General features: G+C 35.7%; 3 protein-coding genes and 1 pseudogene across 5 annotated transcripts; 2 read left to right on the top strand and 2 right to left on the bottom strand.

Annotated features, from left to right (window-relative positions):
• The first annotated feature begins 36,977 nt into the window (after positions 1–36,977).
• Positions 36,978–40,182, top strand: LOC145162560 (auxin efflux carrier component 4-like). Its single transcript, XM_079081672.1, has 7 exons — positions 36,978–37,939; positions 38,024–38,257; positions 38,334–38,577; positions 38,699–38,784; positions 39,615–39,772; positions 39,878–39,954; positions 40,070–40,182. Exons 1-7 carry the CDS (start codon positions 36,991–36,993, stop codon positions 40,134–40,136), a joined length of 1,815 nt encoding a protein of 604 aa, XP_078937798.1. The 5' UTR covers positions 36,978–36,990; the 3' UTR covers positions 40,137–40,182.
• Positions 40,183–44,713: 4,531 nt separating this feature from the next.
• LOC145166439 (Protein prenylyltransferase superfamily protein) lies at positions 44,714–47,345 on the top strand. Its single transcript, XM_079085415.1, has one exon. The coding sequence runs from the start codon at positions 44,767–44,769 to the stop codon at positions 47,260–47,262; it is 2,496 nt and encodes an 831-aa protein (XP_078941541.1). The 5' UTR covers positions 44,714–44,766; the 3' UTR covers positions 47,263–47,345.
• On the bottom strand, positions 47,346–52,529 carry LOC145166438 (DEAD/DEAH box RNA helicase family protein). Of its 3 annotated transcripts, none has more exons than XM_079085413.1 (17): positions 52,232–52,529; positions 51,715–51,814; positions 51,508–51,643; positions 50,946–51,422; positions 50,749–50,861; positions 50,435–50,669; positions 50,191–50,354; positions 50,018–50,099; positions 49,833–49,922; positions 49,519–49,752; positions 49,343–49,414; positions 48,966–49,118; positions 48,735–48,878; positions 48,498–48,656; positions 48,326–48,409; positions 47,692–48,264; positions 47,346–47,619 (listed from the first exon to the last, which is right to left on the bottom strand). In XM_079085413.1, exons 2-17 carry the CDS (start codon positions 51,801–51,803, stop codon positions 47,527–47,529), a joined length of 2,898 nt encoding a protein of 965 aa, XP_078941539.1. In that variant the 5' UTR covers positions 51,804–51,814; positions 52,232–52,529; the 3' UTR covers positions 47,346–47,526. The 3 variants fall into 3 exon arrangements, with proteins under 3 accessions (XP_078941539.1, XP_078941538.1, XP_078941540.1); XM_079085412.1 differs by having other exon boundaries at positions 51,715–51,804; positions 52,232–52,528; XM_079085414.1 differs by having other exon boundaries at positions 51,715–51,797; positions 52,232–52,527.
• Positions 52,530–62,930: 10,401 nt separating this feature from the next.
• On the bottom strand, positions 62,931–64,497 carry LOC145166437 (serine carboxypeptidase-like 50 pseudogene; annotated as a pseudogene).
• Positions 64,498–72,089: the final 7,592 nt, after the last annotated feature.

Genomic DNA, 72,089 nt, shown 5'->3' with positions numbered 1-72,089 from the left:
CTGCATATTTTATTGGAAAGATTACTCTGATTTTATTTTTAAAACATAAACTAAATCGGTCTTTTCTAGCCGAGAAATTGGGGATGTCACATTTGTCCCTACTAAAAAGGTTGCCAAATGTAACGCCCGTGTTTCTAGGCTAGGCATTAATATTGACGTTATAGTCTAGGTTAACCTTTGTAACTCATTTTGAAGAAATGAAAAGGAATTATGTGAATATTATGTGAAAATTATGTGTTTTATGCTTAATTATTAGGGTTTAATTAATTAAGAATAAAAATGAGCGTCGAAAATAAATATTAGATAAAGCCGATATCTATTAAGAAAGTTGTAGTGGTCATGACAAAGATTACGGATATATAAAGAATACCAAAATCCGAGTTATAACGAAGAAGTTATGACCTGTCGAAGTTTCGCGACAAAACCGGCACACTGCCGAATGTCGTAAAAAGTGAGTTTTTGATAAACTACTTTTTAGCCATAGTGATCGAAACGAAAGTCGTAGTGTTCGTTAAACCGAGAGTATGTATAAAAAGAACACCCAAATCTGACTTCGTATGAGTAAGTTATGATTTTTCTAAGTTCCAGCTTAGCAGTAGACAGCTAAAAACTCGAATTTTAGATCGAGTGATTTTTAGCCAATACAACCTAAATGAGAATCGAAGGTCTCGTCAATAGTAGTACAACGGTAAAAAGACAGACGAAAACGGACATCGGATGAAGAAGTTATGAATTTTTAACGGATTTCATGTCCCGGTCTGTTAAAAATAATAATATAAAAATTAAAGTGAAAATTAGCCGACGAAGTTTAAACGAAAGTTGTAGAGCGTAATTTTACCTACGTGCGCATATAAAGAACGTCAAAAACGGAGCCCGTATGTGAAAGTTATGGATTTTAGAAGTTTTTGCACAAAAATCGAGAAAAAATGCCAAATCCGAGAAATTTCGCATAGGTGGACTTCGGCCACATCACCTTCGCTCATAACGTGCCATGTGTCCGAAATTTGCTGAGTCACCGAGGCCACCTAGCGAGGCGTGTCGCCTGCCCTCGCATCCGAAGTGCGGCCCAGTAGCGATCCGACGCATGCCTTCTCATGAGGTGTCCGAGCTTCGCACCAAGTGTCACGACCGAACCCTCGGACCATAGACCTCGGTCCAATCAGGAGGCGACACCAGGACCCTCGCACGTGCGAGGCACCTGCCCTCTCTTCGCATCTGCTGCCACCTGGAAGCCTCTCAGCCGTCCGATCAGAAGCCTCGCCCCTATAAATAGAAGGGTGCGAGACCTCCCGGGTATATTTTGGAAACTTGTCATTTTTAACCCCTTTTTCAATATTTCTTTCATTCCAACTTCCCCCAAAGCCCCGGTATTATACCAAACACCCGAAATACCCCCCGAAGTGCCCGAGAAGCCCGATAAATTTATCTTTTCGGTTTTGAAACTCAATCTTCACAGAGCCCGGTTTCTCAATAAAACTCCCGGTTTTATTAGAAACGATCGTTTTAGGAAACGAAGTGTTGCCCGATTATCAGTACATCATGTGAGTGTATAGTCACCTTCATCTTACACCTAGATATGAAGTATTTTCTATAAAATACGTGCTATGTGTAATTATATTAATTGTTTAATTGAGGTGACTGTTGAATAGATGTTTTATACAAGTTTTAAACTGTATATGTATTTTTATCTACAAATATGTTGGGTAAAACATGGGTAGATAGTTGATGTGTGATGAAATAAAATGATGAGAGGCCTCGATGTGATTGTGATCCATTCATCTAGCGGAGTATGGATGACGACCACAGACTTTTCTAGACAGTCCAGTGGAACGTTGGCAGGCCCGCAACCTGTAAGTGTTAATGAACTTGGGTGTTCATTTGTTGTACTCCATCCCCCTCATGGTTGCCTTTAGGACATGTCTGGCTGAGGAGTCCCCTTTGCAGTAGTGTCCATCCCGATGATATTTTTTAGGCTAGGTCCCTTGTGATAAGTGTTTAGGGACGTAAAGTGAGGATAACGGGAATGGGTAATCAGGGTTATTGTTGATTGATGAACTTAATAAGTTTATTATTATTGTGGGTTGAAAACCCTATATGCTCACCAGGCTCCCAAGCCTGAGCCACTCAGCTTTTTATGTTACAGGTAGTGGACCCCGAGCATAGTCGGAGGATGATGAGAGATTTTTGGATTATAGGCCAGTAGTTGTAAATAACTGTTGAAAGGCTTATAATGTCTTGTTTATGCTTTTGATCTGTATCGGAACATGACATCCCGAGGTTTTGATATGAAATGAAATTATATATTTCTTAAAGAAAGGTTTTGACAAACTTTTATCATGTTTTGTTTTGGGGACCAATTCCGCAACATCTTTTAAAAGGATTTCTCTAACTTTATTTTAAAAAAATCATAAATTAAATCGGTCTTTTCTGGCCGAGAAATTAGGGGATGTCACACCAAAACACCTCATGAGATGTGGACAGGGAAAGTTACCTCGTTAGCATATATCAAAGTCTGGGGTTATGAAGCTTTTGTTAGACGAGAGACTCATGACAAGCTAGAAGCCAAAAGTGAGAAGTGTATTTTCATTGGCTATGATGAAGCTATGCATCGAGTATGAAATGAATCAGAGTTTTATGATCAAAGTAGGATTGCGAGATTTGAACACAGATGTAAATATGATCTTGTTTTAGCTCTATTACGCTCTCAAGTTTTACAGAGTACAAATGTCAATTCTGTAAAAAACTCATTCTCATGACTCTACTAAACACTCCTATTTATAGGAGAGGAAAGCGTACAAAAAATATACTAAGGACTATGCGTTAAGCTTCGAATACAATGCCCTAGTAAAATAGATTACAAAATGTTCGAAGGGTACAAAACACATACTTCGACTAATTACAACTATTCGACCCTTACAATCTCCCCCTTTGTAATAATAGTCGAAGTCTTCAATTAGTGAGAAGTGTGATGGAATACAGCAACACCCTTCGAATCTCTGTGTACCAAGAGATAATTTTCTTTAACTCTTTCTTATCTCCTTCATTGTTCTTTTTGCAGTGATTCATACGAACAATCAAGTTCGTATATTGAGACGTTGAATACCTTTCCACTTCACTTGCCTGTAATAAAAACCTTTTTGCTTTTCCAGCTTTGTCTTTTCCTGCGAAGACTAATCCAAAAGGCTTTAGGCAAATTTCACCATCAGCATATTTCTTTAAATCAGCCTGAGTCTTCGAAGGAGCCATTGGAGCTTTTATTTCCATTCCCTTGGCAGTTGCTAACTCCACATCAGTCATTGCCAAACACTCATAGTAATTTTCGATGAAGATTTTGATGTGAGCAACTCCAATCTTGAATTCTTATGGTTCTGTGTTTTGGAGGAATGAAAAGGATTTATCTTTCAAAAGTAATGCAACTTGTATAAGATCATACAAGTTCATTAATGGAAAATCTGCAACAGTGAATTCGCAAATTTTTCCATCTGCCCTGGCAACCACGTATTTAAAATTTTGGACTATGTTTTCGAAAATCACATCCTTTTTCATGCTGATCACTTTCTTTATTTTGACCAGTGACCATACTTCCTCAGGGGCTTTTCCAAGTACAACATGAAAACGAATTTTCATGTGTGTGCCTTCATCTTTTTCTTTGAAATTCCCTTCAGCTTTGAACTGTGGCATGATAAACATCATTTCATTTATTGGGAAATCCAACTGACTTGCATCAGTATTTGTGACCAAATAGCTTTGCTTTGGTTTCTTTTCGAATGTGTACATGTGATTGAAAGCAACCTTGGCCTCAATTGTCTCATAGTTATAATGTTTAGTTGGATCACCTTTATTCATTCCCTTCGGATCACTTGCTCGCTGAGTCATAATGCTTTGGATGATCCTCAGTTTTTCGATCTCAGTTTCAGCTTCAGCCTTCTTTTCTTCCTTCGATTTTTCAACAAGAATCGATTTTCCTTTATCTTTTGAAGCAGGATTTTCAATTGTTTCTTTTGGCTTCGAACCACTCCCACCAGTTTCCAAGGGTTTACCAATTACAATTCCTTTCGAAATTGGTTTTGCAGTTGGCATTGTTGTTACTACAGTAGAAGTTACCTGTTCAGCAGAAACAATAACAGGCTTTGTTGATGGGATTTTTGCAGAAAAAACCTTTCCCACCACTTTCGCATCTTCTTCACTTGACTTCCTTTCTCCCCCTTGCACCCCTGTGAAAACAGGAGGGGCAGTTGTTGTGGGAAGAAGACTGGATATGCGAAAGAGCGGTGCAAGTTGTTTGTTGAGGATGGCTTCGAACTGGATAAATTTCTGAGACAAAAATTCAGGAGTGATCAATGGAGACGAAATCGGCCTTTCTGAAATCTCCTTCAACTCCTTAAGCAGCTTAAGCATCTCCTCAAAGCTTGTTTGTTCGAATGTTGAAATTTGAGTAAGTTGTGGACTCAAATTTTCATACAACTTCACAAATCGTGTGCCTGCATCACAAATGATATCAACTTTCTGATGTAAAGAGGCATAATCTTTTTGAAAATTGCCAATTTCTTTTTGCATGTCTTCGCGGAGTTCACGAATTTGCATGTTGGCATCTTCTCGGACTTTCTTGACATCTTGAATAAAAAGCACATGGCGTTCTTTTGCTACATTTTTCAACTCTTTCAAATCACTAGAAAATTTCGAACTTTGAGAATTAAGTCGAAGTTCAGTGTTTTGATCATTGAGATCAACTTTCTCCAAGACTCGAGATTCAGAATCTTTAATCATTCCAGATACTTTGCTCACCATTCGGGCTTCGAGCATCTTGAACATAGAATCAATCTCTAAACAAGAAACAGATGAAACCCCTCCAAGATCGGCTTGAGATTGAATTATGGAATTCAATTTTTGATTCAGAATTTTATAATGCTTCATGGACATCAACATGTGGTCTGGAAATTGTTCTTCTTCATCTTGAAATTCCAAGTCTTCAAACATTCCTCCAAACCCTTCATTGTCAGTCTCTGTCTCCATTTCAATGGTTTCTTGAATAGGTGAAGTTGGTTTGGGTGGATCAGTAGATTGAGAAGAGAAAATTGAGGTGAATGGTTGATTGATAATGTGTTCGAATGTAGGTGAATCTGTGGTTGGTGAGATGGGAATAGATGGTGATGAAGAAACAATATGTTTGAAAGAAGCAGAAGTAACAAGACCTTCACCCATACTGACATTTGCATCCGTATCAGATACGTGTGCAGGGATGCCTGAAGTTCGAACCTCCTCGGGAACTGATTTGGCAATCGAATCTTCGGGTGTACTGATGAGTATTTTCTCAGGAGTTGAAGTCTGAGCAAAAATTGGAGTTTCAGGAATTTGTTTGTCATCGTCTTCATTTGACTCAGTAGAAATCACCAGCTTTCGAGTCTTCTTCTTTTTCGTCTTGGTCAAACGCTTGGCCATATCCTCAGCCATTCGTTTCTTGGACAATGGAGAAACCGGTGCTGGCACCTCTCTAATTAACACACCTTGATGTGTAATTTGAGATTTTCGAATCATTTGTGGTGTAGGAGACTTACGTTTATGGGTAGACTTCATTTTGATCCTTCGAAACATTCCAGTCTTCGAAGGAATATTGACATGCTCTTGAGTTTCTGCAATGATAGGCTCAATCACTTGGGTCTCAGCAACAGATACTTCAACAACCACCGGCTTCTTCTTCGGAGATTTCAAAGATTTTGATTCAGTTTCAGTATTCTTCGACTTTTTGGATTTTATTTCATCGATATCCAGGAGTTTGTCAGTTTCAATTGTAGAATCGATTGTCTGCAAATATGCTACCAAGACAGAGTTCGAAGGATCAACTCTTTTAAGCATAGCATCTGGAATTCGAGCAACTGATGGAAAAATATCAGCATTATCAGTGACATCCTTCGGACAGTGGTATGGTTGGAAAACTGCTCTTTCTTCATCATTGGCCACCAAAATTCCTTCCTTATTGTAAAAATGTTGCAGAATCAGACTCCAGTATCTTGCACATGAAATACCGTGAGTGGCATTCATGTATTCTACTCCTTTTTGAAATTCCTTCCATAGTTGAGTAGAATAATCGACTTGAAGATCATAATATATACCAGCTACCATGGCATACACTTCCATCCTTCCTTTATCCAAACCAGCAGAACGCCCAGTTAAACACCTTAGAAAGATCCCAAACAGGAAATTCCAGAGTCGTGGAAGACCAGACTTTTTAAAATCACTTATCTTGGACAATGGTGGCTGATAACTCATCTCATTGAACATGTGAACAATTTGGGGAAAAGTAACAGCAACATATGGAGGCGTATTCGGGATATCAAGAATTTGACAGAAAACTTTCTTGGATAACCTGACCTTTTTGTCGTTCAGAAGATGAAAAGTGATCGTATCAGAAGCTTTGTTGTATGTTGCAGTTGATCCTGCTTGTGAAAGCCAGGATAATGGAACCGAGAAAGAGTTAAACATCGCCTTTGACAAAACAGAATTCTTCAAAGCAACGATTAGCATCTTCATCTCTTCTGGGTACTGAGAAACTTCACCCTCCAAGTAGTAGTTTGTAGCCTGAATCTTCATGATCGGTAATGAAGAAGCATCTTCAGTGGTATGAGAATCGACATGAGAAGAAGTCACCATTGTTAGGGTTTGAGGATGATGATGAACAGAGAATTTAGAAAGTTTGATTGTTTTGATCGCGTAAACTAAAAATTAACCCTTGAATACCCTTTTATATGTAACCCTGATTTTTGAATTTAAAGCGGGATGCATTTAACGAGATCCGATGTGGCACCTTAAAAATCGGACCATTACTGCGGAAAGGTAGCCATGCGTCAAAAAGTATCTGTCACATCACCTTGAAAACCGGACAGAATACCATACGTCATATGTAGACAGCCTGTATTGTTATCCCCAAGATGATTTGTAACCGTTATGGCTCTTCGTATGGAAGCAAGGCTCTTTCACTTTTGGGTTGAAAAGTGAAGTCATACGCCAGAAGTTCGAAATCATCAGCCTGAGTTGGTATTACTCAGAACCTCAAGGATTTCGTGAGTGCAGTGTTCCAAAGAAAGTTAGACAAGAAACAATGAAATAAAAATTTTGGAATTTTGTGATGTCAAAAATTTAATTTGACACGAATGCAGTTAAACCCCGGGCAAAGGTTGCTTCGTTAATCATCAAGAGAGATGATCAACAGCTTGTGTATGTTCCTGTGAATTACAATCGAAAACTTGTAGAGAAGTTTCGAAGGGCATCTTTTGTAAGGCTACATAGGTGGCTTAATAAATTTCGTTACATATCATCCTTAACATAAGGTGAGTAATTGTAACAGAAATTACTTGTTTGACCAGTGTAGTCAGTGACAAGTGTGTTTTGAAAAATGTTTAAAGTAACTTTGGAATTCGAAGTAAACTCACACTGAAATCATATTCATGAAAAAAATTTATGTTGGATCTTGTTGGGTAACAAACATCGTGGGTTTCGAATGTTTGATCAAGACCACTCATTCGAAATGAATATGATTTGGAGTTTCGAATTTTGGTACAGAAACAAAAGTTTCGTGACAATCTGGAACTGAGTTCCCCGTCAATTCCTTAAAAGTTAATGAAAGGTGGGTTTCACTTTCATCACGGTCTCATGATGTCAGATCATAAACACAGATTGTTGATATGTCTAAGTCTCGATTGGTTTGATCAGAGATCTCTCGGACATATGTCTTTGTGTGTGATTGTGAAAGAAATTTTAGATGAAAAAGATTGGTGAAGACACGAAGTGTACCTCTGTTATTTGTGGACCAAACAGTAAACTCTTAACTCATTTTGAGAAGAGTAAGGTAGCTCAGGAGACTAATGTGAATACAAGCCTGATTGGGAAGAAATTTTTGTATGAAGAATTACATTAAGGCTTTCGTACACACACATTGAGTCATTAGAGGCTTTTGGACAACATGCAGCAGCATGCTTCTAGGGACAACTTAACTAGTTCAAAATGCAAAAAATATTGATCGATTCATACGAAAAAATGTACCTGACCCTAGAACTGCCAACATATTCCATCTTATATCTTCATGATATTCTGCAACAAAATAAAACTGAAAATATTTTTGTTGTTTTGAAGTTTTCGAAAATTTAAAATACAAAACAAAAGAAAATCTTTTTGGATTTTTGATTTTTCGAAAATTTGAAATACAAAACAAAAGAAAATCTTTTTGGATTTTTGATTTTTCGAAAATTTGAAATACAAAACAAAAGAAAATCTTTTTGGATTTTTGATTTTTCGAAAATTTGAAATAATACTTGTTGCAAAACACAAAATTTTATCATCCCCTGAGTAGTGATTAATATACGAATTCGAAGGGGTCGAAGCGTTGACTATGAACAGTAACCACTGAATCAATTCTTAAAAATAAGTGACAAACGTTCGAATTCGAAGGGGTCGAAGCGTTGACTATGAACAGTAACCGCTGAATGCTGAATTACTTTGCGTTATCTTTTATTCAGCGCCTCTAATTCATGCTTTGTTACCCTTCATTCTTCTTTTTCGCATGGAACAGAATTTCCATCGATCATTCCAAGTCCTTCTATAATTCGCACAAAAGATTTTTCATCTAATGTCTTCGTGAAAATATCAGCTAACTGATCAGTTGTTTTCACAAAATGTACTTCAATATTCCCATCCTCCACGTGATCTTTGATAAAATGATAACGAAGAGCTATATGTTTAGTCTTCGAATGCTGCACAAGATTATGACAAATTTGTATTGCACTTTGAGAATCACAATATAATGGAATCTTTTTCATATTAATTGCATAATCACGTAATTGACTTTGAATCCATATTATTTGTGAAGTGCAAGCAGCAGCAGCCACATATTCAGCTTCAGCTGTTGAGATGGATACACATGTTTGCTTTTTCGATTGCCAGCTCACCAACTTACCATCAAGAAATTGACATCCATTTTTCGATCAAGATTACAACCACCCAAGTCTGCATCCGAATATGCTTGGACGAAGAATCCAGTTTTCGAAGGATACCACAATCCTAACGAAATTGTTCCTTTAAGATAACGAAATATGTTCTTCAAAGCAGTGACATGTGGCTCTCGTGGATTAGATTGATACCTGGCACAATTACACACAGAAAACATGATATCAGGTCTACTTGCTGTGAGATAAAGTAATGAACCAATCATGCTTCGATAAAGAGTTATATCAACGGCTGGTTTATCTAACGACGGTGTCAACTTTATGCCTGTTGCCATTGGAACACGTAACTTCGTGTTATTCGTCAATACAAACTTTTCGATCAGATTCTTCGTATATTTATCTTGATTGATGAAAATTCCATTTCTGTTTTGACGAATATTCAATCCAAGAAAATTATTGATTTTGCCCATCATGCTCATTTCGAACTTACTTTTCATCAAATCTTCGAATTCCTTAGACAAAGCAGGGTCAGTTGAGCCAAAAATAATATCATCAACATAAATTTGAACAAGCATTAGATGATTCCCAACTTTCTTTCGAAATAATGTGGGATCAACAGATCCTTGTTTAAATTTAGATTGTTTCAAAAACGAAGTTAGAGTGGCATACCATGCTCTTGGTGCTTGTTTTAAACCATAAACTGCCTTATCTAAAATATAAACATGATTTGGAAATTCTTCGTTAATGAAACCTGGGGGTTGTTCCACATAAACAGTCTCTTCAAGCTCTCCATTTAAAAATGCACACTTCACATCCATTTGATAAAAATCAAAATCTTTATGAGCTGCATAAGCCAGAAATATTCGAACAGCCTCGAGTCTTGCTACAGGGGCAAAAGTTTCTTCATAGTCGATTCCTTCTTGTTGTGAATATCCTTTAACAACAAGTCTGGCTTTGTTTCGAACAATGTTTCCATCTTTGTCGGTTTTATTTTTGAAAATCCATTTTAACCCGACAATGGAAACATTTTCAATTAATCTCCAAACCTTGTTTCGTTCAAATTCAGACAATTCAGATTGCATTGCAACAACCCAATCTGAGTGTTCCATTGCAACCTTAATTGTTTTTGGTTCAATTTTAGATATGAAAACATTGAACATGCAAAATTCTTGATGAGTATTCAATACCTCATTCTTTGCACGAATTTGAGCTCTAGTTAAAACTCCCTCTTGTGGATTCCCAATTACTTGATCCTTCGGATGATCTCTTGTCCATTTTTCCATTGGTGGATATGCTGGATCAAATTCCAAAGGAGCATCTTCGTATATATCATCATTCTCAGAACCTGCAATCGAACAAACATCATCAAAATCATTATTATTTGCAATATTTTCTATATGCTCCCCCTCAACTCTAGGCTCCCCCTCAACATTAGCATTCAATCTTTCTTTCTCCCCCTCGAAAGAATGCACTTCGTCATTTAAAGTATTCGAATCCAAGTGCTCCCCCTCCACTGGATTATTTTGCATACTTTCGCCTTCTTGAGGAGTTGATGTTGATTCATCAGTAAACTTCGCAAATTCTGGTATGTGATTATCAGGAGCATGAATTTCAGCATCGATTGCATGATCTGAAATTCCAAAAATCAAATCATAATCAATATCATCCATTTGTAAAGATTCAGTTTCAACTTGTATGTCTTGTAAAATTGGATGATTTGCAAATTTATGCTCATTTTGTTTAACATAGTAATCATCGAATGTGAGATTGAAAGTTTCTTCCACTTTTCGTGTTCGCTTATTTAACACACGATATGCGACAGAATTGTGCGAATATCCAAGAAAAATCCCTTCATCAGCTTTTGCTTGAAATTTCGAAAGATGATCCTTGAGATTCATAATAAAGCACCTACATCCGAAAACATGAAAGAATTTCACATTAGGTTTACAATTATTCAGAATTCCGTATGGTGTAATATTAAAACGCCTGTGTATGAAAGATCTGTTCTGAGTAAAACATGCAGTGGATATTGCCTCAGCCCAAAGATATTGAGGTAAATTCGCATATGCCAACATGGTTCTTGCTGCTTCGCATAGTGAGCGATTCCTGCGTTCTACAACACCATTTTGTTGTGGTGTGTAAGGAGATGAAAAATTATGCGAAATCCCTTTGTCCGCCAAAAATGAATCAAGAACATTGTTCTTAAATTCAGTTCCATGATCACTCTTGATCTTTCGAACAATCTTCTTTAATGTCGTTTCCATCTTTTTGATAAAATCAATCATGATTTGTGCAACTTCGGATTTAAGCCTGAGAAAATAAACCCACGTAAATCTGGAAAAATCATCAACAATAACTAAAATGTAACGTTTCTTGTTGAGAGTTGAAACAGTCGAAGGACCACACAAATCAATATGTAAAAGCTCCAGAGGTGCAACAATTTTCGAATCTATCGTAATTGGATGACCTTGTTTATGTTGCTTGCCAACTTCACAAGCTGCACATAAAGAATCATTATCAAATTTAAGTACAGGTAAACCTCTTACCAGATCTTGTACCACCAGTTTATTGATGTTTCGAAAGTTGAGATGTGAAAGTCTTCGATGCCACAGCCAGCTTAGATCAGATGTGGCTTTCGAAAGAAGGCATACAGCAGGTTTGCCTACAATAGGATTGATGTCCAGAGTGAACATGTCACCTTTCCTTTTGGATTTCAGTAACACTTCGTTTGTGTTGACATTCGAAATAATACTTCCTTCTTCGTTAAAGAGAACTTGATTGCCACTGCCCACAACAAGTTGAGAAACACTTATCAAGTTATATTGGAGACCTTCAACATATGCAACACGATTCACTATGAATTGTCCATTTGTGATCTTCCCATATCCTTTGACTTGACATTTTTTATTGTTCCCAAATTTTACTACTCCAGCATTTTTGAGACTTCGAAAATCTCGTAAATTCTCCTTCTTCCCAGTCATGTGACGAGAGCAACCACTATCAATATACCACTTGTTATCATATTGCTCGTCACTCAGTACCTGCAATCAGTGGAAAAATTTAGGTACCCAAGGCTTTTTGGTTCCTTGGAAATTAGATTTTAATTTCGAATGTAATGAAGAACTTTTAACCCAATCACAAACTTTGGTTTTGAGACTATCAATTAAGTTCACTTCATCATCTAAAGGAACCGAAACATAAGTGTTTGATGGTTTCGAATGTGCACTGACACTACCCTTCGAATTCTGATTTTGAGTATGAACATTCTTTGCCTTTGATACTGGTTTCCAAGCTTTGACCGAGATGTTCGAATCCTTAGAAGATGAACTTCCGTTCGAAGAAGTATTCATATATTTTTCATATGCTTCATGAATTTGCTCCTTTGAATATGCATTCGACTGATACATCTTTCCTTTACCTTCAAGCCAATGATCAATGTTCTTTCTTGAAGTCATTCCTTTTTCACGTGACGTTTTCATTGTTTCTTTCTTCGTATGATTAGGAAAATTTGGCTTTTGAGGAACAAATTCAACTTTGGGATTTGTTAAAAAAGAATAAGCATATGATGAATCGACTATTGATTTAAAATTTTGTCGTTGAACAAATGTTTGATTTGGATTAGGTTTATTTGAAAATGCTCTTGATTTGTTAGTTTCAGAAACTTTCGAAAACTTTGATTGCTTATTCACTTCAGATCTTGTATGATTTGATTGAGATGAATGTTGGGTTTTTGTTGAAAAATAGGAATTTTTAGCTTTGAAAACATTTTTGTTTGATTGTGATTCAGACATCTTTTGAGACTCAACATTTTGCCAAAATATTTTCTTTCTTGCTTGTCTTTTCGAAATGTTGTTTTCCTTCGAAAATTTGTCAATTTGATCTTTAAATTCCTTAGAATTTAGTTTAATAACTTTTTCATTTTCTTTTTCAACAAGTTTTGAATTCTCTTTTTCAATTTTTGATTTTTCAACCCATTGTCTTTGTGGTTTTTGACGTTGAAATACATACGAATTCTTTGTTAAGTTGTTTTCAACTATGCTTTGATTTGCGAAAAAACCTTCTTCAGTTGTTTTTGAATTATCCTCCTCAACCAACTTCTTTAATTCTGGTTTGATATTCTCAACATTTCCAGTTGTGATGAAAACTTGATTTGGAAAAATGACATCATCTGTGCATTTGAAATTTGGATAAACCACTGTATTCGTTTCAAGATAATGTTCACCTTTTTCATTCATTACTTTTTCGAACTTTTGTGTATCACCATACACTTGATCAACAACTATTCGAGGAATTTCTTCTTCCTTTGAAGATTTCTTTTCTTTAGAAATTTTCTCTTCATCTTCATCATCACTATCATCAGTTTGGCTGTCTTTGAGATCCAGGAAGTTCATTTCACAAACTTTCGAAGTTGAAGGTATATCAGTTTCATTTTCAACCATCAAATCCTTAACTTTTTCTTTCCCTTTAGATGTTGAAGCAACATTAACAACAGACAAGTGAGAACAGTCAACATCTTCAAGCTCACTAATTTCACTAATATTATCAAAATTATCTTCAATATCAGCAAAATTAGATTGAGAATCAGACGTTGAATTCTCAGTCTTTTTCAAAATTTGAAGTTGTTCAGATTTAGTCAAAGTATCATTCACAATATTAACTAATTCATTTGCATCAAGACATTCATCAACTTTGACTATTCCATATCTATACTTATCATTCGGAACTTTGTTAAAATCAGCTATTTCTTTTTCACAGTCATACGTAATGTTATCTACCATAGCTCTTTCATAAGCTAAAAATGGCAGCAATTTTCTATGTTGTTCTTTACTGATTTCGCACGAACGATGCAGTTCAGTTAATTTCCCATACAATCTTTTAGCCGAATTACAGTAAATGTTCCTCTGGGCTAACAACAGTTTCGTTTCACTAGACAAGTTATCCCTATCCACCATTATATTAGTTATTTGAAGTTCTAAACAATCTATCTTAGTAATTTTCGAATCTAGTTTCTTCTGTGTCTCTAGCAACTGCATAGACAGCTTCTTAGCCTCATTGCTAGCAGATACCACAATTGAGTCAAAATAAGTAACAGTTTCATCGAAAGATACTAATTCAGAATTATAAGCATGTACTGGAATATTGAAAGATTCAAGAATATTACGTACCTTCGTGGTCATCGGAGATTTGTCAGCAGTTTTTGATACGAAGCATCTCCCATGAACTTCGTATTCCTTCTCATCTGAATCTTCTTCCATCTTTACATACATTGCTCCATGGGTTGGATTTCGCATCTCCTCATCATCTGATCCAGATGACCAAATTTGATAAGTTCGATCTTCTTCTTGTTCACCACGAGCAACTAATGAAAGATTCTTTGCCTTCGCACGCACCTCCTCCAACGTTTCCACATAGTACGCTTCATCCTTCATCTTATTCTTTTTCTCATCTTTCTTCCTTAGCATGCAATCATTAGCTAAATGATTAGCCCCGTTGCAATAATGACAATCAATCCTAGTATCTCCCTTTAACTTCTTCTCTGTTTTTCCCTCAACAAACTTCGTATCTTTCTTCTCTTCCTTTTTCTTCTCATCCCCAGCACTTTTACTCAGAAAAGTCCCTTTTGTCTCATATGACTTTGCCTTCGGATTGAATGGCTTTTTGAAGAACTTTTTCACACGATTGTTTGAATAGAAAGCAATCGCCTCATCATCTGAATTCATGATGAACCCTTCGTCTTCATCTGAAACATTTTTCTCAGCTTCCCTTTCAGAGATCTTCGAAACCAAAGCTAGTGGACCTCCCAAACTTGCCTTCGATTCTTCAGCAATTTCGTTCACTTCGCTTTCATTAGATTTCAGCTGATTGTACAAGTCATTCAAAGTTGACGTATCAAAGCTCTGTTGATTCTTAACCATCATGCTCACACTACGTCACTCCTTACGAAGACCCATAACAAAAATTAAATTGAACTCCATGGCTGATCTGGTGATACCATATCGATTGCATCGATAGATTAATTCATTAAGACGATCATAGTAAACTTCAATCGTTTCACCATCATTCTGTCTGAAGTCCTTCAGTTCCACTAAGCATTGCTTCACAGAGTTCACTTTTGTCTTCTCACTCCCCTGAAATTTCTCCTTGAGAATGTTCCAGATCTCCTTTGCAGTTGTACAACTCCTCACATAGTTGTAAACAACTGGAGGCAAAGCACCTCTTAGTTCTCTCACGCATCTCTTCTCTAGCTTTTTCAGACGATCAGACTGATTCTCAACTTCGGAACTTCCAGAAGATGATCCAATTGGTTGAACATTCATTGGTGGATTGAGATTGCTAGAAATGCAATTCCACAGTTCTTCATCCAATCCGTTGAGATAATCCTGCATACGATCAGCCCATTGATCGTAATACTCAGGAATTAGCATAGGAATTTTGGTGGATGATCCTAGAAGATGAGAAAATGAAGTCATGGAATTAAGATTGAAAGACGCCATTAATGTACGGAATAATTCCTTGAAAATTTTTGAAGAAACTTTGAGAATTTGACAACAAACTATATGATTCAAATCAGAATCACTAGCAGAACACTCGATTCAATGATTCAAGTGCAGAATCGAATCACAGACTTATATCCAATGAATTTTTCACTTTCAAAAAGTGCGGAATTTCTTAAACCAAAAAGTTGATTTAAAAACTTTTGAAAAGATGAAAATCAGATCAGAGATATGATTCCTGCTCTGATACCAATTGATGAAGCTATGAATCGAGTATGAAATGAATCAGAGTTTTATGATCAAAGTAGGATTGCGAGATTTGAACACAGATGTAAATATGATCTTGTTTCAGCTCTATTACGCTCTCAAGTTTTATAGAGTACAAATGTCAATTCTGTAAAAAAATCATTCTCATGACTCTAGTAAACACTCCTATTTATAGGAGAGGAAAGCGTACAAAAAATATACTAAGGACTATGCGTTAAGCTTCGAATACAATGCCCTAGTAAAATAGATTACAAAATGTTCGAAGGGTACAAAACACATACTTCGACTAATTACAACTATTCGACCCTTACAGGCTACCCACAAAAGTAATTTGGATATTTGTTCGACGGACCTAGTGAGAACGTGGACTTTGTAGCAAGAAGAAGAGTCTTTCACGAGAGAGAGTTCATATGTAAAGAGGAGAGTGGGAGCACAATTGATCTTCAAGAGATTCAAGATTCAACCAATGAAGGAACCTTAGAAGACACTATCACTCATACAGAGGAAGAAATTCCAGATGAGCCAATTGACAATTCATTACCTCTCCGTCGTTCCAGTAGAGTTAGCATGCCACCAACGTTCTATGGTTTCCGTATAACGTCAAATGGTGATACGTTTATCAGTGATCAAACACTGGTAAATTTAAATGAGCCTTCTAACTACCAGGAAGCGATGGTAGGCCTTGAGGCCACCAAGTGGAAAGAGGCAATGGACAGCGAGATCAAGTCCATGTATGACAACCAGGTTTGGAATTTGGTTGATCAAGAACCTAGTTGAAAGATAGTTGGTTGCAAATGGATCTTCAAGAAGCAGACCGACATGGATGGAAATGTGCACACATTCAAGGCACGACTGGTTGCGAAGGTCCTTACTTAAACCCCAAGGATTGACTATGATGAGACCTTCTCACCAGTGGTCAAGATTAAATTTATTAGGATAATGCTCGCCATAAATGCCTTTCATGATTATGAAATTTGGCAGATGGATGTCAAAACCGCTTTCTTTAAAGGAAAGTTGGCTGAAGATGTTTACATGAGTCAGCCAGAGGGTTTTGTTGATGCAAAGTTTCCCAATAGAGTGTGTAAGATTGAGAAATCCATCTATGGATTAAAACGACCGCCTCACAGCTGGAATCTTTGTTTCCATGAGAAAGTCAAAGAGTTTGGTTTCTCTAGGATTCAGGATGAGTCATGTGTGTATGGCAATGCTAGTAGGATTATAGTAACCTTTCTAGTATTGTATGTTGATGACATACTACTTATAGGAAACAACGTTCCAACCTTACAAGAAGTAAAATCTTGGAAGTGTTTCGCTATGAAGGATCTAGGAGAGGCTGCCTATATTCTCGGGATAAGAATTTTGAAAGATAGAAAGAAAAGACTAATTGGACTTAGTCAAAGTACATACTTGGACAAAGTACTAAAACGGTTTAGTACGGAAAATTCCAAGAAATGAGAGCTACCTATTCAAAGAAATTTCAAGTTGAGTAAGACTCTAAGACCAAGTACGGATGAAGAGATAGTGGATATGAGTCGAGTATCTTATGCTTCGGCCATAGGATCGATCATGTACTCTATGACATGTACTCGCCCTGATGTGTCCTCTGCTTTAAGCATGGTCAGTCGTTATCAGGGAAATCCTGGCAGAGCTCACGGGACAATAATTAAAAACATTCTCAAGTATTTGCAAAGGACGAAGGACATGGTTCCAGTTCTTGATACGTTGAGAGTGACTAGGTATACTGACGTCAGCGTTCAAACGGATAGAGACAACTTTCGCTCTCAATCTATCTGGGTGTTCACATTAAATGGTGGAACAGTTACTTGGAAAAGTTCCAAGCAAGATACGATGGCTGATTCTACTTGCAAATCAGAGTACATATAAGCAAGTGAAGCATCAAAGTAAGCGGCTTGGCTGAAGAACTTTATTGGAGATCTTGGAGTAGTTCCAACTATTCAGGAACCAATGGAACTTTTTTGCAATAGTGAAGGTGTGGTTGCTTTGACTAAACCATGGCAAGTCAAGACATATTGACAGAAAGTATCATTACATCAGACATAGAGTAGAAGAAGGTCACCTTATTGTGAAGAGGATATTATCAGAAGAGAATCATGTAGATCCTTTGAAAAAGGCATCGAGTAGGGTTAAACATAATCAGCATGCTATGAGTAGTGGTTTGAGAGATGATATTAGTTTTATTAGTTATATGAATAGTTTTAAACTTGTAACAAAATAAATGTAATTGACTTTTGGTGATTAAATAATAGAGATTATTTATGAGTTTGTTACTGCCTTTGTCAATTAACTACTCTTGTGTTTCGTTTTGCATGTTTTACTTCCCGAATAGTTTAATTATTTAAATTCCATAGTCACTCATACTTTGGGAAGTAAGTAGTGAATTAAGATTGTCATGAATTGGATTGTAGATTGTCTAATGAGGTCATACATATCAATTATATTGCAACAACATTCATGAGTATTTAGAAATGGAGATTTAAGTATTGGATAAACCCACGCTCAGAGAATTACTTCATGGATTATATCACGAGTAATTCTGAGATGATAATATCTTATATTATTAAAACGGAGATATATTAGTTGTAATTTACAAGTCAATTATGCATTGGTGTTGTGAAAATGCATCAGTAACAAAATGTTATAAAACACAGTGTCATGTATGATTTGGTGAGTAAAGGATACATGCATATAAGTCAAATTTTATTCGTTCCTTTTGCCCTAACGGGAAAAGTGATATCTTTGGTCCCCTCGGTGATTTGGTGTTGACTTATAGTGTTGGGCCCAGCCAGGACTCAATTGATGTGTTCAATTTGAAGTCTTATATCGTCATCACAAATCAGGAAATCGGGAAACAAAACTTGGACAATGAGATTGATTCTAATCCTTGTGTCGTGTCTGTATGATATCTAGTAGAACGGAGGACTATTTGATTCTAATCCATGTCTTGGGTTGGGTGTGAACCATGAGAGGCATGAGATTTTTCTTGCTAGCTTCCAAGTGACTACAAGAAGGATTTAATTTGATTATCTACTAGTATAATCAAAAGGCATGTTTTATAAACCCTTTTGTTAATTTCAAATATACTAGGGTTTTTGTAGGGTTCTTTATGTTCAATTGGTTATTGCATTGTGAAAACATAGATCTATAGGGTGTATGTGAATTTAGGTTTATGTTTTTCTTCCAAAATATTTTTTTTGTAACATATAAAACCCATCATAAGCCCCTAGTTAGTTTTCACCACTAATCAATAACGCAATTTTCATGTTGTTATTATCTATATCAAAATGATTCTATGTTTGATTATGTGGTAGCAAAACCAATATTTACATAAACCTACTGTTTGCACCACCACTAATTGGTGGATACGGTTATGGATATGGTCGTTGAGAATGGTCTTCATTTTCATTTTGTACACGTGGAGTTAGTTTGGTTGTTGGAATAGAATGTAGGTTTAATACCTTGGTGTTGTTTATGAATTTTTTAGGCTACGACGGTTGTCGTTATAAGATTGTTTTGAGGAACGATTATGAAGATGAAGATTAGTAGTAGATTTTTTGTGTAGAACCCTTATATGTAAAAACAAGAGAGAGAGAGAGAGAGAGAGAGAGAGAGAGAGAAATAGTAGGTAGTTGATGTAAAATTTATTCCTTTTATTCAAATTGGCACTCTATGTTACATTTATTGTTGAATTTGTCAGGTGACTTAGTTATGAAAGTGACCCTGGAGGGAATATTCATGTGTCATCAGTGAAATATGTAGAGTTGTTATCGAACAGTTAATATATGTTTTTCTTTTCATATTATATATGTTATAGGTTAGTAAAGGAGATTTTGCTCAATTTTCTTTGTAGTTTTGTAACACCCCGACTCCCAGGTATAATTTTCAAAAGCTTTATATTCATTTTGTTGAGGGAACTCGACGAGTTGGAGGCCCCAACTCGTCGTGTCGAACCTAGTTGGCCCGCGTGGTTTGTGACTCCTACTCGACGAGTCGAAGGACCCCGACTCGACGAGTAGAGACTGTGCATGGAAACCCTAATTTTTAGGGTTTGCACCCTCTATAAAGGACCTTAAGTCCTTTCGTCCAGCCCCTTACCACCTCTTGACAGCCAGTAGAAACCCTAATCAGTCTAGACCTTGTTCTTGAGTGTTTGTGAAATTTAAAGAGTGATTTTGGTGCATTTTGTGAAAAAGGATTGAAGTCTAAGGAGCTTGGAGCAAAGAGAAGCTTGTGGATCTGACTCTACTTCATCTTGGCATCATCTTGAAGGTAACAAGTCGTTACCTTGACTTTGTTGGATTAATGTCTAAGTCCATAACTATAATTGGTAAGACTTGACCCGACCCGGCATGGTCCATTTGGGTTGCATGGCATCATGCATTTGGATAGACTATAATGAGAGAAATAACACTTAAGGTTGGTTAATATATTATAAGTTCTAATATATTAATAAGGTTATTTAATTAGTATTGATCAAGAATTAATTTGGAATTAAAGTGATCAAAAGGAGACTAATTAAATATATGGGTTGATTGTGTAAATCATTCATTCTTATATATGTGGGCTTGTGATCCAAGATTCCTTATGTTGGACTAAGTCCATGGGGTGACCCATGGATACTCCATGGAGGTTAAAATCCATGGAGCATAAGGAATGGGTAAAGTTATGACTTACATGGTGAAACCCTAATAGCCACCATATAAAAGAATCCCATGGCTCAAGAAATCGTGCACTAATGTGTGAGTGTGAGGGCTAGACGATTTCAAGGAGTGTTCAAGTTTCTCTCAAGTTATTCCAAGTGTATTTGGTGTTGTGTGAACCATTTGAGGTGTCACACTTGGGGCACTAGGCACTCAAGCTTCATGAAGACATTCTACATCAAAGAGGTATGTATTCTATCTTGTTATATTTATTATTTTGTATGCTAGATTAGGATAATACCTTGGATGTTCATAATTGTATGTATAATAGAGAAAACATAGATCCAAGGTATTTAGGGTTGCATGTACACTTAGGAGTGTTAGAATGCTCATAACCCAACAGTGGTATCAGAGCCTAGGCTTGTTTTCTTGTTATACTTGCAAAAGTAGCTGAAAAATCGAGTTGGATGCATATATTCGATTGTTTTGGCTGGAATTGGACTAGGAACATTACCCTAAGATGTCTTTGGACTTATAAACTTGTTTTTGATGTGGTAATGTTCATGCTAATCCAATTTCTAAGATAATTGTCATAATTTCAAGATTTGTATTAGTTTGTATGTTCATGCTAATTTCTTGAAGATTGGTGATTTGAATTATCTTGTTCTTATAAGGTTCTTAGATTAATAGAAAAGTTGTGTGAAATAGTTGTTTTCAATCCATTTTAATCAAAGAGTTGATTCCAAAGTGTGTTTTTGTAACTTGTCCTCAAGTTATATGAAAAGTCACATTTAAGAATCATAAAACTCATAAAAGTTGGCAAAGGTTACAAAATGAAGAGTCTAGTTCTAATTAAATGATTTTATGACTCCATAACTTGTCCTCAAGTTATGGAGGTTCAAGAGTCTCTTCATTAAATTAAAAAAAAATGTAACCTTAATTAGTTCCATAAGTTACAATAAAAAAAAGTTTTTTTTTTATTAATTAGTTTAAAGTCTTCCATAACTTGTCCTCAAGTTATGGAACTTGAAGAGTTTTTTTTTTTTTTTATAATTAAAACTACTTTAAACTCATAAGTTATGGAATTAATTAGTTTTGAATAGTTTCAAAACTTGCCCTCAAGTTTTGGAATTTGAAAAGTTTTCACTTATGAATACTTTAATTCCAAGTTAGCCCTTAGAATTTTAAAAGTTAAAATTCAACCCTTATACTTTATAATATTATAAGTTAATAATATTTATATATATGTATAAGAGTAAAGTCAGGCTTACCGTTAGTAGGCCTCATTCACGAAGCCGGTCTATAAGGGGGGTATAAGGTTACTGCCTATGAAATGGCAGTTTAATGGGTGTCCACTCTCACCCACCGCTTCCTTGACTGGTGGAGGGTCGTTAGCCGAACGGGTAGGACAAGGACTATAATTCTCCTTTCATTAAAAGTATTAATGATAAATACTAAGTAACTAAACTCTTATTAATACCCAATCTTAGTTACTTAGGAAAATGTGAATTTGGTGCTAACCCATGAAATTACACTTTGTACTTTGCTTAAGTCGTTAGTGGAGCGTGTGTGGTTAACCGGCACACTAACCTGGACTTAACAAAGTAGGCAAAGGGTAACTTAATATTTATCATAGTATCGGTGGAGCTCGTGTGGTTAACCGGCACATCGATTGAGGGGTAAATATTAAGGGTACCAAGTATATTTGCATGGTTACTTCACACCTTGTTTTGTGATCCTCGGCATCCCAGTCACAAAACCTGAAGGGCACACTCGAGATTGAAACATGCCATTGAAAAGTTCAATGAATCTCAAAAGATCTAGGAGTTTCAAATCCAATTAAAAACCTAATTACATTATTTCGTTTTTCATGGTGGAAATTGGTAAATCGTCATTTACCTACCTTCAACTATTTTATAACTCGGATTACGGCATCCCTCTTCCAATTATAAATAGGTTGTTGGATCCTAGCCTTAATATTTCATATTGGGTGTTATATTAAGGACTTTAGATCAACTATCTTGAATATCTCCCAAAAGATGTCTAGTTCAGACATCTATGATCTTCCCAAATCTCTTGGAACTTTACTTCCTCCACCTCCTCCAATTATTCTCCCTAACCCACAAGTTCAAGGTCACTCAAGCCCTAATGGCAAGCAAGGTCTATGTGTGATCACATCTTAGAGATGAAGTCACATATTGACAAGCTGGGAGAGTTGGGTGTCAAATTCTTGAGAAAATTGGATGTTCAATCACTTTCTAAGTCACATAGTGAGTTCCTTTGGGACTACTATGAAACAGACTATGACATGAACCTTAATGATCATATCTATTTGCTTGGTGCTGCTGAATCAGCAATGATTTGGAACGATAGTAAAGCAAATTTGATTAGAAGATCAACTTCCCAAAAACTTTATGGACAGTGACAATGGTGATACTAGAAATCCAGAAAAAGCATTCTCTTCCCAATGGAAAGGGATTGGCCATAGTCAACCCGGTTGACAAAATGGTAAGGAGAAAGGCTAAGTCTGAGATAGTCCCATTACCAAAGGGTCCATATGTTTATTTTGCCAAAGGAAGGGGCGTTGATTGCAAAGCTGCCAAGTTTACCTAAGGATGTTAAAGTCAATAAGTCTGACTCTACTTCAGGTAGAGCCCATTATCTAACTCTGTTAAGTTTCTATTCTAAGATCCTCATTACATGATGTGACTGGGTCACATGTTGATGTTTTAAGAATCAAAGAATAGAGAGAAAGCTTAAAGGAAGTATATGCTGATTCTGATCGCGTAGGTGGATTTCGATCGCATCAGAATTTTGAAGCTGTTACTTAGGAGTTATGATATATTGCTTAGGAATAGATAACAACAAGTTTTTCCGTATGCATTTGCACTATAAGGATAAGTTTTTTCCGCAAAGTTTTGAAATAAAATAAAAGTTTTTAATTTTATATTTATTTTAAATATCCTTACAAGTGGCATTTGTGAAAAATGGTTTATATGATTTCATTGATAGCAATATTTGAAAAAAAAATGGACTTGATTCTTTCGTTTGTGGTAGTGTCATAATTTACCAAATAAGGAAAGATTCTCATTCCCAAGGCTTCAGTTGGATAGAAACTTGGAATCATGCAAGTTGAATAGTATGATGAATGAGAACTTTCAAGCATTGGAAAATTAAGACTTGTTCACATGGATGTGTGAGTCAAGTTAAGGACTAAAGGGATCGAGTACACATTCTTGTGCACTGGTCAAGTCCACCACAAAGCTCGTTAAGACTATTCGTCATGATTTACTAAATTTTAGTAAATATGGTTATACTTACAAGTTTAAGTATAATTCTAAAACATTGGAAAAGTCTCAATGTATGGCAGAACGAATGGGAAGAATCAAATTAGGCAGACAGATAAAAGTTTCTCAAATCTGAAAAGATGGGAGAGTACTTTAGTATCATGTTTTGTGATCATCTTAATGATTAAAGAACCACATCACAATTGGTCTTCTAAGGACATCTTAGTGCATTCTTATGACTAAGAAGAGGAGTCATGAATTGTTGAAATGGTTAAATCAAGAAGATGAGTCATACTTCGTTTCAAAACAAGTCTTAGAGTCATACTCCAAGACTATAAGTTGAGTGACATATCTTAAAGAAAGGTTTATAACACTTGTCAAATGTAAGAGTAAAAGTGTCCTACTCTTGTACATTTGAAGTTGGTAAGTTGTGATGTTTTGGATTAAACAAAGACCAACTAAGGCCAATTGTGTGAAGTGTTTGTCTTGATAAAGAATCCGCACTATCTCTTGAATATTTGGCAAGATAGTCTTATATGTCAAGAGGACAGTGGGAGTCTTAAAGATCCTAAAAAGAATTTCAAGAACTAATCAAGAATAAAACCTGAGGTTCTTCACTAGCACACGACTTGAGGTTTATAACCTATCATGTTGACATATTTTGTGCCCATTCCAGTTAAAGTTGGCTTTGCATAGGAGTTCTGAAAGTTCTCAATTGGTTGCATAAATCCTTGGAAGCAATGGCAGGCCCTGTACTGCCAGGTGGCAAGAAGTTAAGATTGCATAAGTTCAGTCCATATGAGTTTGGATTTGTCATTATCCTTGTCTTGTGACTATGGTTTTGACGATTCACATGGATAAGAACACATACACCATAAAATCTAAGGGTCATAAGGTTTCTCTCCGATTCATGAAAATGATGGTGAGGAAACACTTCCACCAAGTAGATTTGAAGCAGATGGCAAAAGGTCTAAACAATTGAGACTATGATTACGACATCCCTTTTCATAGTTCTGAAATTGTTTAGACACACATGCATGCTATCTAAGGAAAGGTGTATGATTTTGATAAAGTTTTATCAAAGCATCTCGTATCAGAAATCTGAACTTTGGTAAGAAAGTCAATAAAGTATTGATTTCTGGAAGTCCAGCTGATTTCTGAGTACATGCCAAAGCTAGTGGGAGCATAAGTGTTATGCTAATAATCATCATGTTAGTAGGAGCATGATAATTATTGTTAGTGTTGCAACTTAGCAATGTTAATTATAGAAAACAAAAGTTTCAATTCGTGAGGCTGCAGGGATTGAAAAAGTTGTTTTGCTATAATTAAGGGAGAGGATATACTTCATTTCAGTTCTAAAGGCTTAGATTGAGACCTTAATCATCTTTAGTCAAGAATATATATATGAATTTCATTGTTGGATTGGTTCAACTTAAGGAAATTCTATATATTGCGTTCTCAAAATTAGATTATGATTACGGCATCCCTCTTCATAGTCAAATTTTGAAAACATGGCAAATAAAAATATTGTAGCAAAAGACTGGTCTAGAATCATGTCTTTATGTGAGACATCATGAATCGTGTACCATTTGCTTTGGGTACAGGATCGATTGCATGTGCTATAATATTTTTCATTTCTAAATTTTTCCAAATGCCCAGAGGCATTAAGAAGGGAAAAGGTCTAGAATTGGATATGACTAAAATGATTAAGCAATTGTCGAGGACAATCTGAGGTTTACCAAAGATTGGTTGCTCAGGGACAGTTGGAAGTATAGTGCTAATTTTGGAAGGACCATATTGACATATTCTGAAAAGAGGCATCTCTTATTCAGAAGTGATAGTCAAAATGAGAATATGGAGTTGTCTCCATAGGTGGAAGTTATCTGTGTAAGATTAGAAAACTTAATGCAAGAAGCATGTCCAAAGCAATGTACCTTGAATATGAGACTTAGTTTCCATGGAGTTGATCTCCATTGGAATACCTTATAATGACTGTTGACAAGTCTTTGTGACTTTGTACATATTCATTACAGAAGGGTCAGTGCATATAAGTTTAAAATCTAAACAGATTTCGATAAATGATAGGAATTTGAAATTCTCACATTTTTCGATAAGGATTTGGGAGTGTGAAATTAGAATCATTGAAATTATGTTCAATTGGTTTATTTCACAAAGTAAGGATCATAGACAAACATAGAGTGCATACTTGGTGTATGGCAAAGCTATTGTTTAAGAAAAACATAGTGTACATGCTTGGAGCATGGGACAACTAGTTTTTTTAATTCAAGTATAAAGTTGATAAAACCGAAACAATGAATAATGAGTAATCAGTATGGTGATAAATAAAAGTGTTTATTTATATTCATAGGGTTTGATACCATATTTGATTCATTTATTCTTGTGTTTCACTTTGCATGTTTTGACTTCCAGAATAACTAAGTCGCTCTTCCTGAATGATTAAGTTATTCAAACCATCCACAGTCGGTCATATGTTGGAAGTAGATATGAATCAAGACTGTCATGGGTTGGTTTGTAGAGGTCCAAGTTGGTGGACAAAGTGGTGCTACAACACTCATGAGTGCTCATAAGTTCTGAGTATTGGATTCAACCCGCGCTCATTTGAATCACTTCATGGATTTTATCACGAGTGATCATGAGACGATAATATCTTATATTCTTCAAACCTAGAGATATGAGTTGTTACTATGAGTTGGTTGTACATTGATTGCACGAAAACGCATTCGGTAACTCGATGTTATAAAACGTGCCTTTGTGTATGATTCAACAAGTAGTAGAACAAGCCATATGAGTCGAAGTTTATCCATTCCTTTTACCTTCGGGATAAAAGCGATATCTGTGGGCCCCTCGATGATTTAAAGATGATACATGTGAGTGCTTGGCCAAGCCAGGACTGATTTGATTTGTTCAATCAGTCAGTCATCATGAATCGGAAATCGGGAAACAACAAATGGACAGAGAGAATGATTGATAATCCATGTCTCAGTCCATATGATATCTAGAATGGAGGAATATATGATCCCTTATCTAATGGACAAGTCATTGACAAAGGTCAGAGTTCATCGACAAGGTCAGAGTTCGACAGAAGCTTTTGAGAGCTACGATTGCTGATCGGTTCCTGAAGTCATACGCAATAATAGTTTTAGACTTATCCAAGTGGGAGACTGTTGGATTAATGTCTAAGTCTATAACTATAATTGGTAAGACTTGACCCGACCCGGCATGGTCCATTTGGGTTGCATGGCATCATGCATTTGGATAGACTATAATGAGAGAAATAACACTTAAGGTTGGTTAATAATATATTATAAGTTCTAATATATTAATAAGGTTATTTAATTAGTATTGATCAAGAATTAATTTGGAATTAATTAAGTGATCAAAAGGAGACTAATTAAATATATGGGTTGATTGTGTAAATCATTCATTCTTATATATGTGGGCTTGTGATCCAAGATTCCTTATGTTGGACTAAGTCCATGGGGTGACCCATGGATACTCCATGGAGGTTAAAATCCATGGAGCATAAGGAATGGGTAAAGTTATGAGTTACATGGTGTAACCCTAATAGCCACCATATAAAAGAATCCCATGGCTCAAGAAATCGTGCACTAATGTGTGAGTGTGAGGGATAGACGATTTCAAGGAGTGTTCAAGTTTCTCTCAAGTTATTCCAAGTGTATTTGGTGTTGTGTGAACCATTTGAGGTGTCACACTTGGGGCACTAGGCACTCAAGCTTCATGAAGACATTCTACATCAAAGAGGTATGTATTCTATCTTGTTATATTTATTATTTTGTATGCTAGATTAGGATAATACCTTGGATGTTCATAATTGTATGTATAATAGAGAAAACATAGATCCAAGGTATTTAGGGTTGCATGTACACTTAGGAGTGTTAGAATGCTCATAACCCAACAGACTTATCTTTAGCTAGATCTCTTCATGCAAAGGATTAGGGCCATTTTCTTGTTGGTTGTGGGTTATTTTGTGTATTGGGCATGATCTGAAGTTGTAACTTCAGATCTGGACTCCTCTTGGTCCTTATAGTCATAAAGTTATCAGATTTAGCAAGCATTGGCCCTTCTCTTTGGGTTAAACCTTTCCCTTAGCTTGGTTTTGGCATTTAGGAGCATGCATGTACGTAAAGTTTGCAACTTTACGTGGAAACCATGCCCTAGGAGGTTAGATCTGCAATATGAAGCTTTGGGTTAGCTTAAAAACGTCTGGATGAGAAATGGATTGAAGGGACTCGACGAGTCACATGGCCGACTCGACGAGTCGGATGAAGATTGCTTGTATTGGTTTTGCATGAACTCGGCGAGTCAGTAAGAAGACTCGAAGAGTTAGTTAGGGTTTTTCCCGACATTTGGACATCGCATGGACTCGACGAGTTGCCTGGAAACTCGGCGAGTCAACTAGGGTTTTCACGATTTCTCGAGTTCTGGAAGAACTCGACGAGTCAGTAAGCTGCACTCGATGAGTTGGGTCAACATGGACTGTTGACCTTGACCGTTGACTTTGACATTGACCAAGGGTTGACAAGTTTGACTTTTGGGGGTATTTTAGTAATTTGGGAATTTATGGAAGTGGATCATTGGTGGATGTAGGTGTTGGAGTTGGAGCTGTATTTGGAGGAGTTTGACATTATCATTCCGAGCTACTTGTGAGGTGAGTTCTTCTCACTATATCAACAGGGTCTAAGGCACCAAGGCCGACCCTTTATGATTTGTATCCTGGTTATAGGATGATTGCTATGTTAGTGATCTGTTATATCGGTATCCTGGTTATAGGATGGTTGCTATGTTAGTGATCGGTTAGATCGGTATCCTGGTTATAGGATGGTTGCTATGTTAGTGATCGGTTAGATCGGTATCCTGGTTATAGGATGGTTTCCGTGTTAGTGATCTGTTAGATCGGTTTGACTATTATATATGCTAGCGTATGATATTTCTTTGCACATGTTTGTTTGATTGGGGGTTGGGTTGAGGTGGACATGTTTTGTACTTAGGCCAACATACCCAGGGCAGACCGGAGAGACTGCAGACCCGGGAGGGCACACTAGTTAGACCGAAGGGCCGGCGAGCGGTACAGATAGTTTGAAGGCCCGCGAGGCGGTCTAGACGTGCTGATGGCACGGAGAGCGGTCCAGATAGACTGATGGCCTGCGAAGTGGTCCAGTCAGGCTGATGGCTCATTATGCATGCTGTTTGTTTATATGATATGGTTATATTTGTATGGCGTTGGTATTTTGGGGGAACTCACTAAGCTTCGGGCTTACCGTTGTTGATTTTGTTTCAGGTATTTCTGATGACCGCGGGAAGGCGAAGGCGTGATCGTACACCTTCTTATGTTTTCATGATTTGATTCTGGGATACTCTGACACTATACTATTTCGAAAACAAGTTTTGTAATAATCATTGGTTTTGAAATGTTTTAAAAATTTTAAATTTGGCATGTTTTTTTTATGAATGTTACAAGTTTGGTTCTAAAGGTGTTGTTTGTAGAAACTTATGAGAGTGTTGCATGACAATGCATTGAATCAAATGGGCAAATGTTGGTATTGGCCACGTTGTAGGAAAATTAAGTGGATGCTCAAGTTCGCCTAAAAAGACATCCAGTTCAATGAAGTTTGGAATTAATATGATTTAATTTGTTATGATGTTTGTACCTATTAGTTGGGTTTGTTTTGACAAACAATTTCTGGAATTAATTAATTGGTTTAGTAAAAAATTATATGTACAATGTTAATAGGTTTGATTATAGTGTCCAATTAATGTTATTTTGCCTTATTACACGTGGTTATATTTTCATATACAAAGTATGATGTCTGAAGTTCGTGTTGCAGCACCGAATATCATTTTCTTGTGAACACCGAATATATTGAACTGTTTTCACGTACCATAAGGTTTCGCTATTAAGTACTAATATATTTTTTTACATGACCACATATCAGGTCTTTCCCACCAAATATAACTTCAGTTTTTTGCACCAAATTCTTTTATTGTATTTTAGGGTTTTATGTTAGGATTCAATAAAGTGCTGACATGTCGACCTATGTTATTATCAGTCATTTTATTTTTGAATTTCACATGCATACTTTGCAAGAAAACTATTTCACTTCTGTATAATTTCTGAACATTGTTATTCTACTCATAGGGATAACCTAACATTCCACTATAAATACACACTTAACTTCATGGCTCCTTATAATCATTAGTAGGGTTTTCTCACAACTCTTAGATTTCATTATTCTCATCAGTGACGGCCTTGGAGGTGTCCTGGTGGTGCGGTCGCACGGGGCTTCCAATCGTAAGTGCCTCCATTCAAAAATTTCCTTTAATATTATATTATTAAAAACATTAAAAGACAAAAATAACAATACTTCAATTAAAACATATTTGCATGCTACTAATCTCCTTCATGTTCTATTAACAATAAAAACCTAGTTTGTTAAGTATATTATTTGTATCAATTAGAATTTAAATACTAGTATAAAAAAAATTATATGTCCATGACACTAAAGTTTCAAAGCCCAATTCAAATCTAAATATTGCATCTAAGCCTTACAATAAACTTAACAAATCCATACCCACTATAACCTTATTCCCTCGCAGGGGAATAGGAACCAGATCCACTAAAAACTGCTCATCGAATAAATGTAGTGTACAACCTCTGTGAACCCTCGCAACCCTAACGATCCTGTCATCTGCTATCTCCACATCCAGTGGGCAATCCAGCTCCCCCGGAGCTCCTACGAATCACTTGCTGAGCGCAAGCGACACAAAAGATCGGGTTGCACCCGAATCAAATAGTACCAAGGATGATATACCGTTCACTAAGAACGATCCTATAACAAACACATAAACATAAGCAATAATCATAAAAAATAAAGAGATAAGGAGAGAATACATACCCGTCACAACATCGGGAGCCGCACGTGCCTCCTCTGCAGTAAGCTGGAAAGCCCTGCTCCTTGCCATAGACGCCTCTGCCCGGCCCTGACGGCCATTTGTAATCCTCAACGTGGCAGGAGCGGGTGTCGCCACCTGTCCTGCTGCTGCCAGACTCGGACACTGGGCCTTCTTGTGGCCCCTCTTATTACACTAGAAGCAAATCAGATCTGAAATTGCGGTGGTGGTGGTGGTAGTTGTACAATCCCTGCTCATGTGCCCAGTTCGGCCGCACTTGAAGCAGCCCAAACTCCCCGCCTTGCAGGCCCCCGCGTGCATCTTGCCGCACTTACCACACCGGCTGCGGGCCTGCTGGCTCCTCGATCTATGATCTGATAACTTGGGCTTCTTGCCTGAACTGCCTGTCTGAACCCCATTTGGTTTCCTCTTCCTCTCAATCTCTAAATCCAACTCCCTATCTTGAGCCCTAGCAATCATATCCTCCAGCGTCTTGCAGCTGGAGCGGCTCACAAACTGGCGGATATCACTCCACAAAATCTCTTTGTATCGGGCCTTCTTCATTTCCTCGTCCGCCATGTACTGCGGAACGAGAAGGGCCCTCTCCCTAAACTTGGCGGTGATCTCTGCCACAGTCTCTGTCGTCTGCTCAAGATCCTGGAACTCCCTCGCTAGCTGTTGCACCTCAATCACAGGTGCAAACTCGGCCCTGAACCTGGCCAAGAAATCACTCCAGGTCATAGCATCTAGAACTATATCATCCCCAATGGCTCGTCCGACCTCCTCCCACCAATCTCGTGCCCTATCCTTCAGAAGACAGGATGCAATTCGGACTTTGTCCCCCTCAGGACATCTGCTCGTACGAAACGTGTTGGCGACATCAGCCAACCATCTGCTTCTAGCAATGGGGTCCCGAGCCCCATGATAGTCGGGAGCTCCACAAGCCCTGAACTCCCTGAAAGTCAGTGTGCGCGACCCCATCATGGCCGCCACCTCAGTGCGGAAAGCGCTCTACTTCTCATCCAGAAGCTCCAAAAAACCATCCTTGACCGAACCAAAGATCACAGGAGTATGATCTTATATGTTGCACGTGATCTCAGACGAAATAAACTCCCTCGTCTGCTCATCCATCTGCCCGGCTCCAAAGCCCAAGCATGATCCCTCACCAGTGCCTGAAGTGCCAACTGGCCTCGTGCGTAGCGTTACCATACTGAAAATACACCATAACAAACATCAGTATACTCATCATAACTCGAGCGATCTCACATTCTACTAGTTTCCTTGGTTCATCTCAGCCTTCCTTGATTCGAGTACGAATCCTCTGCTTTCAGTAGTACGGGCACATACTACCTTCCACATCTATCCATACTTTCCTCAAGAATTGCCTCGACTTCACCAAGTCCCTTCTACTACTACTGCTGATCTCATGCTAAAATATCCTAGGCTTGCCCTAGGGTAATCACCAACCCACTCTCCGTCGTCAGCTGCATAAGAAGTCGCGGCTATCTCCCCCTAACTAGCTTGTGAATACTATTACATATCACTAAGACTACATAATTCTTCGAATGAGAGATCCTACCCTGCAACGGTTGGACTCAAACAAGAGCTGTGCAATAGAGCTAGACCTAACCTTCTGAAATTATTTAGTCCTCGCAATATGTAACTTAACATATTCATTTACTAGTTAGTAAAAGATAACTAGAACTACAAAAATCACAAAGCAAGCACCATTCGACCATCGAGTAAACATAATCAAGCATATCTCATTCAGGCCATCATTGACTAATCTGTACTAGCATGCGGTTCATAAAGCGAAGATACATATAACAGGCACATAAGGCATCCTTCCTAGATCCTAAGTCCTAAACTAGCATGCAATTCTCATAAAGCTTATGCACATATAATAGGCACATAGCGCATCCTTCCTAGATCCTTAGTCCTAATCTAGCATGCAGTTCTCATAAGCATATCATAAAATAAACTTGTATGGGTAATTTGGGAGTACTTACTTGAGCTCAGCTGATTGCATGTACCACACCCTTTTTCTCTTTTCAAAGTTCTTTTCTCTTTTCAAAATTCTTTTTGTAAAAATGATTTTCTTTTGAAAATTTTCATACCATGTCCTTAGTTGAGTTAAGACACACCCGCGAGTGTGCCCGAATCCCTCAAACCAAGGCTCTGATACCAACTTGAAACATCCCAAAAATATAGACCAAAAATTTCGTTTTAAATCGGTAATAAAAACCATCAATATCATCAATCACATAAAAATCATAGTCATGTATCTCAAAAATATCATTATATATGTCAATGTATCAAAATCATATATATCATAAATCAGAGTGAATCCTCCCAGGCTAAAAACAGTGGTGTGTGCCATGAAGTCATCCCGAGCTCTTCCCCTTGCTAGCGGAAGTACCTGAAACCAAAACTGAAAACTGTAAGCACGAAGCTTAGTGAGTCTCCCCAACTACCACATACCATACACATAACACATAAACATATCTTGCCCCCCCCTACTACATTGAGTCAAGCTCGGCATCGGCTTTCTTGGCATTGGGCCCTACCCAGCATCGGACCCCGCCCGACATTGAACCCTATTCGGTATCGGCCCCCGCCCGACATCGAGCAAATCTCGGAATACATAAGAGCATAATCAGTAATACACATAAACATAAGCACATAACATTCACACTTAAACATTCCTCGGGCCCCGCCCGGCATCGGACCGTAATCCGGTAACATACCAACATTCCTCGGGACCGCGCCGGCATCGGACCGAAGTCCGGAAACATACAATGCAAATGCATGCAAGAATCACAAAGACATCAAGCATACAAGCGTTCCTCGGGAACGCCCTGGCATCGGATCGAAATCCGGAAAAGCATATAAACCTACACCGGGCCCCATCTGGCATCGGACCGTAGACCGGAACTACTACTAACTAAATGGGTCGGTCTTGGTGCCTTAGACCCGTTCCCACTGGAGGAAAATCACCTCGAATGCTAGCTGTGAAATCTCGTGTGAGGAATTTTTGACGGTTGCTCCAACGACTCCCCGGCTATCAATTTCACAATAACACTTAATCAAAATCTGATAATCCTTCTTAGGGTAAAATGACCATTTTACCCCCAGTCAAGGTCAACATCCTGGTCAAAGTCAAAGTCAAGGTCAACTCCCAGTCAACTCAACTCGTCGAGTTACTTCCTAACTCGGCGAGTTCCTATACTACTCAGACTCGTGGTCAACCGAGTCAACTCGTCGAGTCCCTTCACAGACTCGTCGAGTTCTATCTGGCATACCATCGGGACAACCCGGCTTCAACTCGTCGAGTCCCTTACTGGACTCGCTGAGTTCCCCTGTCGGTTTGGGCTATCTTAATGAATTAAGCCCCTACACTTCAGGTTCAAGCTTCATACTTCACATAAACCCTAAAAATGTCCTTTTTAAGGGTAAAGTTTTGACTTTACCCATTAATACCACTTCTTAAAGGGTTTAGCTCAAACCCTAATTCCTTGGGACCTAGAACTTGGTCCTTAAGCCCTCCATACACCAAACTAAAGCTTACAACCTCATATCTAAACCCCTAACACTACTTGAACACGTAAAGTTCCCACCTTTCCCACATGCATGACCTTTTGGGGCTAAAAAGGCCAATATAACACTCTAAGGCTTGCATGGGGGCTCCAATGGCATAAAGTTTGCACCTTTATGTCATAACAGCCCCTCTAGGTACTAGATCTGGAAGAATACCCTCTTGGGTCGATCATTTCCCAAAAGCTACCAATCTTGGACCAAAAACCCACATAAAGAGGACATAAAGGGATCTAATGAACTAATAGCCAAGATAGAAACTTAATTACCAGAAAATATAGCAAATGGAGTGTAGCTTCTAGATCTACTATTTCCCTCTTGAGCCCTCTATCTTCTTCCTCTTCCACAAGCTTCAAAAACACACAAAGATCACTCAAAATGGCTCACACTCTCAAAGAAAGCTCTAGGGTTTCGTGGATTAGGGTTTGGGACAAGGAGGCTGGAAATGAGGCCAAGGGGTGGGGGTTAAGGAGCTTAAATAGGGTGAAAAACCCTGAGATTAGGGTTTCACTCTGGCCGAGCTACTCGTCGAGTCGAGGGCTCTTGACTCGACGAGTAGATAGCTCAAATCCCGCGCATTATCAGCCCTCTACTCGACGAGTTAAGACCACCAACTCGTCGAGTTCCTCTTTCAAAATAAATAAATAAATAAATAAAATGCATACTAGGGACCAGACGTTACATGAACGATTAGGAATTTACTTGATTACATATTACAAGATTTTTTTTAGAGTGATTCGATTTTATTTTGGCACAAGACCTTCAAAATGTCAAGACTATACCTAATTTTCATACTAGTTTGACATTAGATAAAGTATTCCATAAGAAATGCCTAATCTCAAGGCATACCAATAATACGCACGCCACTTGATTCTGATTATCATGTTGATCACAGTGTTACGCCCACTTAGGCTGGTGGGTGTGGTCCCACACTTGCCACAGTCCACGTAGGCGTCACCTCATTTTTGCCACACTTTAGCCAAAACTTGTTATTTGCTAGGCGCGGGTTGCCACACTTGTCATGCTAAATATATATTTTCTTTAATTAATTTAGAAAATAAATACTGTAAACATATTATTTTTTTAAAAACTTAAATTCCATTAAAAACATAGAAATAAATAAATAAAAACCATCACAAACATAGAAATTGAAAAAAAAAACATAGAAATTAAAAATATCACAAGAACACTAGAAATTTAAAAACATCACACTAGAAATTCAAAAACATAAAACCCACTAAAAATTAGAAGACAAAGACTTCAAATTTGACGTCATTTGGAGCTTTGCCTCACAATTTGCCAAAACTCAACAAGCTTGAAATATTTTTCAGTTTCAGCACGGTAAGCCTCAAGTGCATTCTGTAGCAAAGTATTTTCGTTTTCACCATTTCCGGTATCGTGCATCACCCTACGAAACACAATGGTAAACAGGGTTGCAAATGCGTGTGTGTTTCTCCATTTGGCGTAGAGTAGATCTTTTCTTCGTTGTTGAAGGGCTTGGTGGTTGTATACGTCGGCGACTCTACTCCAAAAAGTAGTCGAAAGGTAGTCACTGTGGTGTGGATCTTCTGCTATATCAATCCATAAACGAGTGAGTAAGATTTCTTCTTCAGTCTAAACAATAGCCATTTTTTGATGAGGTGTAAAAAAATGGAAAAATAAGAAAGCTAAGAGAATAGAATTAAGGAGATTTGAATGGGGTGAAGAGTGAATAAGGATGAAGGTATTTATAGTTGAAGATTGAGGTTTAAAATTTGAAATTTTGAAAAAACAAACGGTTATATTTTTGAAATTTGGTATTTTTTTGGAAAGAAGGTAATTTTTGAAAAAAAAATGTTTAAGTAATAAATGGGTTTAAAAAAATCTCTCTTATCGGTTAACCCTCGCCTAATTGCCGAGCCGAGCTCGGCATGCAGAGACCTCGGCCCGGTGTTCGCCGAGTTCACCGAGTACAAGTCGAGTACCGCTACGACACCCACCAGCTTTACACATACGAATAATAAGTTAATAACCAATTATCCAATCCAGATCTTTCTATTTGGTTCTTAATGCAAACCAGTGTTGTAAAACTCGCCGAGTTGGCCGATTACTCCTCCGAGTACTCGCTACTCTGCCCCTTACCGAGGCGAGTTACAGAACCTCGAGTACTCCCCGATCGATTCCTTACTGAACTGGGCAGTGTTGTAAGACTCGATCAACTCGATGATTAATATGTATAATATACTTAATGATTTATTATTTAACACACACACACACACACGTGATTATTACTACATATATATCTTAAATTTTCAGTAATTACTACCATTATGTGTTTTTCAGTTTTTGTGTAATCACATATATCTAATTTTGTTATATATTTCAATCAACTTATGATTTTAACTTTTGATTTCGACATATATAATTTCCTAAAAAATATTTCTATATAAATTACCGAATCCGAGTACTCTCGAGTACTTGCTACTCGGTAGTCGGCCGAACAGGTACCGAGTAACGAGTTCTACAACCTTGATGCAAACACATATAGGCCAAACCTCAACAGGTAATCGATCACTAACCAAAGAGTCTATAAAGTTAAAGTGTTATTACGCCATTTATTAATTCATTAAGAAGTCAAAATTACATAAATTTCCAAGGCATTTAGTAAAAATAATTCTCTTAGTTCTATGTATGGTCAAAACCTCAGTCAATCATACCTATACAGAAATGTGAACAGTCAAATTCTCCCTCATACGTCTCCCCTCGTGACATTAATATATGTACACTACTACACTCACACACACACAAGCTAAAACTATATTCTGTATTTTCTCAGTGAATAGAAATGATCAGTGGACATGACTTTTCCACCATCGTGACGGCAATGGTGCCGTTATACGTTGCAATGTTTTTCGCTTACGGCAGCGTCAAGTGGTGGAAGATCTTCACCCCAGACCAGTGCTCCGGCATCAACCGTTTTGTCGCCATCTTCGCTGTCCCTTTGCTCTCTTTCCACTTCATCTCCATGAACGATCCTTACACCATGAACTTCCGTTTCCTCGCCGCCGACACCCTCCAGAAGATCATCATGCTGCTAGTGCTCGGCCTCTGGGCTAAATTCACCAAATCCAGCAGCCTTGAATGGATGATCACCATCTTTTCACTCTCCACCCTCCCCAACACCCTCGTGATCGGGATTCCGTTAGTAAGTGCCATGTATGGAGATTTTACAGCATCACTGATGGTTCAGGTGGTAGTGATGCAGTGCATAATTTGGTACACTTTGCTTCTTGTCTTTTTCGAGTTTCGTGGCGCAAAGATGCTGATCATGGAACGGTTCCCGGAATCCGGAGGCGACATCGTTTCAATAAAGGTTGATACAGACGTTGTTTCTCTTGACGGGCAAGATTTTCTTGAAACGGCGACGGAGATCGGAGATGACGGGAAACTTCATGTCATGGTGAGGAAATCTAACGCTTCAAGAAAGTCGATTGGAGTCGGATCTCTTTCAGGAGCTGAAATTTACAGTATAAGTTCATCGGCTATCCAAACTCCGAGATGTTCTAATTTCAACCAATCGGATTTCTTCTCCATTACGGGGTTTCCCGGCGGCCGGCTATCAAATTTTGGCCCGGCTGCGGATTTGTATTCCTTTCAGCCGTCGACGGGTCAAACTTCGAGGCTGTCAAGTTACGAAAATGACCCTGCTCCGGTATCTCCCAACATGAGTTCTTCAAAGTCTGGATTGTACCATGCAACTCGTGAGATGGGTAGATCTAGGATTTTTGCGGAAGGTACGATGTTTACTAAAACATTTTTTTCAGAAAGCAGTTACATTTTACTGTCTCAAAAGTGAAAACATAACGTACATTTTCCAGGCGCAAACACGGAAACTTGTCTGAGCGTTAAAAAAGGCCAACAAAACAAAGTGAGCCATAACGTCCAGAAGTTTCCTCGGAGTTCTAGTGCGCCGACGGCAGCTTACAAAGGCGGACAATTACGTACTCATGATTTCCGGGAATCGACGGAGCACTCATATCGCCCGGATCAACATGGAGCTAAGGAAATCCGGATGTTGGTCTCCGATGAAATGCCTAATGACAATACCAAAGGTAAATAAATAGCTAATCGTTCTTTCGATGTTAATTTCTAATTCCATGGAAGTGCTGAATTTAAACGTGGATGCAGAGACGGAAGAAGTTCGGGGGGAGATAGGTGGAGATAAAGAGAGAATAAAACTGGGTTTGGACTCTGCGGCGGCGGAGCACCACCCTAAGACGGTGGCAGTGCCGGATGAAGGGTCTGCAAAACAGATGCCGGCGGCGAGTGTGATGATCCGTTTGATATTGATGATGGTTTGGCGGAAGTTGATTAGAAACCCTAACACGTACGCCAGCATCATGGGTCTAATTTGGTCTCTTGTGTCTTTCAGGTAAACTATTACATTATTAATTGATTTGATTAGAAAAATAGAATTAAAACAATTTTTTTACTAATTTAATCCAATATTATGCTTTTTTAGATTTGTAGTATTTAGTAATTTTTGAACTCAGGTGGCATGTGGGAATGCCAAAAATAATAGGAAATTCAATCTCCTTGATATCCAATGCTGGTCTTGGAATGGCTATGTTTAGTTTAGGTATGTAAGGTTTTTTTTGTTTATCTTTTACTAAAATAAGCAAGTTGTAGATCAGTAATTATATTATAAGTTAACCTATTTGGAAATTTGCCCTTATTACTACTACGACGATAAATGTTGTTCTTGACCTTAATTACAAGATTTTTCTAATTAAAATATCTAAACATTTAATCAAAAGTTAAATATTTTGGATAGTTTTCTTTTTTCACGGCCAAATTTATTTACTTACCAATTATAGTTTATATATGTTACAATCAATCAAATCCTATAATTAAATTACACCCACATATATCTTAACTTATTGTTAAATTTTGTCCCTTTAATTTTTAATGTTTTTACTCAATGTGTAGGACTTTCACAGTTATTGTTAAATATCGGCCCTATAATTAAGTTCTAATCTTTTTACTCGATGTGTAGTACTTTCATAGTTTTGTAACACAATGGTTGAAAGATGCACCAAAAGTTTCATATGATTTCGTATAGAGCTAACTGAAACCTTTTATTTAGTGTCATATATTTTGTTTTTGGTTCATCACATAAAGAAGCAATTAATTAATTATGTCAACAAGTCTCGGGTCTAACTTAATACAATAAATTAAGTTGTCGGCTTTTTAGCAACAACATGTTGTCGTGCTAATTGCCTCCTAAAGTTGTATACGTATTTGGTCATGATCAATGTAAAGTAAACCCTTATTTGAAACAATTTGCATCTTACATTGTTTTCTATTAAAAGGAAAGATAGTTATATAAAAAGGAAAAAGAATACAAAAATGTGTGGTGGGTTTTAGTTAAAACTAAAAGAAGGTTATGTTTTCTGTACGTTCTTTAAGGTTTGTTTATGGCGCTTCAACCTAAGATAATAGCGTGTGGGAGATCGAAGGCTGCATTAGCTATGGCTGTAAAGTTTTTAATAGGACCGGTGACAATGGCAGTAGCAGCTATCATAGTTGGCCTTCGTGGTAACCTCCTTCGTGTATCCATCGTTCAGGTAAGGAATACAATGTTCATCATTAGCATCTTTTTGTTTGCATGCATATATTTCCATATAATAAACTTGTAGACTTGTAGTTAATTACATATACATTGATGATAGGCTACACTCTCCGAAGGAATTGTACCCTTTGTTTTTGCTAAGGAATACAATGTTCATCCAACGATTCTTAGTACTGCGTGAGTACAAACTTTTAATTGTCATATATATTAATGGGTTGTATTATTATTTTTATTAATTTGGATGCTTGCTTTTTATTATATTGATAACCCGTATAAAATTTCAATGTTTCAGGGTTATATTCGGAATGTTGATAACAGTACCCATAACTTTGGCCTACTACATCATACTCCAACTCTAGTCTCTAGGATTAAAAAACTTTTATAGGCTTAGATATTTGAATTGACGAAAACAATACAACATTTACTAGAACTAGTATTTAGTTAAGATTATCTTGGAATGATTACATGATTCACTCTGACGATGGTTGTGTGTGATGTGTGTTTGTGTTTGCGTGTGAGCTAGTTTTATATGCAACAACATGTTGGTCATATTTATTTTTGTGGTGTTTATTAGAATAAAAAAAGTAATTTTTTAAATATTTATAATAATAGTTTATTTAATTATAAAAATATTGATTCTAACCGAGAAGAACAAGATTGACATAATTCAGATTATATATTCAATTAAAGTAGGGCTCACCGAGGGGCGTAGCTAAGCTTCAAGAAGGTAGGTCCTAAGACCTACTTTTTTTTTAAAATACAACAAATATATATAAAAAATATGAAGGACCTATCTCATTTTGCTAAAAGATCTACCTATTTTTGCTAAAAGACCTACCTATTTTAGTTTTATTTACATAAGAAACCATGTGGTTTTTGGTTCTAGATTCGCCACTGGGCTCACCTAAAAGGAAGACAGACTGTGGGTGTGGTTGCGATTCCTATAATATTTCGCCACCTTATCTACGACCCACATCGGGATTGGTGTGTCGTCTAAGCCAAGCTCCGTGGGACACTCTCTCTCTCTCTCTCTCTCTCTCTCTCTCGCATCTAATTTGTTACGTACTATTTATTTTCGACTTACAATTTTTTTTTATTTTTTTACCTATAAATAAAACTCAACATTTAAACTTACCACGCTTCAATACACACTTCTATCTCTCTATATTTTATCTCTCACGAATTCAAAAAAATGTATTCTTTTAACAACCCAAACAACCAAAAAAACACCCACAAGAAACACTACTCCTTTTGATCAACCAATTTATCCGTCCTCCGTTTATCATTATGGTGGTATGCTACCGTATTATCCGCAACCATATCTCAGGGGTAGCACACATGATTTTCAGGGTGGTACGTCGGAAATTTCCCAAAAAAAATTACATTGTGCTGTAAAATTTGAGGGGTTACACCGACTTCCCCATGAACCCCATATGTCTACTCTCCTAGTCAACATGGATTAATCAATTTTTCAAAGTACTATGCATATTTTCAAGCAAATTAGAAATCATTAATAAATACTTTCCTCTTCATATTTTTAAGCATATGCTTTAGATCTATCCTTCTCTACACCCAATGCTTTTAATTGCCTCTGCAAAATCACCATAATATATTTAAATAAAAACAAACAAACAATTAACAACTTTATGCCATACATATAAATGATTCTTTTTTCATATAAAACGTCTTTATTAAGTAAATGATTTTCATTTGGTAGTATCTTGAAACAATTAATGGACTACTCAATGTCCATCACAAACTATAATAAAAAGATATAGGTCGGTAAGATAGAGGTAATAGGGAAAATTACGAAAAATAGCAACCTGTTTTAATCTTGCTATCAAATGGAAATATAATTATATACTTTATTTCTTATCCATAATGGCAATATACTAACATTTATTTACCAATAATCGTAATGTACTTTGTTTTTTACCTGTAATAGCAACGTACTTACATTTTGCAACAAATGTGGATTATGGAAACTATAATTTTTTCTTACAAATTTCTATTAATGGTAAAATAATGTAATTTGGTTGCTATTATAGGTAAGAAAATATAATATGTTGCCTATATTGGTAAGTGAATCAAAGTATGTTGCTATTTGTTGCCCTAAACAATTATATTACCAAGCTTTGTTTAAAGGCCCCAACTACAGCGTCTTCATTCGCATCTAAGACACTATTGGTCTTCCCGAAGTTAGAAAGGCATATTCTATCTAGCAAATGACAAAACAAACAATAATGATGATTTAAAATTACCTAGTTTAAAACACATATAAGTGAACAATTTATATTAAAATTTCAAGAAAGCATACTAGACGACTATCTTGAATATTCATGAGTGTCATGTGTTCCCTCATTGACCGACCAATTTTACCATCACTATCTGCAACTTTGCTTCAAATTTGATGTAAATTTATTTAATCGGTCTTGTGAGTTCTTAGTCAACATGCTTGACTGAGGCCTAATCCATCGTGTTCCAAATTGGCTTCTAAATTGTGCATCTTTTGTTGCGTCTTTCTGAAGTAACTCCTTGGTTTGAACAACCAATTTTAAAAAGTGGTTTACCCTTCTTAAATCTTGAAGTTGTTGAAGCTCACCTTGGAAGCCAGCTAGACCTGCGCTATCTTGTACCGCCTGTACATCTTCCCAGAAAGTTGGTGGTAACACAAAATGCCTTTCTAATGCAAGAATCGAATCAGAAAAATTCATCTCTTTGAGGTTCACTCTAGCAAGCTCACTCAAGTGTTGCAGCTTCTCATCTTCAGTTCTGATGACATCATCCACCATGTCAGTGTACCTAGAAAGTGTTTTAGCACTATTGCCAGGTACAAGACTCACAAACATCTTCAAGGGCTTCACGGGAAATTTAGTGTTTTTTCATTCCCGTGTTTGTCGAAGTTGTCTCAAACATTCTTTCAAGGAACTATCAAGTTGAACAATTCAATCCTCGAGAGTCGAGTTTCTAATAATTAGAACCTCAACTTGATGCCTTAATACAGAGGCCTCAGGTTCAGCTTTCTCCCATACTTAACAAAACAAAAACCAACAAAAGTATTGTTTGATCACAATTTACATATGCAAATGTTAAGTGCAATCAGTAAATGCAAAAAATAACAATACACTTTTATATATTTGAGGATTATGACATCTTACATTCATTTCTTTCTAGTACAACATTGTACTTTCATATGTTTCCTTACTAAGAAAATGTACTTTGAAGAATCTACCCAATTAAAGCATCATACTTTCAAAAACAAATTATTCTATATTACTTTTTCTTTGTTGCATTGTGTCTTTCTTTGTTGTAAAAAAAGCATACCATAATTATGTTTATAATCAAGAGAAAATATTAGAACCCATCAAGTTTTATATCATTTTTGGTACCCATTTTGCCTAATTTGTATACTTTATTGCATAGTCATAACAATCTTGTCATATTTTGCTCTTTCTTCAACCATTTTGAAGTTGTATATAAAACAATATCTATATAAAATACAATTTTAAAAGTAAATCTTAAAATGTTAATAAATAAATATAAAAATATATATAATACCATGAAACATATTGGATTCATCAGTATGATGCCTCTTCGTAGTATGTATAAACATCCTTTCATTAGAATGGCAAAGAAATTACAAGTACACCCCTCATGTGATATTTAAAGATTCATATTTACCATTGGGATGTTAGGAGTCTGGCTACTCTAACCGAACCTCATGCATGGATTTTGCTTCTCCTAATTCCAACATGTTAACAAAAGATATTCAAAATATTCTTAAAAAAACTAAAAAAGGTAATCAAATTCGAGTGATTGCAAATTCTGATTTTAGAAGCATTAGAAATGGATCATAATGGATGAAGCTACAACCAATAATCGGCAACATTTGTGAATATGAGAAGCTTTTCATAAGGTGAAGTTAATCCGCTTAAAACATAAGATTTTTCGGCAACCATACGACATTATACTTGCAATGGAACAATATGTCTTCATTCTATTTAAGACACATAACTCCAAAAAAGAAGAAAAATATATTCAAAATTAAGGAGTTCTACCAAAATGTGAGAATAAAGTGAGATTAACCTTAAAGACGAGAGATGAATTGGAGGATAATAGCGGTGATTTCAAATCCACCTGGCTTCAAACAACCTGGTATGATATGGGCTTCAAACTAACTAATGTTTCTAAGTCCGAGATCCTTCATACTTCATAGCAATGTTGCAGAAATCGGTCTTGGCGACCAATTAATCGGTTGACGGCCTTGAACCGATTACGATTAAGGTGCTTGGCGGAAATTGGTAAAAATCGGTCAAAATTGGATTTGGCGGTCCTCGACAGTCATAGGCATAAAATATTTAAAAAATTCAAAATTTTTAATTTTCAAATATTACACCAAAATTTTAAATTTTCAAATTTTTAAGTTTTCAAGTTTTAAAATATTATACTAAAATTTTCAAATTTTTAAGTTTTCAAGTTTTAAAATATTATACTAAAATTTTCAAATTTTCAAAAATTTAAAAATTAAAATTTTTAAATACTTAATTTTTTAAATAAATTTATTAATAATTTTGCGTCCCTGATTAATCTCCGCCTAATCCAATTAATCGATTATCGTCAGTCGACCATCGAGCTACGGTCAAACAATTTTTACAACCTTTCTTATCAGAGCTACTTTTGTTTCGAATGGTAAAAAGTCATAGTAATGTTATGACTCCAAGATTTATAGATGTTGTTTTTAAAAGAATTAGTTTTGTCATCCAAAAAGGGGTTGCGGTATAACTTATTGTTCGTTTACCCGCTAAGTATATATAAAACTTTCTTCTTTGTTTTATATTTATAACCGTGATTTGATTTAAAAAGTCAAACAGTCAAACAAAAATAAGAGACCCTAGTTTTGTTTCGAATCATAAAAAGTCAAACAGTCAAACAAAAATACGAGAACCTTTAAAACCCTACGTCCCAAACCCTACCTCAACATACTCTTCAATGGCGGAACAGGGGTTAGAGATGCTTCTGCAAAGCCTCCGTACCTACGAGCTTCGTCTTCTTCGTTGTTCAATCTCACATGATCCGCCCCTTGCTAGTTCTCAAATCTCAATCACTCCCCATCCCCTACAAACCTCTATAGAATCCTTACTCCAATCAATTGAATCAGGGCACTACTCCAAAGCCTTGACATCCAAATCGGCGGATTTTCTCCTCAATCTCGACCAGGTATCGTCTTCCTACTCGGATTCAATCACAGATTCTGTCAGCTCCTTCTTAATTTCTGAAAATAGTGAAACGAGCACCGAAGAAAGGGCATTTCTCGTAGTTGCCGTGGCTGTCTCGGCTTTTTTAGCTTTCGTACAGGCTAAAGTTACCGGTCCTCCGGAGATACTGCCTCCGTTGTTCACTAATATAGCTAAAGAGGAGATAGAAGTTTGGGCGCGCAATGAGGTAATGTCAACTGGCTCTGATTTGTTGGGAAAGTTTTTCAATTTAGAATACATAGTTTTCGCCAAGCTACTGTTGTCAACAATTAGAGCTCATTTCGGAAACGAAAACAGTACAATCTTTCCAACGATTTCATGGTGGTTAGCTAGGGTATTATTGATTCAACAGAAACTCCTCGATGGCCACTCCTCAGTTCTCTTTCAAAAATTGCAAGATTTAATTCCTGAAACTTTAGCTCATTTGGGTGATCTAATGAAAGTATCAAGGTATTGGCCAGGGATTGAAGAAGGGAGTTTGAGTGATATTGTATCTATGCTTCACTTAGAATTTGGGATCATTGATTTCAGATATGGACGTGTTGATTCTTCAAAGTTGCATTTTGAATCTTCTGAAAAAGCATCTGGACTTTCACTTTCTGTTAGTGGTTCTTTAGGTTTCCGAACTGTACATCAGGTGGATCCAAAAGCACAGCTTCGACTCATTACCAATCACTCAAGCTCTACAAATGGTCATTCTGACAAATCTTCTCAGCATGATCCTCAGCTTCATGAAGCATCTGATGTGTTCTTGACTCCTAAATTCCTAGAATCCAACAATGAAGGTAGTCTAAAACCAGTCCAACAAGCACTGATTTTAGCACAATGTCTTCTAATTGAGAAAAACACTCCACACGATGAAATGCAAAGGTGGGACATGGCTCCATACATAGAAGCAATCGATTCCCAATCATCTTCATTGTTCATCATCAGATCTTTCTGTGACTTGTTACGTATAAGATGGGAAAGAACCCGTAGCCGAACCAAAGAACGTGCCATTTTAATGATGGATAAAGTCGTCCAAGGAATTTACGATTCTACCCCTGGAGTTGCAGTTGCAGAAAGGATGTGTTTCTGTTTCAGTGTCGACTTTCCCACTATTCCTTCTCTTCGTAAAGAATATGCAGATCTTTTAGTCTCTTGTGGGTTAATAGGAGAAGCTGTGAAGACATATGAAGATCTTGAACTTTGGGATAATGTCATCTTTTGTTATCGTTTACTACAAAAGAAATCCGCTTCTGTAGAACTAATAAACACCCGTCTTTTACAACACCCAAATGACCCAAGATTATGGTGTTCATTAGGCGATGTCACAGACCAAGATTCATGCTATTACAAAGCCTTGGAAGTTTCAGAAAACAAATCCGTAAGGGCAAAACGGTCACTTGCACGAAGCGCATACAACAGAGGGGAATATGAAAAATCAAAACTTTTATGGGAATCCGCAATGAAGTTAAATTCTTTATATCCGGATGGATGGTTTGCTTTAGGAGCAGCTGCTTTAAAAGCTAGAGATCTTGAAAAAGCTTTAGATGGATTTTCACGTGCTGTTCAACTCGATCCAGATAATGGAGAAGCATGGAATAACATCGCGTGTTTACATATGACAAAAAAGAGGAGTAAAGAGGCGATGGTTGCGTTTAAGGAGGCTTTGAAGTACAAACGTGACAGCTGGCAAATGTGGGAGAATTATAGCCAGGTGGCGGTTGATAGTGGGAATTTTTGTCTAGCTTTGGAAGCTGTAGAGAAGGTGTTGAGTTTGAGCAAGTATAAGAGAGTTGATGTTGAGTTGTTGGAGAGGGTAATGGTGGAAATTGAAAGGGTAGAAGTGGAAAGAAGTCGGGAAAGTGAGATGATTGGGGAGATTTTGAAGGGTGTTGTGAAAAATGGTGGTGGTGGTGGGGGTGTTTGGGGGTTGTTTGGGAGGTGGTATAAGTTGAAAGGTGATCTTGCGATGTGTTGTGAAGCTTTGTTGAAGGAAGTTAGGGCGTATCAGGGATCAGAAGTTTGGAAGGAGAAAGAACGATTTGTGAAGTTTTCAAGGGCATCTTTGGAATTATGTAAAGTTTATGTTGAGATAGGTGGGCGGAGGGAATTGTGTGCAGGTGAGATGCACCTTAAGAGCACGATCAAACAGGCGGCTTTGAAGTTTTCAGAAACCCAAGAATTTAAACAACTCCAAGCTTTTCTTGATAAATTGCAAGCCATGTTACAGAGTACTTCTGGTTGATAAGTACGGATTTTGAGATCAAACTTATTATTTATTCAGTTTGGTTATTGATTTTGTTAGTGATACTTTGTGTTTTTGTTCAATTTGACATGTTACGCATCCCATCCATTTAGCACCTATAATAACTGTTAATTTTGATTACAACACGAAAAAGATTTACATGGGCCCCTACAAAGGCCTAGAAACAAATAATTTAGCTGCCACACTTTTCCAAACCATAAGTTTTCAAACACAGTATGTGCCTTGAAAAAGTATTTACAATCTTTAATCACCCAAAAGGCAGAGCGGTTGTCTCATACTCAACTCAGCTTTAAGCTTCGGGAACCCCTCCAAATTATGCGACTCGCTTAAAATCATCTACAAATCACAACACAAATATAATAATTACAATAAAAGTAAAAACTGAAAAAATGTTAATAATATTATTACCAGTGCAGCAAGGTGTGCTTCTTGCAGTATATTCCCGTCTACTTCCAATCTAGCAATAGGAAACTCGGGAAGATGTCCCGACTGTTTCTTTCCCAACAAGTCACCCGGGCCCCGCAAAAGTAAATCCATATTCGCCAGGTGGAACCCATCCGACGAATTTTCTAGAACCTTCAACCTAGGCAAACCGCTACTCGTTGAAGACAAAAGCAGACATTTTGATTTGCGGACCCCACGTCCAACTCGTCCCCTGAGTTGGTGCAACTGAGCGATCCCAAATCTTTCTGCATTCATAACAACCATCATGGAAGCTTCCGGAACATCGACTCCCACTTCAATGACTTGAGTGGAAAGTAATATTTGTGTTTCTCCGGATCTGAAATTTTTTAAAGCTTCGTCTTTTTCATCGCTTTTCATTCGCCCGTGTAGTAATCCGCAGTTGATGCCTTGGAATCTGTTGGAGATTACTTCCAGGTCAGCAGATGCGCCACGAAGCTGAGGGAGTTGTTCTGATTGGTCGATGATTGGGTAGACTATGTACACTCGCCCTCCTGATTCCAATTCCACCTTCATCATCTGCAATCAGAATGGAATCAGCCATTACATTACATTCAGTGATATTATTATTAACAATTACCTGATAAACCTCTTCAAAACCGGCTTCATTTCCTTCAACTGCATATGTATCGATAGGTTTTCTCCCAGGAGGCAAATCAGTTATCTACAAATCAATGTTTAAAAAAACAACATTAAACACATCAAAATGCAATATGTTTATTACATAAAAACTATGTAGTAAAATTACATACTTGTGTGAGAGACATATCTCCATACAATGCTAAAGCAAGAGTTCTTGGAATTGGAGTTGCAGTCATGGCAAGAACATGAGGAGCCATACTTGTGTCCCCTTTTGATGAACCATTGGAATCAATTTCTGCCAATCTTGAATTTACCGAATTACTATACAGCTGCAAGATTTCCAAAATTTGTATTGATTTACAATCCTTTTAATTATAAAAGCTTTAAATAAACTTACAAAAAATCACCTTGCTATTAAATCGACCTCTCTGGATCACTCCAAATCTGTGTTGTTCATCTACTACAGCAATCCGTAAACAAGAAAATTCCACTTTTTCAGCAATTAAACTGTGGGTCCCAATCACCAATGAAATTTCTCCACTTTGAAGACCCTGAGACTCGAATATTCAAGTAAATATAATATAAAAACCCAAAGTGAATAATAATATAATTACTTAAAATATTCCTTTTTTTTTTACCTCACGAATTAAACGTGCTTTTTTTACTGGAGTGGAGCCTGTAAGCAAAGCAACAGATGGTCTGGAATCAACATCTTCCATGTTTTCAAGTAAACTAAGAAGGCGATCATGGTGTTGAATAGCAAGCAACTCAGTTGGAACCATGAAAGCTGCCTGCATAAAAACAAATAAATAATAAAAACAAAAAGATGACAAAAGAGGGGTAAAACGGTCATTTTGTAAAGACTTAACGTCTCATTTCCAACAGTGTGAGTGAGAGGGACCAAAACAGCAAGAAAATTAAACCACGAGAACAGTCCATGAAAGAATGGACTGACTCGGTCACTTTCAACAAACCACAGGGACCATTTCTGTAATTTAATCTAAACTAAATCAACCTGATATCCTGAACCAATAACCTCCATACACGCCAAAAAGGCCACCACAGTTTTCCCACATCCCACATCTCCCTGAGAAGAGACATCAAGGTCAAATAGTCAATCAGGTTTCAGTAGCTTGATCAGTTTCCACAATTTGCATTAAAAAATGTGATTAAATTGAGTTGAATTCAGACCTGCAAAAGTCGATTCATTGGAATTTGGCGTTTTAAGTCCCAAATGATTTCTGAAACAGCAGTGAGTTGACTAGAAGTCAACGAATATGGTAGAGAATTCAAGAACTTTTTGGTAAGAGAACACCATTCATCAGTAAATGCTGCATTTGTTGAAGGGTTTCTGTATTTATTCAGTAAACCATCTTTCTCAATCCATGTCCCAAGTCCTTCAAGCATTTGAAACAATCGTCCCAACTGTTATTAACCTCCACCATGTCAAATACAAAAAAAATAATAATAAAAGAAATGGTAAAGTTTAAATGATATAAGATTGCCTGAAGGTAGAAGAACTCATCAAATATAATCCTTTTGCGAGCTAAATCAGCCTCTTTAAAATTTGATGGCTGATGAATCCCAATATATGCCTGCATTAATTATTAGACAAGTTATATACACAATCACATTTAGAAAAGAAAAAAAAAAAAAAGACAGGAAAGTGATGGAAATGTAGCATAATTACATCACGGAGGCTTTTTAATCCAAACATCTGAAGGGTATTGTTGGGAATTGGATCTATGCCAGGTGGCAAGGTGTCTAGAACTCTGGAAAATGAAAAAGAGCAAATGAATATAACTACAAATATAGATTAGGACATTAAGTGATTAATGAAATGGAAAAAGTGGAAATCAAAACCTTGCAATAATGTCACTGAGTAACTTTGGATTAAGACCACCTTTTGAAGGGTAAATTGGGTAAGGTCTTCCTTCAGCACATGCAGATTCATCATCATCATCTCGAATTAAATCCATATTATATTCCCTCATTTCATAATGATATTTTGTACGCATAGTCTTCACCTGAATCAAAACAACATCAAGTAAGAATTCTGCATCATCTTGCTTCATACTCCAAAAAAAAAGTTGGAGAAATTTACTACCTTGCCACTGACACATACAATGTCTCCCTCTTTCTGTTTCTCCTGAAGACTACGCAAAAACGGTTGATATGTAAAACGGGTCCCACGAAAAAACTTCTTTAAGTGCAAATATATTGTTTTTTTGCTTCCATTATTATGTTCAGAAACCATGCATGCTGAAGATGAACCACTTTCTGCAACCTCACAACCAACAATCACTTCAAGAAACGATAGAGAACAGCTTGCCTTGATTCCCCTACATTTCAATAACATATTAGTAACTTAAAAAAGAAAAAACAAAAAAGATTTACTTTAATAATAAATATCATAATAACCTTGATGATAGAACTTTTCCAACAAATATTAAGTATTGCCCATCATCAATTGTAAACTGTGCATTTTGTAAGTCAGCATATGTTCTTGGGAAATGACTCAGCAACTTCCGTATCTACAAATCAACAAAAAGAACTCGATTTATAACTACAAAAGATTACAAGGGTATTAATGGAAATGCCAAAAAAACACAACCCACCGTATGCAAACCACAATTTTCCAACTGAGTGCATTGCTTCTTGCTTAATACAGGTATACAGCTGATGGATTTATCAAGTATCAATTCAAATGGATCACTGACACTACATTGAAGATCAGATTTAACAGGATTTGGGGATTTAGCATATGATGGCAATGTGGAAGAGGAAGAGGAAGAATTCTCTTCTTTTGATGAACATGTTGAGTCCAGAGTACTTTGATCTGATATACTTTCAATCTTGTGGGATGAAAATTGATTAAACTCATTAGCTATTGAATCCCATGACTCACTATAAATTTCTGCTGTCAATATGTTAATCTTTTCAGGGGCATCTGAAATTCCATCATATAATTCTACTGGGCTAGATTTCCCTAATATGATTGAAGGAAATTGTTTTCGAACCAAAGATGCATCAAAAACATGTTTTCCTTCATCAATGAGCTCATCAAAACTATCTTGATACATAGTGGCAGATACCTACAAGCAAATGAAACAATATTCAAATTATCTTTTATTTATAATATACATACAATTGATACAAAATTGTCTGATGAGCACATACTTTATTGAGCAGTTTTCGCCTGTCCAACTTGCATGCGCTTCCATAACTGCCTACTTTGTGAAACACATTTTGTGTTAACTTATGATTAAATGTAGAGAAATATTTTGAAATATTGCACAACAGAAGACCATTTAACCTGAAAGAATTCAAAAGATTAATACTTTACCTAAATCATTCACAAGATGATTGGTATTACATTAAATGTACCTCATTTTTTTATTCAAAACATGTCTATATCCTCGTGCAGCTTGAAAAATATTTGCATGTATCAAGCATCTTTCACTTAAACACTGCATGCTAAAATTTTCTGAATTAGAGAAAGAGAGGAATTTTAAATTAGTGGAACTAGCACTTCAATTTATAGTTTCCCATAGAGAATCCATGTATAACATCCATACCAATTTCAAATTGTTGTAATTGAGTGGCTTACAATGAACAATTGTAACATCAGGAATGCTTACAAAACCATATGAAATAACAATTCTATTATGATGTAGCTGAAGATAGCAAAGTGTAAACTAGATAAACTAAAATGATAAAAGAAATAAAGATAGCAGACCAGTGATACATTATGGCCATTGGTGTTGTACAGATGAAAACACTGAAGTATAATCGTAGCAAGTTACAAACATTATGAAGTAAGATGGAAACTAATAATCAATTTAATACGAAAACGAGAAATAGAAAGTGTAAAGTTTCAATGGTAAAAAGGACCCAAGCTTACAAATTTCAGGTTTACTTCGAAGGCTAACAATGGCGTGTACTGATAATTTATCCAGCAGTTCGGGCCACGAACAACTATGAAAGGGGTTATAATCTTCTGTACAAATTCACTACTGAAATTCCTGAATTTCTAATTACCAAGGTTAGTAAATCATCATAATTGTCGAGACCATGCAAACCCTGACCCGAGACATATGTTCCGAGCACGATAAGCCTTGATTTCGAACTTCAAATCGATTTGGGAACCGAGCAGTTGTTCGACGTAATGCGCGCGTGAGACAGGGTAAGCGGGAATACAAAAAAAAAAATCTCCTCCTCTGACCCGACCCGGCCTCTGGAAAGTGAGAACGAAATGAATGGGTTTTACTTCTCCAAATGATGTTTAGGGAGGTCAAATGGTTAACACACTTTTAAGAGTAAATTACACGAATGGTCGAGTAACTTGTGCTTTTTGTTCCTAACTTATTTTTTAACTCGGACCATCCCTATAGTTTGATTTTGTTGTGTCGTTGGTCCCTGATTGATGTAAAAAGACTATTATGCCCTTATGTATTTCTTTTTTAATTTTATGTTATTTATTAATCATTTTATATATATTTAAAAAAAACAATAATCCAAGTTCCCGAACCTCAGCACCGCCACCGGACATCTCTTACTCACCAACTCTAGATTTCTTTACAATCCTTCAACATTTCATTTCTGCTCCATCAAACAATGGCTGAATTTCTATGTGTGATTTCTAATGAGATTTCCAGCAACACCAAAGATGACCATCGTGTCTGGCTTTCCAATCACCAAACGACCAACATGAAAAAACAAAACTCATTTGTTCTGATATCTCAAAAATATCCCAAAAAATCCAACATTATAACCTAAAAAATCCACATATGAACTCAATTTGAAAACCAATAACTACAATAACTACTGTATTGGTATTTCTCGATCGTTTTTCATTCTCATCTTTCAAAAATCCCCAAAGAACCCACCATCATATCGACCTATGAACTATAAATGAAAATTCAAAATAAGGGAAATAAGCTCAAATTTAATTACCTGGAGAAACAAAATACAAGCCCTAATAGTCAGATTAATGAAGAAATAACAACGCCAAAAAAGGAATATGGCTTTTAAGGTGGGTTTTCATGGCAGGTAGTTGTGTTGCTAATGAAGAAGGTTGTATCGGAGCGACCATCCGAACAGGGGAAGGGGAGAGACGATTGCAGCCGAAGATGACTGGAAGTGTGCTTTGGTTCTGAACCCGGTGAAGCTGCATCGTCTTCGACGATGAATTTGATGTCTTCGTCATTTTACAGAAAAAGGGAGAGATTTGTTAAGGGGAAAGGGAAGCCGATTATAAAGAGGGAGGATACTGTGAAGATGAAGAAAGGAGGATAGAGGTGTGACGGATATGGCCTGGGAATTTGGATTATTGTGTTTTTCTTTTTTTAAAAAAATGATTAATAAATAAAATTAAATTAAAAAAGAAATCCATAAGGGTATAATAGTTTTTTTTACATCAATCAGGGACCAACGATGCAATAAAATGAAACTATAGGCACGGTCCGAGTTAAAAAAATAAGTTATAGACCAAACACGCAAATTACCCTAAACTTCAGGGATCATTCGTGTAATTAATTTACTCGGATTGTGGGAATGTTTTGGTGGGTTTTTAAATTCAATAAAGGATTTTAAATTTGGAAGAAATTTTGATAATGTCATAACATTTGGAATGGAATTAGAATTACGATTTTTGTAAATCTTGCATGAATTTTAAAGGATTTTGAAATCTATACACCTCATATGACAAAATTGTCATTTATTAATTTAGGACAAAATTGCAAAAATGGTCATTGTTGTTTGTCAATTTCTTTGAGTAAGGTCCCAAAAAAATTTATTAGCAAAAAATGTCAGTATTTGATGGTTTTGTTGTGGTTTTGGTCCCTATCTCGTTAAGTTCAACAGCTTAGTTGTTAAGTTTTGACAAAAGACGAATTTACCCTTAAGGACCATTTATGCAATTTTATCTTTTTACCAAACTACAAATACTAATTATGCAATTTTTCATTTTTATTTTATTGAAGTAGTGTATTTTAACTCTTTTAATTAATTCTTCTTTAACTTCTTTCTTATATATTATTTTTTTTATTGGATTATTATATATTAATAAATATTATTTTTAATATATTATATTTATATATTAATAAATATTACTTTATTTGATTATTAATTTTTTTGAATTTCTTCTTTCTTGGATCAATTCATCTTTATTAGATTATTATATATTAATAAATATTATTTTTAACATATAATATTAATCTATTAGTAAGTGTTATTTTATTGGATTATTAATTTCAATTAATTAATTTTTTTATTGCGTTAATTTTTTTTATTGGATTATTACTTTAAATTTATTATTTTTATTTACAATAAATATTATTTTTTAATTGCTTTTATTTTCTTTTGGGTAAATTACACCATTGGTCCCTCGTGCACATGCAAGAAAGCGTGTTTAGTCCTTATTTTCAAATTTTAACTCGGACCGTCCCTCGTATCGTTAAAAGGTGCACGTTACGTCTCTCGCGGACATAAAATGACTATCTTGCCTTTTTTTTTTCTTTTTCATTTATTTTTTAATTGTTTATAACTTATCTATTATTTTTTTATAATTATTATTTTTAGAAAAGGAAACATCGCTTAAAAAGGAGTTCAAACCCTTTTGGCCATCAACCACCTCCAGCTACAGTCACTTTTGGCTACCATCCACCTCTGGCCACCATCCACCGCCACCGGAAACCATCGCTTCTCTCTCTCTCTCTCTCTCTCTCTCTCTCTCTTCCTTATCTCATCTTTAAACTCCGACAACTCCCCTTCCCGTTCATTATTGCCATTCACAACCACCAACCTCCATAAAAACGACCATCGGGACCATCACTTACCCTACCATATCTACTAATCTTCACCTGATCAGACTTGTAACCCAAAAGAAAGAAAAAAGAATAAAGTTGAAGAGGAATCTGTGATTGAGAGATATATGGTCGAATGGTGGGGGGGGGACATAAAACCATACTCCTGCGATCGATTAAGAGGAGGAGGTGCAGGTGAAACCTACACTGTTCATCACCTTCTCCACCTTACACCTAAAATCATCCAACTACCACCCCTACATCGACATCGACTCCGAATGTGGAGCTCGATGGTCTCTATGTCTCAGCCACTCATCTCATCCACGATGGAGGCAGAGATCGATCTCTATACATATGTCGAAACGCACAAAGATCGATGACATCTATCGAAACCCTAGCCGAAGCCGATGGCAGGGTACATGTGACGAAGCCCTAGCTGACGGAGATCCGAGATCAAAGACTGAATCACAGGTGTAAGCATCGATTTTAGACAGTTCAAAACCACTTACGCCAGAAAAGATGGTGGTTAGAGTGCGATGTGTGTAAAACAGCGGTGGTTTCCATGAATGTGGTCGGAGTGTAAAACGACGGTGGCATCCACTGACGGTGCCTTAAGGATGAATGGTTTTAGGGTTTTTGAAGAGTTTGGAGAAGAAAGACAATAAAGGGAAGGTATAGTGGGTGGAGAGATGTGGTTGGGTATGAAATGGGACCACATCTTTTTTTTTTTCTTTCTTAATTAATAATAATGATAATAACATAAAATTAATTGGAAAAGATAAACATAAAGGGCATTATGGTCATTTCAGATATGGCAATGACTAATATTGCAACAAAAATGTGTATAAGGGACGAAGCGTGCATGTTTTAAACAAATGAGGGACGGTCCGAGTTAAGTTTTGAAAATAGGGACTAAATGCGCTTTTCAGCACCTGCACGAGGGACGATTGGTGTAATTTACCCTTTTCTTTTAATTGCTTTCTTTATTGTTTTAAATAAAAATACCAAAAAATTTCACCCACCCCACATCTCCTAATTTATTTTAAATATTTGGAAGATAACATATTTTGGACAACACCACCAGCATCATTCAGTCACCACCACCACTATAGGGTTGTCTCCAACCCATATATATATATATATATATATATATATATATATATATATATATATATATATATATATATACACATACATACATATAATTTTCAGTAATTATTCACGAAGTGAGATCATCGTGTGTATTTTAGTTTTTGTGTATTCACATGTATCTAAATTTTTTATATATTTCAATTACAACTTATGATTTTAATTTATGATTTTGATATATATATAATTTCCCTAAAAATATTTCTACACGAATTACAAATCCGAGTACTCGTTACTCGACAGTCGGCCAAACGAGTACCGAATAACGAGTTCTACAACCTTTCCACCACCTGTAGCGGCTATGGTGGTTTGAAAACCTTCGATCTAACATTTTCGCCATCGATGACGGTATCAGTAATGAATGGTCGGTTGGAGGCTGTATGTTTTCTGGGGTTTGTTGCGCATTGTGTGGGTAGCCGACCGGTGTAGTTTTCGTCAACAATAGCCGACTGTAGGCGATGATCGGTGATTTCCAACGAGATTATACGACGACGCAAGGTGCTAGAAGGCAACGAATGGAGGAGCTGACCAGGGGTGTTTGGTTCAAACCTCCTGGTGGTTGTAATAGAATATGGTTGGCTTAGTGGCTGATATAGAGGATTCTGACGGGTTGTGATGAGGTTGTCCTAGGTGGCTATTCGCGACATTGGGTGTAACAAGTTTATGGGGTTTCCGTCGAATAATCGATGAAGGTGATTGACGGTTGTCCCGTCGATTTTCGACGATAGGATGCGACACTTTTGCGTATTCTTGTGACTTTGTGGTGGACACAATAAAATTAAAAAGAATTACTATTATACATTATAAATTATTAATTCAATGAAATGATATTTATTATATATAAAAATAATTAATTAAAAGTTATAATCCAATGAAAAGAATTAACGTAATAAAATAATAAAAATATAAATAAAAGAAATAAATAAACAATAAAGTAATATTTATTAATAGAAAAACATTATATGTTAAAAAAATATTTATTAATATATATAATAATCCAATACGAAAGAATTAATCAAATAAAGAACAAATTAAAAAAACAATTCACTAAAAAAATAATAATAATATGATAAAATAATATTTATTAAGATATAAATATAATATAATAAAATTAGTATTTATTAATATATAATAATCCAATGAAAAAGAATTAATCAACTAAAGAAGAAATTCAAAAAAGAATTAATTAAAAAAATTAATAATATAATAAAATAATATTTATTAATATATAAATATAATATATTAAAAATAATATTTATTAATATATAGTAATCAAATAAGAAAGTAAATTAAAAAAGAATTAATTAAAAAAATTAATGTACAATAATTCACTAAAATGAAAAAGAAAAATTACAGAAATGGTCCTTATAGTTTGGTAAAAAGATTAAACTGTAGAAATGGTCCCTAGGGGTAATCCGTCATTTTCAAAAACTTAACAACAAGCTGTTAAACTTAACGCGGTGAGGACCAAAACTACAACAAAACCACTAAATAGAGACCTTTTTTGCTAATAAAATTTTTTTGGACCTTACTCAAAGAAATTGACAAACCCTAGGAACCATTTGCAATTTTGTCTTAATTTAACAAATCGAAACATCAATCTTAACCTTCAAAATGAATTTGACCATTGATTTTTTTGACCAATTTGACTATTGATCAAACTTGGGTGAAATTAGGGTTTTGGACTTAGGATTACTCCTTTGTTAGTTTGGGTCACTAAGTTACGCCAAATGATGATTTAGGTGGTTGGGGTTAGTTGATTCTTACAAGGACACATGTGTAACTGTGATTCTTCAACTTTCAATTCAGGTGAGTTTTCTTACTATACTATGTAGAACGTTAGGTCTCATGACATAATAGATTGTCTTTGTGACCTTATGTATGAAAGACTATGGTAGTACCATAACAATTGTATAAAAGACTACGATTGTATCATAACACTAGTATGAAAGACTATGGTAATACCGTATCACTTATATGAAAAGTTATAGTGGTAACATAACACTATAATGAAAGACTATGGTTGGTACCACAACAATTGTATGAAAGACTATGGTGGTACCATAGTGTAGCGCCCACAGATTCGGGATAGTCAATTTAGAGACAATAAGCGTCAAAAATGACTTTTGATAGATGATTATTTAGAATAAATAATCTTAACTAAGTTGTAGTATATTTCACAAGGTTTTCGTACATATAAAGAACGCCGAAATCCGAGTTATAACGAAGAAGTTATGACCTGTCGAAATTTCGCGACAAAAACCGGCACGACACCGGGAATCGTAAAAAGTGAATTTATGACAGAGTACTTTTTAGCCTTAGGGGTCTAAATTAAATTTGTAGAGTACGTCTCCACCTACGCGTGGATATAAAGAACGTCAAAAACGGAGCTCGTATGCAAAAGTTATGACCTTCCGAAGATGTAGTTGTATAAGAGCATGACACGTGTCAAAAACCCTAATTTGACTGGACTCACGACGTGAGCACTAATTCTCACGACGTGAGGAGTCAAAACGGAACTTTTCGAAGCTAGAAGATGCATGGCAAGTCTACGGAGTGATAAGTCAAAAGCTCACGATGTGAGTAATGGATTTCTCATGACGTGAGGAGTCAAACGGACACCATGCAAGCCTAGAACGCAGATGGCGAAGCTAGGACATGATCAGCCATGGCTCACGACGTGAGCATGCTTGGTTCACGTCGTAAGGGGCCAAAAATCAGCCTATAAATAGCCATTTCGACCTCAGCCATTCTTACACCAAAACCTCTTTCCTCTCTCTCATTTGTTGAAGCCGTTCCGCGTCCCGAGCCCGACGATCACGAACCGCTGACCATTTCTAGTTAGATTCTATCAACTCATGCTACTAAGGAGAGTGCATAGTTACTTTCATATTACACATAAATATTGAGTATTTTATATAAATTACATGTTATGTGTGCATATTATCTGTATACTTGTTATCTATGTTAGATGAACACTATTATACATGTTTTAAATGATTTAAACTGTATACGTATTTTATACCTATAAATTACAATGGGTAAATATGGGTAGATGAAAGATGAGTTGGATGATGAGATGAAAGGTGATATAGATCATGAGATAAGGGTGAGAGGTGAGAAATGAGAGAAGCCTTTAACCAAGCGTTGGCCCCGTCATCTAGCAGAGTATGGATGACAATCACAGACTATTCTAGACAGTCCAGTGGAACACTAGCAGGCTCCCTGTAACATCCGGATTTCCAGGTATCATAATTTAAGTATTTATTTTTGATTTAAGAAGAGGGACTCGACGAGTTGACGCCTAAACTCGTCGAGTAGGATCGCGACTGATGACTCAGATTAATGAAGGGACTCGACGAGTCGGCGAGTCGACTCGACGAGTCCGCGCTGTGGACGAAACCCTAAATCTTTGGGCCTGAGCCCTATTTAAAGGCACTTATGGCCTTCAATTGCGGCTACCTTTCCAGAAGAGAGAACCCTAGCGAGTTTGAATGTGTAGAGTGAGAGGAAGAGCTATCTTGAGTTTTTTAGTGTGATTTTGCAAAGGAGGAGAAGATTTCCAGCAAGAAGGACCAGAGGAGGTTGTTGTTATGAGTTAGTCAAGCAAGGAGCTTCATTCTGAGGTACCAAATCGAACCCTTCTTCTTCCCTATTGTGTAGATTCCATTTTTGGGGATAGGGCTTGAATCACTTCATTTTTAGGGTCTTGAATGCATCAAATCCCTCTTCCTAGTTGTGTTATTGATCTGGACCTTTCTAGGTCCATAGAGCCATAGAGTATGAAGCTTTAGTCGAGTAATCATAGGGTTTTGAAGCTAGGAAGCATTAATGGGGTTTCTATGGTATATAATGCAAGATACACCATGCATGGACTCCAAGTTCAGACCTTTACGTGATTTTTGGGTGTTAGAAGGCCAGATCTATAACTTAGAGAAACAGATCTGACCTCAGAAGGTCACATGAGTAATGCCATGGAGGAAACTCGCCGAGTCCATGAGAGGACTCGACGAGTCGGATCGGGTTGCCCCGCGATTCGTGATCATAGGTAACCCATCGAGTGAAAGGTTAACTCGACGAGTCGAGTGAGGCCTTAGGAGGATTCAGAGGACACGCATGGACTCACCGAGTCACCTGAGTGTACTCGACGAGTCTGGTCAAAGTTGGACCGTTGACTGGAGTGGACATCTGTTGACCTTGGGGGTTTGGTCAAACTGATTCATGAGAGGCCATGGAAGGGTAGAATGGTCTTCTACCCATTCTTTAGAGATGTGAACATCAGGAGAGTATTGATTAGATATATTATCATTTTGATAGGCGGAGGCTAGGTCGGGGATATCGAGCACGAGAGTTTGCTAGACATCGTACGAGGTGAGTCTTCTCACTATACATTACCTAGAGTGGTATTTATGTGCAGACCGGAGGGTCCTATGTGTTATGTGTATGTTTGAGATTATGTGCATTGTGATATTTGTATGCTATGTGTTATATAGACCGGACCGAAGGATCCAACGACTTACGAGGCCAGAGGGTCCTCGAGTAGACCGGACCGGAGGGTCCAACGATTTAGACCGGACCGGAGGGTCCAACGAGCTAGACCGGACCGGAGGGTCCAACGAGCTACGAGACTGGAGGGTCCCGCTGAGACACAGTAACCGGAGGGTCAAACCGAGTCATAGCCGCGAGTGGATTATGTGTTGTATGTGGTATTTTGGGGAACTCACTAAGCATTTATGCTTACCGTGTTATGTGATATGTGTTTCAGGTACTACCGAGGATCGCGGAAAGGCGCCGGCATGATTTGTACACACTGACAGAGGATTTTGTATCTGAGATTTTGGGATATGTTTTACCGTGATAACATTTGATACACTGAGTTGAGATGATTTATATGAGATATGTTATGTTTGAAAAATGAAAAATTGTTTGAAATTTTATGTTGTTACACTCGCAACCTGTAGGTGTTGTGAACGATGTGTTCACCCGGTGTACTCTAAACCCTGGCGATTATGCGACTTAGTGCCTGTTGTATAAACCCTGGAGACTATGAGACTTAGTGCCTAAACCCTGGCGACTATGCGACTTAGTGCCTCTTGAGTAATCCCTGACAATGATGGATTTCATGCCGATTCCTTAGGATGATCCTTAGGAATGAATGAACGAGGAATAGCTAATTCTTAGGGTAGATCCTTAAAAGTAAAGAAGATAATGGGGATGGGTAACTGGGTTGATTGTTTGATGTTTAAACATAATAATTGTATTATTGTGGGTTGAAAACCCTATGTACTCACCAGGTTTCCCAACCTGACCCACTCAAGCGTATTTGAATCACAGGCGCCGATACGGAGTTACATTACACTGAGAGATTAAAGAGGTGTAGATCACTAGTGTAAATGAATGTAAGTTCTGTTTATGCTTATGTTTCTGTATTGACAATGACATCCCAAATGTTTTACTGGGAACAAATTCCGCAACATTTTTATTTAAAAAAGTACTCTGATTTTTATAAAGCATAAACAAAAAATCGGTCTTTTCTGACCGCGAAAATGGAAAGGGGGATGTCACACATAGCACCAGTATGAAAGACTATGGTGCTGTTTGTTTTTTTAAAAAACCACTTCTGACCACTTATTGTTGTGTCGCGCAGCACTTGGCCCTTCGCAGCTGTTTGTTTTTTCAGAAGACTTCTGACTTCAAAACTGCCCCGCGTGTGCTGCGTGGCGCAACACTTGACCATCTGCTTCAAACCTCTTCACACCTTACTTTAACTTATTGCAGCAGTCTGCAGAGGTTAAAAAACAAACAGACTTTTTATTACATGTTGCAACCGTTTGATCCCCCTCTTCTGCTACAGAGAGTTGCAGAGGTGATCCCTAGACTTCAGACATTTTCGCTTCGAAAAACAAACGACACATATAATGAGACCATAGCAATTACATGAAAGACTATGGTGGATCATAACAGAAAAGTTTGCAGTGGGACTACAACAACGAAAGTGAGTGTAAGACTATGGTGGGATCATAGCCTTTACATGTGTATGTAGTATCTTGGTGAATTAACTAAACTTTGTACTTACTCGTTTAAGTTTAAATGTTTCAGGTTGGTCTGGAAACAAAGAAAATGACACAGTTTGATTGCATCACATCTATGGATCTATTTTGGAGTCTTCAGTTGATTTGATTTTTACTATCTTATTATTACTTTGGTTTTGAATATGGTTGACATATTTGAACAAATGGTGGCCTTATCATACTTTGGGGAATGAGATTTGAATGATTACTCTTATTTAAAAAAGAAAATTTGTGTTAGAAATTTGGGATGTTACATATAGGGTTTAAGGTTTCTATAGTTTTGTTTTGATAAAAAGAATACTAATCTATAATTGTTGGTATGGACTATGGAGGATGTAAGGAAGGAAAATGAAAAGGTGTTATAGTTGTAGATAACACATACATATAAGAGAATGATGAGGAGGCGCCAAAAATCAAGATGAAAACCTAAGAATAAGGAGGTGCTTTACTGGAAATGGTCCTAATGGTGCTGGGTAATGACATCAACAAGGAGTAAACATTATTTACTTAACAAAACCAACGGATCGACCTTGTATGCATTACAACATCACTTATGATACAACGATAACAATAATAGTTACAACAATAATAGTTTAAATTATCAAAGCATATGATACAACAATAATAGTTTCCAAGATTAAAGCGTATGATATCTCCTAAGCAAGACTCGAGTCTATAGATTTGATGCGTGCTTATTATTTCTGAAGTTTCCATTTTTACAACAATTACACCAAATTTAACGATCACTCGTAGCATTCTTGATAGCAAACGAACCTTTATCAAGAACCCAATCCTCAATCATGGCTTGAGAATTCACATTTTGATCGGTTGGCACAAAATGCCCAGCACCTAACACCACCACATGGCTCAAATTATCCCATTTCTGCACATACCCTGCAAGAACACCATTCACTCTCCATACATCTTTTTCTGCATCCAAAAACTTCCCAATCCCTTCCCACTTCATCTTCTTCACCCAAGATTCAACAGACACAACTCCATCTCTCAAATCACACTGCCCTTGATACAACAGTAACTTAGTGTTCTTAACAACAAACTCCACCATGTACTTCACACTCTTCATCACATCTGCATGCAATGCTGCCCCAACCACATCACTACATTCCTCAAACACCATGGATTCGTTCACTCCTAATGCCTTTTTAACTTCTGGATTCTTCAAGAACTCTTCTACCTTGGAATCGTAAGGACTATGCCTCCTGAAATCATACAAAGTAGCTAAACCTGTGATGTTTTGTAGAAAACCCAACACAACGATTCTTGCATTTCTAGCATCGATCCACTTACCAGCTTTTATTAGCTTGATAACCTCGAACTGAAGCTTCTCCATTTTGGTTTTTTGTTTTTCATTGATTAAACCAAGATAGTAAGTATGCGAAGCGTAAGTGTTGACTTGGGTTTCCGGATGAGTCAATCCATTTCCGATGGCCAATCCGTACAAATTGATCCGTTTAGAAACGGGTAAAAGGGGATTCTTTTTGAGAATGTAGTACCCAATTGATGGGACATATTTTCCAGCGTAACTCTCACCTGTAATGTAGATTGGACGAGATTTAAACGATGGGTCTAAAGCGAGAAACTTTCTGATGGCGATGAATAGATGTCTTGCTACAGCGTTTTGGTCTCTTGGGATTTCTTCAGGCGTCGAAGCGATACTAAACCCGGTTCCGATTGGATTATCAAGGAAAAGGAGACCGAATATTCTGTTCCAAGAGCCTGGATTAGGTTCGAGGGAAAGGTGTTCGACGTTTTGCTTCATTGAAGCTGTCACTCGCCATGGACCGAGTTCGAAGAAGTTTCCGGTCATGGACGAGCAACCAGGTCCTCCTTGAAGCCAAATGACAAGTGGGGTTTCAGAAAGAGAAGTGTCGCTGGGATTCTGGGCTTCATAGAAGGCATAGAAAATGGCGGACCCGGTGGTGGAATTGACCAAAAGGTAGCCGGATCTTGTGGGGAGAGCTTCTTTGGGGAGTGTAGACGCCGATGAGTGTGGTTGTAGGTGGTGGAAGAGAGTGAGGAAGAGGAGGAGCATACGGAGTGTTGACTCCATTGACGAGAGATCACTGGTTTGGATTTTGATCGCTTTGACATTTTGTAAGGCTGATGATTGCGCCGGCTGAGTAAGTCCAATACCAGAAGATGATTTATGATTTATCAATCAGATATCCTTCTATTTTTTTTCTTATAATTTTTTTACACATTTAATATTATTACACTTATCATATTTAATTAGATTATAACCCACGTTAAACGCGAAAAAACGCATAAAAAACATACAAACGTCTTTGAAATTTGTTATTTAAATATTATTTGTTTTTTCTTTTGATTTTGAAGTATACTTTGTTATTTTAGGGTTATGAACAAAACCTATATAATTTCGATTGTTATTTTAGGGTTATGTCCCGAAATATATAATTTTATTGAGTTCTAAAAACTATAAAAAAAATTATTAACAAAAAATAGTAACATGAACAATTTCTGTTATTTATAGCAACATACTTTCAAAATACGTTGTTATTTTTTATCATTTATGTTATCAACATGTGTATTACACAAATTTTAACCTATAAATGGATCTTAAAATTATATTATGTTCTATAGGGCATAATTATATTAAATGTCCTAACATACATAACATATATCAAATATTAAAATAAAAGTATATATTAATTTAAAATAATTAGTATAACAGTCTAAAAAAAACTTATATCTTATTAATTTTAATGAATGCATCTGCAATTATGAGGTTTGTCTAATGTGATATGGTAATAAATCAAAAGTAAGCAATGTCCATTTGCTGAACATATGGAAATAACAGTTTTGCCAACACCTCTAGCAAATAGAGTGGTTGAAGCATCTATAACAGTCCTCATGATTATACAAAGAATGAAATTAAAGAATATTGGTGAAGATAATAACGAATTAAAGTTGGTTAACAAATATAGAGATATAATCGGAAAACATGTGTCGTGATTTTATATTAAATAAAAATATATATAAAAAATAGATGAATTAAATCCTTTTTAATAAGATTAAATTAAATGATTGTTTCTAAATTGATAAGGGTACATGGTTTTGAAAAGATTTAAAGATAATATTTACTTATTAAACGATTTAATCATAAATGTATGCATTCTATATATTGAAACATGATAAATATACATATAATTATTTTGGAAAGTGTTTATGATTGGCGGTATAATTGGAATGATAATCTGCATAAATAAGAATATAAGATTCATGAAAGAAATTAAAATTTGTAGAGTATGTGCTCGTGTTGACAATTATACCCTTGGTCATAAGGAAATTACCTTTAAACTTAAAACAAATTGACAATAATAGACTTGGTAAACATAGTTTGTTATTTAAACTTAAAACAAATTGACAATAATAAACTTGGTCAGCATAGTTTGTTAGGAACAATAAAAAAAATTATTGTTATAAAATCTTGTTTCTGGAATAACAAACTCAGTGGCTTAAGCCAAAGATTAAGGAGATTACCTTTAAACATAAAACAAATTGACAATAATAGATTTGGCCAACATAGTTTGTTATTTAAACTTAAAACAAATTGACAATAATAGACTTGGTCAACATAGTTTGTTACGAACAATAATAAAAAATTATTGTTATAGAATCTTGCTTGTGGAATAACAAACTCAGTGGCTTAAGCCAAAGATTAAGGCATGAAAAATTAACTTTTAGGCCAAAGTCTAAGCGGTGAAGTCAAATATTGGGATCCAATTGCAGATTTGCAAAGTAGGATGATATAATGTGTATTTACTTTTAAAAAATAGTTGAAATATAATTGTTATTAATGATAATATGGGACAACATTGAAAGTGAAATTAAATTATGATCCATGTGGCAGAATATATTGAATACATGTTCATTTAGGAGATTGTAACATAAATGGTCCATATTATTTGTAAACATTGTTGCCTAATACATAGATATATTCCAGCATGTTGGTTTTTTGCACCTTGAAAACGATTGTTGCTGTCATGATTGTTGTTTTAATGAAGGAAAAAGTGTAAACGGCACCTTCACCAAAAAAACAGTTTTCAATTCAATAAAGACGGAAATCAAATAGCATTCGGCAAAGGAAGTTTGATGACAGAATGTGAATTAAGAAGAGTTAGAATTATTAAATATTTTAACACGAAAGAAAGGAAAAAATAAAGCAGTTTGCATACATGATAAACATATTCAAAACACCATTACATACATGATTCATAATATAACAACAAAAACAAACATTGCAGAGGATAATGAAACCTGTTATGGATGATGGATGATGGAAGTAGGCAACAGCAAGTGTAAAGAAAGGTTGAAGAAACAATTTTTTTTTCGTGATTGAGAGGTTGAAGAAACAATTTTTTTTTTCGTGATTTGTATGATACGTAATATTATATAGGGTTAATAAGGATATATAGAATGGTAAACAGTGATTTTATAAGATATCGATATCTATATATCATAACAAAATATGGAAATATGGTATAATTGGAAAACATGAGTCCTGATATTATATTAAGTTAAAACAGTTATAAAAAATATATGATTTACATCCATAATTAACAAGATATAATTAAATGACTGGATTTGAAATTGATAAGGGTACATGAATTTGAAAAGATTTAAAGATAATATTTCCTTATTAAACGATTTAATCATAAATGTCTGGATTCTATGTATTGAAACATGATAAATATACATATAATTATTTTGGAAATTATTTATGACTGACGGTATAATTTGAATGATAATTTGCATAAATAAGAATATAAGATTCATGAAAGAAATTAAAATTTGTAGAGTATGTGTTCGTGTTGACAATTATACCCTTGGGCATAAGGAAATTACCTTTAAACTTAAAACAAATTGACAATAATAGACTTGGTCAACATAGTTTGTTATTTAAGTTTAAAACAAATTGACAATAATAGACTTGGTCAACATAGTTTGTTACGAACAATAAAAAAATTATTGTTATAAAATATTGTTTGTGGAATAACAAACTCAGTGGCTTAAGCAAAAGATTAAGGAGATTACCTTTAAACTTACAACAAATTGACAATAATAGACTTGATCAACATAGTTTGTTACGAACAATTAAAAAAATTATTGTTATAAAATCTTGTTTGTGGAATAACAAACTCAGTGACTTAAGCCAAAGATTAATGGATGAAAAAGTAACTTTTGGCCAAAGTCTAACCGGTAAAGTCAAATCTTGGGATCCTATTGCAGATTTGCAAAGTAGGATGATATAATGTGTATATACTTTTAAAAAATAGTTGAAATATAATTGTATCATGCTGCAAAACAGAACTAATCAATATGATTCCAAACAAAATTTTCTTTTAATTAGGGTAAAGATCTTAAATGTTGACGAATTATAAGAAAGTTTGGTAGTAGAAATCAAAATTAGTACCTCCAAATCAGTAAGATTGCAATGATGGATGAATCCAGAAGTATAATCATAGTATGTGTAGGTGGTAACAATGCCATCGGTTGTGTTCTGACTACTGTCGTCTTCAAATTTGAAGAACACATTAATGTTTTTTTTACTTAATACATAACAGACTTAATTAATTCAGAAAGAATGAGTACCAAATATGCAGCCAACAGACCACATGTCAACAGCTGTTCAATAATGAGTAGCACCCAAAAGGACTTCTGGAGCTCTATACCAAAGGGTCAATATCTAAAATGATACAAATTATTTAGCAATCTTCAAATTTAACTTTTTTTTAAAGAATTTTAACCATTTTGTCAATCGAAATGGTACTTTTTTAAGAATTTTCACCCAAGAGGATTGTCTTCCCATTTTGTTTACACCTTGCTTCACATCCAACGACCTGTTTGATTTCGTTAATCGCAGTCAAATCCATAACGAATCAATACCATTTCGATTTGATTACTAAAAAACCATATATAGAAACATAAATCGGATATGCATAATATAAACCTAAAACCCAAATAAGAGTGATTCAAATCAAAATTCCCGTTAGAGTAATCAAAATGGAAAACCAGTTGCAGATTCATAAAAATTCAAATACCTTGAGAAGAAGAAAAACACAATGGAAATAATCTTTGGTAGTGAATCTCAATTTCAAGTTGTTGGTGACAAACACGATACAGGAGATGCATTGATGGAGAAGAACATGGATAGAAATTGGAGAGATCATCGGCTCTTAAGGAGGAAGAACATGGATAGAAATTGGAGAGATCATCGGCTCTTGATATTATCTTCATCAGAGAGAGAAAGAGGAAGAGAGCAATCCCTATTTTGGAGGGAAAATGGTTATAGATGGTAACAAAGGCGTATTTGTAGTTCCCTTTTGTTATGATGACATCAACGAAATTGATCCAGTGGTTTAAAATAATCAATGAAAAACATTGAAGGGGTCAGATTGTTTTAGATGATGTAATTAGGTTTCTGCTTTAATATATATAGAGATAAAATTACTATTTTCTTTATTATATTTGTCTGTCTTTTAAAAAATGATAAAAAGATGAACAGGAAAAAGAAAAAAGTGAATATACATTACAGCTTCACTTAAGCTTAGGTATTAAATCTAATGAAAATATATTGTTTTACTATATAAAAATTGCAGTTAGGGGATTCACGATTAACACTTGAAGATGTAGATTCAAGATCAACGTAATAGTTTTGATAAGGAAGCAAAAATATTTATTATCTTAGATCTTCGTGAAAGTGGAAAAAAGTAATGTTCACTAAGGTGAAGTAATAAACGATAATAGAGAAAAAAAACAGGAATATTAAACGATAATGGAGAAAAAAGAAATGTTATCGAGGATGATATATTTACCAAGTAAAAACCAAATCGGATATATTTACTAAGTTAAAACAACATATTTTATAAGTTTAGTACCTAAGATTAGATGAGACTTTAATGTATATTCTCTATCCCCATAAAAGAAATAAAAGGATCTTTAATTTTTCAAAAAAAATATTCAACTAAAAATTGTAGTAAAGCCTAGGTAGCTCATACATGTTTTTATCATTAACCAGAAAATTCACAAATTAAGCGGATTATAACTCAATCATTAACAGTGTTCATAATTCACTACTTGATTTTAATATGTCATATAATTATAAAAATATTCAACTAACTAAACTTATAACTTAGAAATGGTATTTATGAAATTTTCAAACACAAAATAATTTATATTATAATCATTTGTAAAAATATAAAGTATGTGTAACACAAGTGATGAATGAACAATGTTTTGACATGAGTGAGGGAAAGAAAGGTTAGACTATTGTTATCCTAATAAAATATAGACAATACGATGTGTGAGCAATAGACACATGTCGGGAGGGGGGGGGGGGGGGGAGGGGACCATGTATTTATATTTTTGTATATTATCTTATTTGTTGGTATTTATCGTTATCGCTAGGTTATACGTCATATGTCACTAGGTATAGTGTGACATCTAGATTATGATGTAAAGTTTGTAAGATGTGAGATAAAGTGTGTAACCCTCCATAATATAGGGGGCTATATTGTAAATATGTTTTTCGTATTGCAATCATACGATTGCAATTCAATTATGTAACCGGCTCTCTTGAGCCTATAAATAGGGCCTTTGCCCATATGGAATAAACAAGATAAGTTTGAGAGTTTTAAGACTTGATTTGATCTCACAGTTCTTCCTCTGTTGAAATAGTTGTTCTATTTCTGAATAGCAGAGCCCTCTGTTGAAATAGTTTATCTATTTCTGAATAGCAGAGCCCTATCCAACCCATCCATCTAATCATCATCAGGATCATTCATGTATAATCATCCGTTATTATCGTCGATTATATTATGTCGAAAAATTTGGTATCAGAGCAAATCAACTGTTTTTTCAATTTGGTATCAGAGCTAAGTTTCGTTCTTATCATTTTTATTATAAATATAAGTATTCATCCGTTCGTTCATAAGAAAAATATTCATCATGCATCATTATAAATGTTATTACATTCATGCATATTATTTGTCATACTCATCATAAAAAAAATAATAATAGATATAATAAACTTCACTATTATTTTTAAAGCTATAAACTATTAAATATGTCTCAAGAAATAGAAAATTCACCAATAATTATTAACAATGAAGAAAATGAATATGGATATACTTTTGACGTTTTAATTAATAAAAATAATATCAATAAAGATGCTATAAGAAAATCAAATTTTACACTATCCGAAAAACATAATTTTAGAAATAACACATTAAAAAACTTCTTTTCTAGAAAAAATATTATATATTATGGAAAAATTATAGGAGAAGAACCAATACCCATAGAATTAACTCAAGGAAATATCATTATACCTATAATAAATAAACAACAAATTAGAAATAGATTATCTAATATTAAAGAAATAGATAGAATAAAAATTGCTTATATTCATATATCAACTATTCAAGAAATTTAAAAAAATACTTTTAGTGACTTAGATACACCATTAGAATTAGAAATCAGAGATGATTGTATAATTAATAATCAAGAAAGTATTATTGCAAAAGGAAAAGGTAATCTAATTGAAGGAAAAATAAAATTTAATATTAATATTCAACTAGGATTAAGTCTTAAAGATAAAAATCTAAGTAATAGTATTACCGTACGATATAAATTATTAAGACAAAATTTTATGTTAAAAGGTAATCATCCATTTACTATTACATATCAAATAAATTATGCATTAACAAATTCTCATCATAGTATCACGTTTAAAACAGAAGATAGAATTTATATAGATAAATTATTTACCCATTTATTATCACTTGAATCACCAAATATGACTAATAATAAAATATTTAACGAAGCTAATTTTTCAACCAATAATAACTACTCCGTTAATAAAAAGAAGTCCAATTATAGAACCTCCAATTTCAACTATAATAGGTAGATCCTCCATCTCGGAATGTCAACCTACAACATCTACTGAAAATCAAAATGAAAAATTAGAAGATATTAAAGAAATGATTAGATCATTAAGTTTAAGAATATGACAGAATCATCTAGTAATTCCTTAAAATATTTTAAAACACTTGAAGGTCCATATCAAAATACAAAACCATGCATACCAGATAAATAAATGATTATAGAAATACCACAAAATTTACCACAAGGAACATTATATAATATTGGACTTAGTTCTGAAGAAGATAAACCAACAGGAGATAAATTAAATATAATTAGTCAAAAGTTAAATAATATTATAGAAATAGAAAGTTTACTTGTATTAAAACAAATTCCTGAATTATTACAAAATCTAACTCAACAGAAAATATTATTTGAAAAATATTTAAAAATAAAAACTATTAAAGAAGAACCACTTAATGAAAAACCACCACTTAAAGAAAAACCACTTACTATTAAACGACCTTTCACATGGTAAAAATAAATAAAATTATGAGCAACAAAACTCAAGTATATTGTAATTTCGATAATAAATATAAAGTTAATTTACTTAAAAAATTATGGAAAGATGTAGAAAACTCCACAAAACATTTAAAAGAAAAAGAATCTGAAATACATGAATTAATTTCTAAAAATAAGAATTATACTGCATATCAATTAATTAAAAATGGAAGACTAAAAACTCAAATTAATCATTTTAAAATAGTAATAAAAAATATTAACAATTCAATTAATTTTCTTTCAGACGCTTTAATAATTTGTTAAAATGAATTCA

The sequence above is a fragment of the Lactuca virosa genome, chromosome 3 (assembly GCF_052849685.1).
Source record: "Lactuca virosa cultivar CGN04683 chromosome 3, Lactuca_virosa_CGN04683_v6, whole genome shotgun sequence".
In the NCBI taxonomy this organism is placed as follows: Eukaryota; Viridiplantae; Streptophyta; class Magnoliopsida; order Asterales; family Asteraceae; genus Lactuca; species Lactuca virosa.
This window is presented reverse-complemented; position numbering and strand designations above follow the sequence as displayed.

What these genes read in the sequence shown, in the direction of transcription:
- LOC145162560 (XM_079081672.1), top strand. Translation starts at nt 36,991, where the DNA reads ATGATCAGTGGACATGACTTTTCCACCATCGTGACGGCAATGGTGCCG. An exon ending in GCCTAATGACAATACCAAAG is followed by an intron (nt 38,258 to 38,333) that starts GTAAATAAATAG and finishes ACGTGGATGCAG; the next exon opens with AGACGGAAGAAGTTCGGGGG. An exon ending in TGGTCTCTTGTGTCTTTCAG is followed by an intron (nt 38,578 to 38,698) that starts GTAAACTATTAC and finishes TTTTGAACTCAG; the next exon opens with GTGGCATGTGGGAATGCCAA.
- LOC145166439 (XM_079085415.1), top strand. Translation starts at nt 44,767, where the DNA reads ATGGCGGAACAGGGGTTAGAGATGCTTCTGCAAAGCCTCCGTACCTAC.
- LOC145166438 (XM_079085413.1), bottom strand. Translation starts at nt 51,803, where the DNA reads ATGCAGTGTTTAAGTGAAAGATGCTTGATACATGCAAATATTTTTCAA. An exon ending in ATGAGTTCTTCTACCTTCAG is followed by an intron (nt 49,753 to 49,832) that starts GCAATCTTATAT and finishes GGTTAATAACAG; the next exon opens with TTGGGACGATTGTTTCAAAT. An exon ending in GTTTTGAAGAGGTTTATCAG is followed by an intron (nt 48,265 to 48,325) that starts GTAATTGTTAAT and finishes TTCTGATTGCAG; the next exon opens with ATGATGAAGGTGGAATTGGA.